Here is a 60,948-nt window from a genome sequence, read left to right on the forward strand (position 1 = left end):
GACAAACGTCTCTTCGATTTCTGAGCGAGCGCCCCTTCGAAAAAAAATAGTCACGGGTGCGGCTCTGTCACCACGCTTGTTGGCAAAGGCGCGTAGTTGGGATAATAACCTTCACGTGTTTTCAACTTTGTCAGAGATCTTTTGACAAAGTTGAACGCGTTATCTGAAAAGCCGCGAAAGCGTCGCCGAACTTCACGCAGGAAAATCCGGTTTTTTTTTTTTGAATCGGTGGTCGTGTCGCCTTGGCTTTTTATAGAGGTATCGATCACCTCTAACATGCACACTTTGAAGATTGCTCGTTTGTGAAAATCGTCTTCGGCCCTTTCTGATTTTACTCCATCCACCTTTCTCTTTTAACCCTTTGACAATGGCTAACCCGTCTAACATTTGCTTAGATTTGAGTCTCAGCAGTGATCCGAGTGCGCCGCGTCAGGTAAATGTATGGTGCCCTTCTTTCTTATCTTCTAATGGCCCTTTGACAGGTGAAGATTCTGTGATGAAGGATGCAACAACAGCTACGATAGTAGCTAGGAACCTCCTCACTCCTAAGGATAGTAGGCTGCTTTCAAGACGGTCCGATGAGTTGGCCGTTCAAGAGTCCCTCGCTCTCAGTGTTCAGTGTGCAGGCTCTGTGTCCAACATGGGCCAACGCCTACTTGCTCGATCCCGTCAAGTGGAATCATTGATGGCGGAGGTGGAAACTCTTAAGCAAGAGATCAAACAGCTTAAGCACGAGAATAGAAGTTTGCATGTGCTTGCAAATAACTATTCGATGGGCATGAAGAGGAAGCTTCATGAGCTGCAAGAATCTGAAGGTCGAATCCAATGTGACCGTCAAAGGCTTTCGGCTTTCTTCCAGAGGCACATTTTTCCTGGGTCCTCTAGCGTTCCACCAAGTATTGAGGCCTCGAATGATCTATCTTCGATGCCTCCAGCTCCTGGAGTTTTGCCAAATAGTGGGGCTTCACGTGAACAACCTTTGAAAGCTCCATCTTTTTTTTTTTTTTTTTTTTTTTTTTTTTTTTTACGCACTTGTAATTTCTCGGAGATCAATGGACGTGCTTTATTTTATTGAGTGTATTGTGCTAAATACAGATAAAACATATATATCTCCAAGATGTGTTATTTCTTTTTTTTTTTTTTTTTTTTTTTCAAACTTTTAAATGATGCCGTGCACCATCCCATAACCTTTTTTTTTCTCTTTTTTATTTTTATTTATTTTTTTTTATTTTTTATTTTTTATTCTTTACCTTCATCATTACTTCCCAACATCATTATTACTTCCCAACATCATCATTACTGCCTTTTTATTTTTTTATTTTTTTTACCTTCATCATTGCTTCCTCTTTTCCTTTTTCTTTTGACTTGCTAATAGTAGCATGCATCATCTTTTTTTTCTTTCTGTATAATTGCTCTCCGGCAGCATCAATACTTTTCTTCTTTATTATTATTTTGTTTATTTATTTATTTTATTTTATTTTATTTTATTTTATTTTATTATTATTTTTATTTTTATTATTATTTTTATTTTTATTATTATTATTTTTTTTATATATATATGGTGCTCTGCAAGGCTAGGTTTGTGGGTGAAAACCCAGGCCGAGTTCGAGAGAAGACGGAGGAGGAAGGGGTGTCCGTGCTGCTGAAGCTGATCGGTAGAAGGAGAGGGCTCGCAGAGGAGGACGAAGACGGACAAAGAGCTGGAGTCGAGCTTGGAGGTAGTGCAAAGCGTCGAGCTTCACGATCGGCTAGTCGTTTGACAGCGGTCACTGAAGTTCTTCGCCGATTTTGACCACGGTGCCCGGAGTGAGGAGCTTGAGGTAGTTAGTGGATGCTGTTGCTGCGGCTATGGAGTTTGGAGAGCTGAAGATGGAGCACAGCTGTGAGGAGATCAATGATCGAAGGGAGAAGGCCACGCTGCTCATCCTTAGAGAAAGACAAACTGCCCATACAGCAGCATGAAGATCTTACTGGGGTAGATGGGCAGAATGGAGAGCATGGACGAAGAGCTCAACGAAGACGGAGATGGCTCGGGGCTTGGTGGATTTGTCGCTGCGTTTTGGTGAGATCTCCGTTGTGTTTTTTTTTTTTTTTTTTTTTTTTTTTTGTAGTGCTGCAAATGTCTCCATCGGTGGAGATGAAGAAGGGACACTCCGCGGGAGGAGTCGACAGCGGCAAAGACGGCAAGGATGGTTGCTGCTGCAATCGATGGAGGCGTTGACGGGCAGCGAACAAGCTACTGTTGGAGTTTGAGCTCCATTTGCTCCTCCACCACTGAAGCCTCTCTGCGTTCTCTGCTTATTCACCCCAATGGCAGCTATCACCGCAGTATGCGTCTATCTCCTACCTTTCAAGCACATCCGTTGCGGTAGAGACGGCAAGGATGAAATCGAGGAGAATTTCTCAAGACACCCAACTCCCCCTGCACAGGAAAGCTATGGTGAACAGAGATGGTGACTTGAGAAGCGAAAGGTGACAGGATCCATGTTGTGGACAATGAAGGACTTGAAGTAGATGTCGAAGATACTGAGCATGTAAACGGCATAGTGAACTACGTCAAGCACTACCAGCCATTTCTCTTTCCTCTTTAACCATGTCCGTCGTCCTCTCCGAGCTTCTTCAACACTTCCTCCGTGACCGTGACCACCGGGAGATTGGCCACCACCTGTTTGCTCGCAGGCGGGATCCTTGGAGCCGCCCTCACGTCATCCAAAACCCCCGGCGGCAAAACGCTGTCGAGGTTGTCGACGAGTGACTGAAGCAGATTCACCGCGCTTTCCGAGTTCTCTTTGTTTCCGGGACCCGATTCCCGTCATGGCCACCGTCAATAGATTTGACTGCACCAGCTACTGCGGCTGCGGCGGCTCCCGATCCACCGTCAAATGCCCCTCAAACAAATATCCTTGATTTGGAGAAGACGATGGCTGCGGGGGATTGTTTTCCTGATGAACAACCTGAATCTGTGCGTGTGAAGAACTAAGAAGATCGGGTTGAATAACCTGAATCTGTGCGTGTGAAGAACTAACTTGCTCCGCAAGGATCACAAAAGTGTTTACTGGTATATTCTGGGTCCGTAGTACACATCCTACTCGTGTTTGAACGTCTGCCGGTTCTTCATGCGCTAGAACCTCTGCCGGTTCTTCATGTGCTAGAACCTCTGCCGGTTCTTCATGCCATGACCGGTGAGGGCGGTGGAGCTGATGCTGCGGATCCGAACCCAGAATCGGATAACCGGCCTCCTGGGTGTCATCGGCCACATGGGTATCGTCGTGGGATCGCCATCGTTCGTCCCTAACCACATTCCACGAAGGTTCCTGTTGACGCAGATCCGGGTACGAGCTGCTGGTCCTCACTCCTCTGTCCATCGTACTAGTAGCACCACTGCTCTGATTATCGATCGTCCGACTCCGATCTGAATACTGATCGTACCACTGACGTGGGGTTGATGGGTTTGACTTCTCAAATTTCTGCGGAGAAGAAACATCGTACGACATGGGACTGCTAACATTGTTGTCGTTGCAGCTGTTTCGGCAGAACTATGACGATCAAGGCGACGAAAGCGCCGGAGCTGAAGAAAACGGAGGAGGCAAAACGGCCGAGGCGGCTGCTGCGATGGTTGGACTGCCGGAAAGAATTGGAGGCTTGGAGCCAAAATGGTGGCGACATGTTTTCCTCTTCTTCCATAGTGTTTTGGGCTTTTTGTTTAGAAAACGGATGAGAGATTGGGCGGAGAGGGTTGGTGAGTTCTGGAAGAAGGTAAGAAAGACTGGCCTTGAAGGAAGGCAGATTTGATGGGAATCAGAAAGCTGCTGCTTGTGAAGGTACAATGAGATTGCGGGGAGAAAGCAGAAAACGCGGATTAGGCTTTGAGGGCCGGGCCTGAGCCTGGGGGAGGAAGCAGAGCTCCTTGTACAGCAAGCTCAAAACAATGTGTGTTTGAGAAGGGATGAGCCTTGCATTTGGGCTCCTCTTTTTGAGGATCTCGACTTATGTTTTCCTTGATTCAGCACGGATTTTAAGTGTAGAAAGACCCACTCTATCATGTATACATTTATTTATTTATTATTATTATTATTATTATTATTATTATTATTATTTTGGATAGAGAATATATATATATATATATTTTTTTTTAATACATAGTAACATATGCATTTTTTTTTTTTTTTGTAATAAAATTGACTTTCTTTAATAAAACATTTATTTATTTATTTTGATGTGACTGTACTTGAAGTTTTGAAGTTTCAAGTTGCCTACGTACTCTTCCAAAGAAGAGATCAAGTCATAACGTAGTTCAAAATGAGTGATGGTTTTTTTTTTTTTTTTTTTTTTTTTGTTGATGATTTTGCCGTACACAGTTTATGCTCTTGTGGGCCAGGAGCGTGGTGCTTTTGCTTTAGGGGTAGTAGCGCTTCAAAAATCTACCGTTGATGGGGCCGATCTTCAACCCGTCTTCTGCCATGATTAAGTAGGCGCCATTGGTGTAGATCTCTTGTATTACGTAGGGTCCATCCCACTTTGATGTGAACTTGCTTTTTGTCTTATGAGTTGTAATGATAGGCCTACGCAATGCCAGCACGAGATCTCCGGCTTGGAAAGACCTTGGGCGGACTTTCTTGTTGAATGCCTTGGATAACCGTGCTTGGTAGCATTCCAAGTGTTGTTGAGCTTCGAGCCTTCTCTCATCCAGCGCTTCCAACTCCTGAAGGCGCAACTTTGCATTTTCTTCATCAGTCAAGCCTTCTTGTATAGCCATCCTTAGTGAGGGAATTTGACTTTCGAGCGGTAGAACAGCTTCTACGCCATATACGAGAGAATAAGGTGTAGATTGGGTAGGAGTCCTATGTGTAGTCCTATATGCCCAAAGTGCTTCACTTATTCTTTCATGCCAGTCTCTCTTTGTTCGGCCGATTACCTTTTTCAGGAGGTTGCACAGCGTCTTGTTGAATGCTTCCGCGAGGCCGTTGGCCGAAGCATGATACATGGAAGACTTGTGCTGCTTGAACTTGTATTTGTCGCAAAGCTCGTCCACGAGTCGGTTGGAGAACTGCTTTCCGTTGTCAGTGATAATGTAGCGAGGCACCCCGTATCGATGGATGATATGCTCCTTGATGAAACGAACAACAATTTCTTTTTTTACTTCCCTTAAAGGTATGGCTTCAGCCCACTTGGAGAAGTAATCTGTTGCAGCTAGGATGTAAGCTTCCCCTGCAGATGACTTTGGCGTAATTGGTCCTACAACGTCCAATCCCCATGCGTCGAACGGCCATGAAGCAACTGTAGGGTGTAATGGTTCAGGCGGTTGATGTATGAAGTTGGCGTGGAATTGGCAGGCTTGGCACCTTTTGGCGTGTTCCAGGCAGTCCTTCACCATGCTCGGCCAGTAGTAACCCATTCTTTTAAGCTGGAAATGTAGCTTTGGTCCAGACTGATGTGCCCCACACACACCTGAATGTGCTTCTTCCATGGCTTGATTAACTTCTTCCTCACCTAGGCATCTCAGGAGCACTCCTTCAAAAGAGCGTCGGTAGAGTGTTCCTTTGTAGTAAAGGAAGCGAGGTGCTCGTCGACGTATTTCGGAACGGTGTCTAAGATCATCTGGAAGCTTTCCGTGCTCTAAGTAGTCGATCAGCGGCTGTCTCCACTCTTCAGCATCGACTGGAAGTACTGAGATGACATTTGTATCATCTAGTGACATTTCATTAACGAGCGGAATCACCCATCTTTGGCAAATTGGCACGTCTGCAACTTCATCTTTTCCTAGTGTCATACTTGAGGCTAGATTGGCGAGAGCGTCTGCCATTTGATTTTCCTTTCTTGGCACATGTTCTAGTGTCACAGCTTCGAACTTTTGTAGCAGTTGGGTCGCTAGCCGGAAGTATGGGACGAGATCATCTTTCCTCACCTCATATTCAGTTAAGAGTTGATTGATTATGAGCTTGGAATCGCCATATACCTCAAGAGCTGTGATTTCCATGTTGATCGCCATTTGGAGCCCGATGATCAATGCTTGGTACTCAGCAACATTGTTGGAGCATAGCTCATTCAGTTGGAAGGAGTAAGGTAGTATTTGCCTTTGTGGCGACATGAATACTACTCCTGCCCCCGCTCCGTCTGCTCGTGCGGATCCGTCGAAGAACATCGTCCATGTCGGGAAGATGTCGATGTAGAACACCTCCTCGTCAGGCAAGTCATCTGAGATTTTCCAATCAGCCGGGATTGGATGATCGGCAAGGAAGTCTGCTAGCGCTTGTCCCTTGACGGCTTTAGCTGGGACGTAGATGATCTCATATTGATTAAGAAGCAAAGCCCATTTAGCGAGTCGCCCTGTCAAGACTGGCTTAGTCATAACGTATTTGACAGGGTCGGCTTTAGCAACCAAGTGGATGGTGTAAGCATGCATGTAATGTCTGAGTTTCTGAATGGCAAACACCAAAGCGAGGCACATCTTTTCTATTGGGGAATAGTTCAACTCAGCGCCGGTGAGAGTTCGACTGAGGTAGTAAAGTGCTCCTTCTTTTTGGGATTCATTCTCTTGCACCAAGAGTGCTCCGATTGAACTTTCCTGAGCAACAATATACAATATGAGTGGTTTCCCGGGCACAGGTGCCCCCAGGACAGGTGGACTTGACAAATATTTCTTTATGCTTTCAAAAGCATTATGGCATGCTTTGTCCCATACGAATGGAACATCTTTCTTCATAAGGCGACTAAACGGTTGACAACGCCCTGCGAGGTTGGAGATGAAGCGTCTGATGAAGGCTAGCCGTCCTTGTAGACTTTTCAGCTCGTGCAGGTTTCTTGGCTCGGGCATGCTTTGAATGGCCTTGATCTTTGATTGGTCTACTTCAATACCACGGTGCTTGACGATGAAGCCGAGGAATTTTCCAGAGGTGACGCCAAACGCACACTTTAACGGGTTCATTTTGAGGTTGTATTTTCGCAGCCTTTCGAACACTATTCGCAGATCCTTCAAGTGGTCTGATCTTTTCTTCGTCTTAACCACCACATCATCTACGTAACATTCTACGTTTTTGTGTAGCATGTCGTTGAAGATTTTCTGCATTGCGCGTTGATACGTAGCTCCAGCGTTCTTTAGACCAAAGGGCATCATCTTGTAGCAGTAGATACCTTTTGGAGTACGAAAGGCTGTTAGTTCCTCGTCCTCGAGGGCCATGCGAATTTGATTGTACCCAGAAGAGCCATCCATGAATGATAATGCCTCATGGCCAGTGGTTGCATCCACCATGATTTCAATGATTGGCAAGGGGAAGTCATCCTTTAGGCAAACATCGTTGAGGTCCCGGAAGTCTACGCAAACACGTATTTGTCCTGATTTCTTAAGGACAATGACGATGTTGGAGATCCACTTGGGGTATTGCACTTCTCGAATAAAGCCTGCTTCGATTAGCTTGTCGATCTCGACCTCGATTTGTGGGATAAGCTCAGATCGATAGCGTCTTTGAGTTTGCTTTATCGGTCGTGTTCCAGGCCTAACCGCAAGATGATGAACAGCGATGATAGGGTCTAGGCCGGGCATTTCTTTGTAGGTCCAGGCAAAGACGTCTTTGTACTCTAACAACAGCTGATCATACTCCTCTATCTCATCTGTACTTAATAATGCACTTACGAAGATAGGCTTTGGTTCCTTGCTTGTACCTAAGTTGAGTTCCTTGAGATCATCGATCGTGGCTTGCCCCCCATCTTCGAGCTGTGGCGGTGCAGCAGTGACATCTTCCTCGGGGATTTCGTCTTCTTTACCTTCTTGAACCATGATGTGGAAAACATCTTGGATCTCCTCTTCAGTGCTGTCTTCTCGAGCTTGTTGGCATAAGGATTGTCTGGTGTTCTGGGAGAGGCGTTCCTCGCAATCTTCATAGGCAGGAGCCTTGACCGAGTAATTGAAGAAGTCTTCTCGGAAAAGGTCGCACATTGTGATGGGGATGGACGATCTTTGTGTCGAAATTTCATTATCTCCAACACTTTCACATTGTTCTGGAGGTTGACAGGAGCTGTTTTGCCCCCTTTTCGACTGATAAACTTGTGGACAAGATGGTTGCTGCTTGTCCAATTTCTTCGAAGCGATCTTAGAAATGCATTCCTCACAATCTTCATAACAAGGAGCCTTGATCGAGAAATTGAAGACGTCTTCGAGGAAGAAAAGATCCCGCATGAACGATCTTTGTTTTGTAATTTCATCATCCTCAACATTTTCATGTAGCTTTGAAGGTTGACGGTAGCTGCTTTGCCCCCTTTCCGATTGGTGAACTTGTGGACAAGACATATGTTTCACGTGCAGTTTCTTCGGAGTGACATGAATCTATCCTTCATCTTCACTTGACTTGACTGACATGGTTTTGGAGCATGCCCCCAGCGGTTGAGGTGAAGACTTTGAGTCGAAAGAGCCGGAAGTGACATCTTTCTTAGGGATTTCATCTTCAGTGCCGTTCTCTTGGGTTTGTTGGCATGAAGATTTGCCAGTGTGGACGATGATGCACCTCCTTACCTTCAGTGGTCCTTTTATGTCAACCTCTAGGATTGCTTGGCGCTTCATCCTTGAAGGAATCAAGCTTCGAACGTCGTCTTTTTCTCCTAACCCATTGAGCTTTTCTCCCTTTGGTGTTGTCTTCCTCTTTCCAAAAGGCTTCTCATTATCTTCAAATCTTTCTGAAGCTGATCGTCGCAGAGGAGAGATAATTGTGTTGCTTTGTTTCTTAAGCTTTAACAACCTTTCAAAAACAGAGCTTTGGGATGTCGGCACGTTAAGCCTCTTGAAGACAGAGGTTCGGTCTTGACCACCAATGCGATTAAGCACTGAAGTTCTGGAGCTTGAATGGCTCATCCTATCGAAGACCGACGTCCGAGGGGAGGGTTTAGGCTCTTCTTGGTCTTGTTCAATGCTCATGCTGACATATTGAGTGCTAGTGTTTTTCGCTTGGCTTGAAATCATCACAGGTGCATTTGGTGTGAAACCAAGTCCGACTTTGTTGTTGTCAACTCCGTAACCATGCTCCTTCAACTTCTTTTGAGTTTTGGTGAGGTTACGTTCTTCGTCATTGACAGTGTTTGAAACCTTCTTTCCAGCCACCGCAGAAGAAGCGAAGTCGTACCCGGCCTTTGACATGAGTTTGTAGGCGTTAGGGTCGAAACCTTCCTCGGTCCTCTTGGTTGGAAGAAAGCTTGATTCCACCTTCTTTGGTAGAGCTTTTATGAAGCCTTGTGGTAGTCTTGCGGCCTTAGCACCCCCTAGCTGTGTCAGAGGTAAAACTGCATTCGTCTTGAGCAACTTCACGTTATCCGTGTGCCACTGTGTGTCGGCTTTTCTAGTTTCGAATGGAGATTGACCATTCTTTCTTCTTGACATCGGGATATACCGGAATATAGGTGCATTCGGTCCTTCTGACGGCATCCTACTCCCTTTGGTTGTTGCAGGTTTAGCAAACTCGTCATCATCTTTGCTTGAAGATGGCACGGCCTGCTCTTTTTGCTTTTTAGGCATGGCTTGCCACTCCTGCTTTTTAGGTGCTGCCCTGCCCGTGGATTTGATCTCTTCCGGAAGGGCTTCGGGTACCGTCTCTTCATCCATGTAGAATTTGGCATCTGCAAAGTGTGATTCGGCTTCGGTGAATGGCTTGGTGTCACCTTGAATCACCTTCACTCCTTCTTGGTAAAACTTTAGGCATTGGTGAAGGGTGGACGGCACTACCCCATTTGCGTGGATCCAAGGTCTTCCTAAGAGCAAGCTGTAGGAAGTTCTTGCATCAATCACGTGGAATATCGTGCTTGATTTGAGCTCACCAAGGGTCATCTCTACTCGGATCATGCCCATCGCCCTTTGTCCTCCTTGGTTAAAACCCTGGATCAGCAGACGGCTCAGGGATAGTTCATTCACCTTGATGCCGATTATGGTCATTGTTGATTTTGGCATGATGTTTATGGCCGACCCACCGTCCACAAGCATGCGGTTGACTTTGTATTCCCTTATGTACCCGGAAACGAAGAGAGGACGGTTGTGAGGCTTTGATCCCAACAGTAGGTCTTCGTCAGTGAAGTTAATTACGTCATGGGTGGCACAACATGTGACACATTCATGTGGCTGAAGCTTCGAGCCTTCGTCGTTACTTTCTTGCACTTCGTGGTCGTCGGGACCTGCCAAGACTGCTGCTAGTGCTCTTCGTATCTTTTTTGGCAATGGTAGCGCTTCCTCGATGCTAAAGTGTGTTGGCAGACCTTCTCCAGGTGTAAGGGTCTTTTCTACCTCAGTGGCGATAACTTTGCCTTTTGAGGGCTTTTCTATTTCTACTTCAACCATGTGACAGGCCATAGTAGTGCACTGTTGGAAAAAATCATTCGGGAAGTATTCATGCAAGGAAACGGGAATGCGTGGCTCCTGCTCCATAGGTTCCCTAGCATATGTTGTTTTATTATGCTTTATGTTTCTTTTAGGCTTCGCATTGTTGCGGCCGAGGTGATTTCTTCTTTGTTCCACATTTGGCTGTATGACTCGTTGTCTTAGTTTCCTTGTCTTTTTGTAGGTTACCAATATCCATCCTTTTTCATCATCAGCATGTGTATCTTGGTCGCTTTTCTCCAGTGATGGTTGTGTAGGAGGTGCCGTGCAACTTGAGCATTCACGGGAACGGTCAGGTGTCGTTTGGAGAGGCACAGGATTAAACGATCCAAACGCAATTGTAGTGGTATGCGTTGCGGCCGTGTCCTCAAGGTCGAGCTCAATTTGCCCTTGTTGTGCTAGCTTCATGATGAGTTCTTTGAGAACGAAGCACCTGCCAACAGGATGACTCACAATACGATGGTACTTGCAGTACCTAGGATCGTTTGTGCGATTCATTTCTTCAGGACGCTTGCATTCGGGTAGCTCAATCACCTTTTTTTCCAGCAAGTCATCTAACATGGCAGCCATGTCAGAGTCAGGAAAAGGGTACGTTTTCTGTTCCAACTCTCTCAAGGTGCTCTTGTATCTATCTTGGGTACGAGAAGGCTCACTTGTCTTTATCTCCTTCGCTTGCTTCTTGGAGGAGATCTTGATGGGCGCTGAGGAGGTCTTGATGGGCGCTGAGGAGGTCCTGATGGGGGTAGTGTTGACGGTGAAAGCTTCCTTAGCGGGCTTCTTCCCGGTCTTGTCTACATTTGGGGCGAATACTTTCTCCTTATTGAAGTTAGTAATCGGCTCCTTTTTCCCATGATTAGCGATACTCAGCTCCATGTCGTGGGAACGAGTTGCTAGCTCTTCGAATGTTCTTGGTTTTATGCCTTGGAGGATGTAATGTAACCCCAGTGCATGCCTTGAACGCACATCTCAATGGCAGAGGTTTCAGAAAGCCGATCTTTGCAATCCAGACTTAAGGAGCGCCATCTATTTATGTAGTCGACGACAGGTTCATCTCTCCACTGTTTCGTACTGGTTAGCTCTAGCATGCTTACAGTACGACGAGTGCTGTAGAAACGGTTGAGGAATTCCCTTTCTAGCTGGTCCCAACTGTTGATAGACTCAGGTTCGAGGTCAGTGTACCAATCAAAAGCGTTACTTTTCAGCGAACGCACGAACTGTTTGACGAGGTAGTCTCCCTCTGTCCCAGTATTGTTGCAAGTTTCAATGAAATGGGCGACATGTTGCTTCGGGTTGCCTTTTCCATCGAACTGCATGAATTTTGGGGGCTGATAACCCCTTGGCATCTTCAAAGCATCAATCTTCTTGGAGTAAGGCTTTGAGTACAGTGCGGAGTCATGCGAGCTTCCTTCGTACTGTGTCTTGACAGTGCTTGCGATCATCTCCTGTAGCTGCTGGATAGAGAGAGATCCCATGAATGCTGTTGCTTGGTCTAGCTTCGGCTTCTCTTCAACTTTCTCCACTGGTGGCTCCTCTTCTTCGTCGTCTTCTTTCTTTAATAGGCCAATATGTGGGTCGACTTTCACGTCGGGCAGCGCATCTAGTTGGTTGACAAGTGCGGCAATCTGCAAGTCCTTCTCTTCCACAGTCCGTGTGAGCTTTGCGATTGCTTCATTCATCTGAGCTAGCTGATCCTCGATTGAAGTTGCTCCAGTGGTCATAACTTGCATGGTTGTACTGCCGCTCGAATCAGCGTCGGAGAGTAGGGACTCTGAGTATTTCCTCGGGCTTTCCCCCTTTGATGCCCTTAGTGAGGCTAAGGTGATTACAGGCTCGTACCTTAAGTGCTCTTGTTCCTTTGACCGAGTTAATGCAGGGGCGGAAGCCGCAGCAAAAAGAGCTCTTGCCTTACTTCGGGTTATGATGCCCGAAATATCACCACTTGCGGCGATGATGTTCTTGTTCTTTGCTTTGATTGCAGGAACAGCTTTTCTTGATGCCATTTGCGTTTTTCGATGATTTGAGGATAGAGATGAGAGGTAGAGATATCCCACCGGGCGTGCCAAATTTGTAAACACGAAAAATTCCTGAAACAAGAAACAAGAATACGTGCACAAAATATATTTTTTGTGTTTAATGATTTTGGGGTTACAATCTCTTTGTAATTTGATCCTCTGATTCTATCTTCGTAGGGTGTAGGTTTGTGGATGAGCTGTTGATCCAAAGGGCCGTCGGGGCTTGGTCTAAGGATGAACAGTTGATGAACGGATCTTCAAGGGGCGTTGGGCTTGATCTTGAAGAATGGGTGTATGGGTTTGTGGATGAGCTGTTGATCCAAAGGGCCGTCGGGGCTTGATCTAGGGATGAACAGTTGATGAACGGATCTTCGAGGGCTTTTGGGCTTGATCTTGAAGACTGGGTGTATGGATTTCTTCAAGGGCTTTTGGGCTTGATCTTGAAGGTTGATGGATGAGCAGATCTTCAAGGGCTTTTGGGCTTAATCTTGAAGAACGATTGAATGTGTGGATTTGTTGAGGTTGTTGATCCAAAGGGCCGTTGGGGCTTGATCTTAGGATGAACGGATGATGAATGATGAACGCTTCTCTTCAAATTTGACGAAGAACGAAGATAGCTTTCTTGGTCCTTCGAGATTTGCTTGAGAGCTTTAGAGTTTCAAAGCTTCAAAGTTTTGGTGTAATGTAAATTTCCTTCTTTCTTTCTTCCTCTAAAATGAATGCCTTGGCTTCCTATTTATAGAACTCCAAAACTTGATTTTTGGATTTAAATAATCAGATGAAATAAATCATTTCTGCCAGGTATTGACACGTGTCCTATTTGATGACTTTTCCAATTTATTTCGATTTTTCGTTGAGTCACACGCTACATGTAAAATTTATGTGACACGTGAGCGTTGAAATTTTAATTATTGGTCAACATTCATTTCACCGAAATTTTGATGTCTACAGTTTTAACATCCATTTGGTGCACAACAAGATCATGAATAGAAGCTAAATCAAACAATACATGAATAGAAGTTATTCTAGTCACAGGTGAATAAGTATAAAAGAAATCTGTAGTTTCTCTTCATCTATAGCCTTTGGCAACAAGTCGGGCTTTAAAATTTTCAATTGAACCGTCAGGTTTTAATTTTCTTTTAAGAATCCATTTGCAACCTATTGTTTTGCAACCAGGTGGAAGATCCACCAAGTGCCAAGTTTGATTTGACTCCAGGGAGTCCATTTCATCATTTATAGCTTCTTGCCACAAGTCTACATCTAAAGAAGTTAAAGCTTCTTGAATTGTATTGGATCTTCTTGTAAGTTATATACATGAAAATCAGGCCCAAAATCTTTAGCTATTCAAGCTCTTTTACTTTTCCTAGGTTCTAATACAGATTGACTATGTTCTACAATAGTAGGTTCATAAATTTTAGAAGAATTAGAATTCGAAGATTAAAAGGAAATTTATTCTCATAAAAATCAGCATCAAGTGACTCAATTACGACATGGTTTTTCAAATCATAAAATCTATATGCTTTGCTATTACATGCATAACCAATAAAAACACATTCATATGCTCTACTAGCCAATTTCGATCTTTTTGGATCAAATTTACGAACATAAGCTAAACAACCCCAAGTTCTGAAATACAACACATTTGGTTTCTTATTTTTCCAAATTTTGCGAGGAGAAATATTTATTTTTGAGTTAGGGATTCTATTTAACACATAACATATAGTCAACACAATTTCACCCCACCAATAAGAAGCAGCTCTAAAACTAAGTAAAGTAGCAACAGTCAATTCACAAAGAGTTCGATTTTTTCTTTCCGTTTTACCGTTCATTTCAGGAAAATAAGGAGCAGTAGTTTCATGAATAATTCCAGGAGACTTAAACAAATTAACAAATTCAGTGGATTCATATTCTTGTCCTCTATCACTACGAAATCTTTTAATCTTACGATTAAATTGATTTTCAACTTTAGTCAAGAAAGTTTTGAACATGTCAATAGCTTCACTTTTATTTTTCATAAGATAGACAAAACAATAATTCGAACAATCATCAATAAAGGTAATAAAATAATGTTTTCCATTTCTAGTTAACACTCTATCAAATTTGCATGTATCAGAATGAATTAAGTCAAGTGGTTTAGATTCTCTATTGATAGATTTATGCGAAGTTCCAGTGATTTTAGCTTGACTACAATATTCACATTTTTCAAAATCATTCAAAGATAAGTTAGGTAAAAAAAACCTAAGTTACTCATGTTCTTAACCAAGCGTTTGTTAACATGACAAAGTCTAGCATGCCAAGTATTAAAAGAAGACAACATGTAAGTAGAAGTAGATTTTTCATTAGCATCAACATTCAATTTAAACATCCCATCAGTAGCATATCCCTTTCCCACAAAAACCACATTTTTAGTGAGAGTATACGTATCTGCTCCAATGGTTTGAGTGAATCCAGCCTTGTTGAGAAGAAAGCCTGAGACCAGATTCTTCCTTATCGCTGGAGCGTGCATCACATCGTTTAGTATCATGGTTTTTCCAGAGGTGAACCTCAGCTCCACCTCTCCAGTACCAGCAACATCAGTTGAGTGCAAATCACCCAACAACACCTTCCTTCCCTCAGTCACAGAATAGGTCTTGAAAAGGGAACGATCATAGCAAACATGGCGAGAAGCACCAGTGTCCACCCACCATCCCTCGGATCCATCAACTACGTTGATTTCTGATATCATTGCAATCAGTTGCTCTTCAACAAGATTTGCCTGAGAAGCAGAGTTTGCCTTATAATGCATGGCAGATTGAATTCGTCTTAAAATTGTTGAAAACTGAAATAGAAAGGAACGAAGTTACCCGAAAAATGTAGAAGCCTTGAGTGGTGAATGATTCTTGGGATGAGTCGCGAACTAAGTCGCTCTCTTTAATACGTTTTGCGGCTTTGCTCAAAGTGTGCAAGCAGTTCACAAACACCATGTCGTCCCCAGGATAAAACAATCCACCTTCGAACTCATACCCTCTCAATATGTTGCTATTAACTCAATATATCTAAAACTTCTAATTTTTTCCACTTTTTAAAACTTTCTACCATACGCCTAACTTTTATGTGTGTGTGTGTGTATGTGTGTGTATTAAATAAAGAAAGAGACGTTGGGATTACAAAACCGTAAGGAATCAAAATTGTAGGAGTTTATTTGGGGTGCAAAACTGTAGGTTCAAAACCGTTGGAAATCATAAAGAAAAAGTAAAACGGACAAGATCCAAAACGGGAAAAAATCAATACGGAATGGTTATGGAAGGATTATGGATTAAGAGTTGTTCTTCTTCTCTATACAGAGAAGGAATCTCAAAATATATTTATGTGATGCCAATTACTCCTTATTAACTGATAAAATTAATAGCAATTAACAATTATATACTTAATATTTTTAATAAAACAAAACATAAATATATATATATATATGAACATTTAAATAAAAACATAACTGCTCCAACAGCTTCTGCTAAAATCATGGCACTCAAAAGACAAAATGCTCCAGAAGCCGTGCATGTTGCTGAACGCCCCACTACAAACTGGGGACTAGAGGTATGAGCCATCATCCAATGTTTCATAAGAAATTCTTTAAGTTTGGTAACCACTGGTCTACCTGTTTCATCTCTGCCATCTTTTAGAGCTAATTGGTACCTTTTATTGTACTCGTGTTCTAAATGTCGTTTACATACGGGAATGGTTAACGCAGAGAAATTCATCATGATAAGTAAAACAAGCATGATGAACATGATGAAAGCATGCTCCATGCAGAAAACAAAGATTGCACCAGAAGCTAATTGAATGCAAATATTCTCTATAAGAGTAATAACCAGAATTCCAAAAGCAATTGCATTCATCATCATTTCTTTATTTTTCATGACTCCAAGAGAAGGCATGGTGTTACCAATTACTATGCAGATCAAGACAGAACTGCTGAGCTTTGCGAGCTGATCCTGACCGCCAGGCATCGGAGTATTGAGATTCACTGACAGTTTAATTGCAACACCAATCCAGGTCAAAGTAGTTGCATTGATAGAGAAGAACCTGCAAGGAACCAGTGTTGGAGAACAATTCAGAAATAAACAAAAAATAACAGAAATAAATAGAACTTGAAATTCTAATATTTTATTAACCAAAAATACTTGATGCGCAGAATGAAATTATACCATAAATATAGAAACTAATATAAGAATATCAATGATACTAACTTGATCACAGAAGGTAGAGACTAGCGTAAAAGTTATGTCTTTCGAACAGTATTTTCGTCTCACTCTTGTGCTCATGGAAGAAAATATGATCTCACTTGGATACTGTGATTGCAAATATCCAAGGCCCTTGTCTTGATTAATTAATATTAATTGTATTTAGGCTATATTATATTCAAGCTTAATCCACACAACCATAAAGCCCAAGCTTTCAATCCATTTCCAAATGGTCCAAGTTCTAATTACTAAGAAGAAGGAATAAGCCTATATAAAGGCTAATGAAAAAATATTGTTGCTCAATGTGAGACAAGAGGGTCTCAAACTCCTACAACCAAAGTTTCCAATGTCGAATGCCATGGATAACATCGGCAGCCATTGCAATGAGGCAGGCTAAGGATGCAGCTTCTACATAGATGCCGATCCAAGGCATAGGAGCACTGAACTTGTCCTGGTTCAGATTCCCGTCGACCTCGCACCCGCCAATCTTCTTTCTCAGCTTGTGAATATCTTGTGTGATGTTTTCTTGGGCTACAGGGTAGAGCTTTTGTGTTTGATGGTTGTTTTCTGCTGAATGTTTTTTTATCAAAGTGTTGCGGGTCCAATTATTTAGCCTTAATATCTTGCTCTTGTTAAATTTGACTTGTTTTTCCATTGATGAACTTGACTTGTTTCAGATCACTTACGACTTTCGTCGTAATGTAGTGATGGCTGCCGTGCTTGCTTATCTCACCACCGCATATATAATTATTGTTTTAATCACGACGAGAATTAGTTTGTCCTATATGGAATGGAATGGACCCTTCCTCAATGAATCAAATTCACTCAGATGATAAGAAAGTCGCGTGATAAATGAGAGGATTGTATGAATCCATTGACAAAAGTAGGAGAACTTGCATGTAATTGGTTCACAGTCTCGCTTTGTTTTAATTCAGTAACATAATATCATGAATAGAGAAACTTACTTATGTTAATGTATTAATGAACCAAAACATCACAATAACAGAAACCCGTCTAAAAATAGATACTTTCCAAATGACAATTTCCAGTAATAGCATCTTGTATTAACATCAAGTGTACAGCCCAAGCCTTGTGCTAAAATCTTGTATTAATTTCTTATTATTTGGAAACTATGTTTGTGACATTTTTCAAATATGATGAAGGTAAAAACGGCCATGTTTGATCAGGTATCGCACTCTAAGGAGTTTTGCTCTCCTATCAATAAAAAAAGTTTTAATCAATAAGATTTTGTTAAACCTCAACCGCTCACTCATGAAAAGTGATGTGTGGGAGAGAATCATGTTTGCACTCAAAGCATCCTTACAAGAGAAAAATATAAATAAAGATAAATAAATATAGAAAGACATTTTTTATTAGCCCACAAACATAATGTTGTTACACCCCACATTATATTTAATATTAAGTGGCTTATATACCCTAATATGCAATAACAATGTTTACCTCATACGGTTTTAAAAATATAAAAAATAAAAAATTCTAAATACACCCCTTTTGAACAAAAATTGTACACCAAATGTAACAAATAATTTACTCTACACAATTTCACTCTCGTTCATTTTTTTCGAAGATTGTTTACTAATTTGAGTCTATTAATTACAATGACTTCAAAAGAATTGAACGAGGAGTCATATGAGGTGAAAATCTCATGTACAATTTTGTTGAGTGGTAGTAAGGTTGACTTATCTGTCAACATTCCCATTATCACCCCAAAAAAACCAAACTCTACCTTACGTAAAGTTGCCAGAGTACACTCAACCTCTGGGTTTGAAATTAACACTTATATACCTGGCCATAATTTACAAGAACATTATGTTGTCTTAGTAAGAGGGCATTTCCTATTTGATCCCTTTGAATTTCATATTCGAAGTTGCAATTAGATCTATTCATTAAAAAAAATCGATTCAATACATTTCTTATGTACCCATAGGTGCTATATTAGATTTGAATCAGATTTCGATCAGTCTATATTGAATGATTGCCTCCATTATGTTGTTGTTAGCAAATACCACTATTTTGGATTTTGGATCTTCCAATCATTCCCGTAGGAAGTCCAGACCCATTTTTTTTTTATGATCCTTCAATAAATAGGTTCATTCTCTTCATAAAAATAAGAGGTAGAACCAATAAAGATTTCTTTTTCGATTCATCCCTGGAGTTGAACATCTCATCCAAGAATAGTTTTTTTATTAAATCCTACAGAAAAGGAAAATCCCTTATGATACACCAAATCCGACTCGATTCTTGATAGAATGAATAAAATTTTCATTTCTTAAAACCTCTCTTCTAATTCAAAATCATAGTGTAACATGTATCCCCCCATGTTCTGGTCAGGGAATAGATGAAATAAAAAAATAAATTTTTGTTCAAGAATGAAATCTTATTGGAACTATCCATATCGAATTCATTCTTAGGAATCATATCACGTCCTGGATATGAAATAGGATGAATTGAGTGGGTATTTTGTAAATCTGTTTCATATTCAGGACGTGATATGGGAATGGGAATGGGCTAGGGTTATGAACTTATAATCTATAATTTGATAATCAAGTCGATTCCATGATTATAAGTTCATTACATACTGCAGCAGATCGGAATAGGGATATATACATTCTAATTACGAGAAGGGGTCATTCGAGTATATCTAAATAGGTTCTATGTTTACATATAGATTGAGAAAATCCATTGACCTGAGACAAAGAGAAATGTAAATCTATTTTATTTTGTTATTCAGTTAAACCAATGAGTCGTTATTGTAGCAAATAGCAACAACCACTTCATTTGGCATGTGTATTTTTTATTTTCCAGTGGATTTACATCTTTCATTAATGGAAATTTTTTGATGTAGTGATTAAGCCTTGGTTGTTCACTGTTCAAAAATTCTTGTTTAGGCAGTTCATACCATCCATACATAATGTTTTGATCTAAGATTCAATTCTTCCATGTTTCAGCAACCAATTTTTGGTATAGGTTTTGGCATGTTTTATCATCTCATATCTATAAGTCAGAGATATATAGATAGATCAATTTCATGTAACAACCCGTCCCTAATTTAATGATTTTATTCATTTGAAAAATGTGAATTAATCCAAAATGTCCCTAGAAGCAGGAGTGTTGACTTTCGTTGATCGTCATTTTGCAACGCGTATGAGCTATTATTTTACCATATTCTCGAAGTACTCGTTAATACGGATGCGTGAGCCCAAGCAGAATTGAATTTGGAGTTATAATGAAGATTTTACGAAACACCAATATCGAGAGTGAATTCGTAATTCCATGTTTAAAGATATTTTGTGTCTTGTTTTATGAGCTATGTGGGGCCCACACATCACCCTTCCCTTGCTCCTGTGTCCTATGCCAGAAACTCTCTAACCTCTCTCTTGCTGCCATCTCACTTCTTCTCCCTTAAGCTCTCTAACTCCCTTGGTCGCCCTCTCTCTTCTCTTCATCTTTAACAAACCCTCTCTCAAAAACTCTCTTCTCGCCTCTGTAACTATATCGAACCACCATCACTTGCCATTTTCCCCGGCAAGTCTTCACACCATCACACATTTTTAGGCCCTGAAATGAGGACAAAAACGTGTATGAACCCAAGCTCAAGACCCCCAGGTTGTGAACTACAACCCAGACCTTGACCTCCATTTCTCCAATGAGGATTGACAATTTTCAGTGAAGGTGAGTCGAAAATGCATCCGGATGAACATTTCTCGTTGTTTAGTGTAAATCTATGTGTGATAAGTGGTTTTGGACTAGTTTTATGACAGAAAATAGCTCGAGGAAACTATTTTCCAAATTTCGGCGAAGTTCGCATGTTTTAGACCTTTTTTCGACCAACTCTGGCCACCACGAGAGAACACAATTGTATAATCTTACTCCTTATCTCCTGAGCTTCAATTTGACTATTATACGCTAAAAATGGTTGAGTTTTGGCCCTAATTGGAGCTAGGATTTTCTTGCTTTCTCTTTTGTTGAAACAGGCGACCCGTCGAAAAAAAAATCCAAACCCAAATCCAAGCCTAGATCTGACCGACCCATTTCCTAAATCGAATCTAGAATATTCCCTGTGTTGACTTTTTTGAAATTTTCTCGGAAACCCTCCTAAGCTAATTTCGATGCCCCGAGCCCATTTTTGACATCCATTAAGTGAAATTCCAAAGTTTTAGCATAGTTGACCAACTTAGCGTCTCGGTTGACATTTTGGTTGACCGTTGACTTTTTACGAAATTTTCCCGGGACCCTTCTTAGCATATTTCAACGCTCTGATTCCAAATCGGAGCTCCATTTTCCCAAATTTAATTGTTTTAGTTGAGTTTGACTTATGAAACCCAATATTATGCTTAAGTATGATTACAATCAGGAACTCCGGCTTCTCTAGTCCGAACGGTTACGACTTCGCAAGTATCTGTAAGTGGGTCTTTTCTTTTATATGGTGTGTGTGTGTGTGTGTGTGTATTTGTGTACTTTCCATATATACATCTAATAACGAATTTTCTATGTGTTGCCATAATTATTTAATGTTTATAAGAAATGTCGTAATGATGAGAATTAGGAAATCATTATAATCCTACGGGATGCACATGTAACTGTACCATAAGGGGATTCCTTAATTATATTTACGACCAGGAATAGTGTTATATTGACTAGAATGATTGAATTATTGCGGCATGATCATATTTACCTTATCTGCTCATCGTATGCTACACTGGTGTTAGTATTCGCCGGGCCCAGTGTTAGGCTTCACATATATGTTCACGTCGTACCACATGCTCACTTTGGATCCATTGTAGATTAGGACTCGTATGTGATGCGCATAGTGCCAGTCTTCACATGATTGTAGCACTAGAGCGTAAATGATTATTACACCCAGTCTTGGTCATGTCAGAATATCTTTGCATGAACTCATGTGTCAGCATATGTCGATAAGCCACTTGATATGACATGTTTGTTTATGTGAGATTATGTGATATCAATCGTCCTGTGTTTATTCACGCAATATTGCGATGTATTGCATTCTTGTGATATTGCTGGCTACAGTAAGTATTTTCATGCTATATGTAGTATATATATCTAGAAACTATTCTGGTTTTATAGCGAGGGGTTATTATGCTTTCAAAAAGGTTTTACAAAAGTTTTATTTTTGGGCCCACTCACCCTTGTTTTTTGCCCCTCCAGGTTTTAGTAGCAGAGCTTTTGTGTTGGTGAGGATTCTTGGAAAAAGTTGGTATAGAAGAGTACCTTCAATGGTATAATTCTCATTCTACTTTTACTATACTTTACTTATGCTCTAACATCACGTGTAAAATGGGTTCATTCCCGTTCACATGGGAACTTTTCCATTTAGACACTTTTAGGTTTAAATTTACTCACATTTTCCACATCACTACACTTTATGGCTTCGTCACCCTCCCAATGTCGGCCAGCACAACTCAATTCGGAGTCCAGGTCGGAGTGTGTCATTTCATGTCAAAACGGATCCTTTTTTCTTTTCTTTTTACTTATTTATTTTACATTTGTACATCGGATTGTTTAGATTTCGAGATTCTTTTTGTTTTAGAAAGATTATCCTTGTCCTTGTTTATGTCTCGGGTTAGAACAAATTAGAAATTACTATAAGTCGTCCCTATGGATCAATCGACATTTTTCATAAACTTTATGAACAGAGGCCCTCATTTTCATATTTGTCATTCCTTTTCTTAATTCCGAATCCACTTATTGGAAGAAAATATGTTTCTTGAAATTTTACCTTTGAATTATATGCTCATGAAAGAATGATGAAATAAAAAACCACCTAATCATTCAAGTCTTGGCTTTGGAGTCTGTAAATTATACACCATTTGGTTGAATCAAAAGGACTTACCTCAACTTTTAGTCTATTTCCTGGTAGTATATGTATAAAATTGCATGGAATCCTTTACGAAACAAGAACCAAAATAATTTTTTTCTTATCTAAATGAATCTGAAAGATACATACCATTGGTAAGTTGTTTAGTAATTACACCCTCATCAATCCGTTTTTGTTGTTTCATTCCAGGTAAAATCGCTTTGAAGTATCAACTAATGTAAGAGGGGTAATATTATAAACTTGTCCTCTCTCTTTCCTTTACAAATATGGCCATGTGCTATTAGAAAGATTACCATATATAACACAAAACCTTTTCTCCTCTGATTCCTTCTAGTCGAGCCTTTTGGTCTACCATTATACCTCGAGAAGTAGAAAGAATTACAACGCCCATTCATTCCTTTCAAGATCCATCATGGTCTTACAAACTCTACTGATGGTATGGATGAATCTTTTGCTTCATACAAGTGTGTAAAAGATGCTAGCCGCAATTAAAAGTTGTACTCTACTGTTGAGTTAGCAATCCGAATAAAATAATTAAAAGGGAAATTTTATTTGAACCCATGTAACCTCTTTCTACACCCAACTTACTCTCTATACCCATATTATTTTTAATTAAAGAATTAATCTCTCTTTAAACCTAAATTTATTACCTAAAATGTCCTCCCATACCCAATTCAAAATGTTAATTTCTCTTTACACCCATTTATAAAACAAAATTTCAAACTAAGTAGTTTTGTTTTCAAAGAAATTCGAAAGTCAAAAATCTTGTAGGTCCTATGTACCTGCTCACAGATGCAATTGCAATATCTGAGGCAAGAAAGGGGAGGAAAGTTTTCACAAAGCTATACAGCGTTCATGGCTGGCAATGTTGAACACAGTGCTAAACTTCGATTTGTATTGACTATAAATTCTCTCCTAGTTTTCATGCAGGTCCTTTTATTTTGAGGGGACTCCTTGATGATTTGAGTCTAGAGCACATCACCTAACCATGATTATAGAAGGTTGTTGACAATTGACGTAAAAGATGTGGCCTGTAACTTAGGTACTTCTTCAAGGCTTTTGCTTGTTTTATATGTTGTTTATTTAATTTGAATGGTTTGAGAGTGAGATGTTGGTTCATCCAACTCCTCCATCCTTGCTGGAAAAACTGTTTTAGCCATGGATAAAAAAAAACTTATTTTTCTGTATAAGAGTTATTAGGGTTTTAGTCGGAATGAACGTAGGATAAACAATGAGTGATGGTAACGTTTAATTATAATGTGTGGGTTTATTGATAAATTGTAGTTTTATTATTAATTTCATCTTATACTTGATGGTAATTATGCAAGATGATAAAACAGACAATTAACATTTAAAATTTAAATTGGGTGTAGAAAGAGGTTACATGGGTTTGAATAAAATTTTCCTAATTAAAATGTGCAGATACAATTAGAATCTCAGTAAATATAAATTAAAAAAAAATAAAAATAAAAAGACTGAATTGCACAATGTAATCCAAACCAATCAAGACATTAAAATAGCAAAAAAAAAAAAAAAAAAAAAAAAATTAAAATTCTAATTGATTAGATTCTGCATGAACAAATCCGATAAAAAAACAATAAAATCTCAGATAAAAATAGAGATAAAGTAATAGCTCCTTGTCTCTTCTGTCAACCATTAATTCTATAGTGTATATAGATATTACTGAGTTTAACTTAATAAAAAAAGATAATAAAAATTTTTTTAAAATAATAATAATAATAATAAATAAATAAATAAATAAATAAAATAAATAAAAAGAATTCTTGTATCACAGAAAATACAAGATCCCATTGAAGTCATTGGATCCTTTTTTCTCATTCGAGAATCTCTTCCCTTCTTCCACTTCGTTCCGAAGAGTATCTAGGACCAAGTCAGTGGCTCGATGTGCTGTCTTCTGTTGGCACAGGTGGTTCTTCATTCCTTAGTGCTAAATCCCAATCCATAACTCCCAGCACGATCTCAAGATCTTGCTTCCATTTCTTGTAGTTGATACCAGTGAGTGGTTCAATTGTATTCAGGTTCATGGAGCTAGGATTCATTGCTGTCAAAGCACATATATCATTCAAAGTATTAATCTTTATTCCCCAAAACTACATATAAAAAAATCAACATGTTTGGACGGATGAAAAATGTGAATTATTTTCTTTAATCACAACTCCCTTGCAGCTGATACATGAATTTCTTTAACTATAATTACAGACCTTTGTGATCTGATAATGATATTTGATTCATGTATCGACTTACAAAGTGGTGTGCCACTTAAAATTTAAACATGAACAACTTAACTTCTTTAGAGGATCAGTGTCCATGTTTAGAATTCAAGTGCCGTCGCTGACATACATATTGTGATGAACATATACGAATAAGAATGGCTTTAGCCATCACATGCTCGTGCATGTCCTTCCCAGATAATATGCAGTCAGTTCTTAATCTGCAATAACAACAACAATAACAACAACAACAACAAAGCCTTATCCCACTAAGTGGGGTGGACTATATGAATCCTAGAACTTTGTGCTATTTCTTCTGTTAGATCCAAATAGTCCAAGTCTTTTCTTAGAGTCTCTCTTCAAGTCTTCCTAGGTCTTCCCCTACCCCTTTGGCCCTGAGCCTCTATCTCGTGCTTGCATCTTCTAATCGGAGCATCTTCGTTTCACATGACAAAACCACCTTAACCGATTCTCTCTCATCTATCTTCAATTTCAGCTACTCCTAATTTACCTCGAATATCCTCATTCCTAATCTTGTCCTTTCTCATGTGCCCACACATCCAACGAAGCATTCTCATCTCTATGACACTCATTTTATGAATGTTTGCGCGTATTGTGAGAGTGCAGGCCCCAGCTTTACACAATACACAGTGGAGTTCAATAAGGACACTTCCCATTATGTGATGCTTATCATACTAACCTTATCACCGTGAAAACTCTGGTCAAACATATCAGCTAAGAGCCTAAGACAGTCCTAGTTATATCGAGATTGCTTGAGGCTAATATTCTTTATTATACAACTCCTGATAAACCCACCATATAGTTAATCTTAACCTCCTCATCACTCCATAACACCTTAACCTTATAAACAAGTGTTTGCTCTCTATATAATTTACACATGCATCACAAAGAGTGTGTTCTATGCGGAACGTTGTCGCTTTGCAGTCTAATGAAGGTGGACCTTGAGATCTATTGTAGATAAATGGTATATTGTTGAAACTTGGTTATTCTTCTGTTTTTTCCTCTAAACAAAAATTTAATTCCTATCAATGGCTTATGGCTTAGGTTGGGTCATTGCCAAGATTAGTAGTGTGATTGCATTTTGGTCAGTTGGGGAAAGCGTTTTAGTTGGTAAATGATAATCTACTTAATTGTAATTTTCTTCTCTTGTTCCCATGCATGAAAAATATATGTCACAGGCTTGTCAGGAAAGGCTGCAAGTAAATCGATCTGGCTCGGCAGTGTCGAGTCTTGATGTTTCGAGTGACGGTATTGCAAAAGTATTAGACACCATCGATGAATGGATATCTGTTTGCAATGGGATACGTAGTCAACGAATTCTTTCAGCCGCTCATCCTTCCTATATGCAGATAATGTCCTAAATTTAGTAATTTTGGACAGTTTGAGGTGGCTTAATTAGCATGCATTGAACTTGAGCCTCTTGTTTCTGTATGCTATGATCTTAACTAGTTTTAAGGATAATTTACGTATAGTTAAAAGATGTTTCAACTAGTTTAAATTGTAGAGTCTGATGCAAGGCAGTAGGAACTGTCCAGCGGGTAAAATAGGGCCAAATCGTAGTACGAAGTGAATTAACAGAGTTCTAGGGAAAAATCCGAAGAGAACACTTGAATCTAAATTCTGGAATATTATTGATGAAAAGCTGAATACAAGAGTGTTTTAATAGCCTATTTATGCTAGAGTACAGCAGCCTAGAAAACCTAATCCATCGTCAGGTAAAAGTGATCACTTGAGCCTGCCGAAGAATCCCTGTCACTCTCGGATATTGGAAATGATGTGCACGCCTTGAAATTTATCGGGGGTTTCCGTGCCGAACGCCACTCATCAATGCATGCCATTTGGTGATGATCCAAATTTGAAGGAATACCAGGTTCCACAATATAAAGAATCCTTTCAGTTTTACCAAGAACGTGAACTGCAAGTCTCACACTTTCCTCCCTCTCTTCAATTGTGCTGTTAAAACACTTGATTGCCATAGCTTCCTGTAAATTTGTTAGACACGCACCCATTATGTCAGAGATCATCACAACCATTGATTCATACAATCTCTCACTTGATTCATTGATTTGGCCATCAGGATTTAGCAGAAGAGTTTGGCTTATCCTGTACATGGAATTAGCGGCAAGCTCCTTAACAGACCATTTGGAAGGGATATCTCTCGAACACACATTCTCCTTACTCATCCGCCGCTTTCTACATTCTTCAAATATGGATTTTGCAGTTTCAGAAAGTTCTTCAAGTGTTTCCTTTAGACTCTTCCCTTGACGTGACAATTTTCTGAGATCCAAATCTAGCCATGTGTGATATAGATCAACTCTTAGCCACACGACCTCTGCCGCCTTTCTGATGTTGGCAAGAACTCCTTTGCTATCCAGCTGTTCCTCAATAGCATTCATGTACATGAGCCCTTCATGTACCCCATCTATCAGATTTTCGATTGAACCAGAACCGATGTTTGGAAGTGCAAGTGCAATACTTGTTAGTGTCACAACGGGAAGAGCCCAACAATTTGGAGGTTCTTCACATTGTAGAGAGGGAACTTGATCACTGTCAAACTCTGCCACTCCCTTGAATCCTTGTGAGGCTGTCAATTTCTCCAACAGCTTAATGAGATGCTTGGGTTCTTCTTTCATTCCCTTCTGAGTCCAATGATCAGTAGCATCACAGTTGGAATTCATCATGTAATGAACCAACGCATCCTCACCTTCAAGATACAGAACATAATTACTAAGATCTTGCCTTGGGTTTTTCTGGGACATTGGGATGGAGTCGAATTCCAACTTCTTGTTCTTCCACTCCCTGAACAAGTCGCTGAGTAAAAAGATTCGACTCACCAAGAAAATGGAAATTAATCGAATGGCTTTACTTGATAGGACAATCCCCGTTTGCATTGCAATACACAAGTCCAAAATTTTGTTTCTTGCTTCATGTGCAAGTTTCCTGCAGTCCCGAGATTTGATTCTAAAAGTTAATGGACACTTTTTTAACTCCGCAAGCCCCTGAATCCAGTACCTTTCTATTTCGAATTCTTTTCTGTAGCTTATATTTCCTCTTTTCGGGCACTTAAAGTTGATGGCGATGAACCATCTAAACGCCGGGGAAATAGTACCAACTCCTACTGCCACTGCTTGCGTAAATAGAATCAAAGTGGTTGTCAATTTGTAGTCTGATTCCCCGCTGCAAAACTTAATGGACCATGGCATCAAGTATGTTCTAAACATGGCTTGGGCCAAAATCATGGCACTCAAAAGACAGAAAGCTCCAGAAGCAGTGCATGTCACTGACCTGCCCATCACAAATTGAGGGCTAGAGGTGTGAGCCATCAGCCAAAGCTTTGTCAATGTGTCTCTGAGTTTGGTAACTTCTTTTCTACCACTTGCATTTGTGCATTCTTTTGAAGATAATTGGTATCTTTTCTTGTACCCTTTTTCTAAATAATTCTTTGTTGTTGGAACCGTTAAAGCCGAGAAAATCAGCATGAGGAGCAAAACAAGCATGATGAACATAACTGAAGCGTGCTCCTTCCAGAAAACAAAGATTGCACCGGTGGCTAATTGGATGCAAATATTGACAATAAGGGTGATGACTAGAATTCCCAAGGCAATTACATTCATGAACATCTCTTCATTTTCCATGGCTCCAAGAGACGGCATGGAGTTAGCCATTGCTGTGCAGATCAAGGCAGAACTGCTAAGCTTTGCAAGCTGGTCGTGACGGTTGGGCATGGCAGTGTTCAGATCCACCGACAATTTGATGGCTATACCTATCAAGGTCAGAGATGTGGCATTAATGGAGAAGAACTTGCAGGGAAACCAGTACTTATGGTGCCAGATGCCGAGGATTACATCTGCAGCCATTGCAATCAGACAGGCCAAGGATGCTGCTGCTACATACATGCCAATCCAAGGCATTGGTGCACTAAACTTCTCCTCATACAGGTTACCGTTCATGTCACAGCCACCCATCTTTCTTTTTTAATTGTTTGTGTTGTGGAATGTTGAATATGTTATCAAGAATTTCAGGTCCGCCTAGGTTTAAATGCTTTACCGTGTTAACACTGTTGCATTCCTTCATTAACGTTTGACTAGAGTGTAGGAGAATGTTTTGAATATTTTATGTTCTCGTTTGGATTTTTCTTGTTGAGAGCAGCCTGAGCAGGTTTACTTTTTTTGTAGCTTACTGATCATGGGAGTCAAGTGGAGCAGTTTAGGCTTTATTTTAGTACCAAATTTGCCAGCATCTCGTTTTTATTCTCATGTAGTTTAATTCTTTCTTAAAATACGCTCTTATATATACTAACTCGATATCCATGTCTCTTAGCAATTGCTGATCTCCTCTCAACTAATTATTATAATTAAAAAAGTTACTTAGATTTTGGTCATAGCTACAATATTAAAAAGAATCGATGAAGTTGTAAGAATATTTGGGAAATGAAGCATGAATTAATATAGATACCGGATTCATGTTAAACTTTGCAGCTTGAGTAGAAGCAGTGCATGTTACTATTGCTGAGAAATTTGTCGGCCACATTCCGTGTATGGTGAACATATGTTGAGCAGCTGCAGGAAGACGCAAGGGGGTTCTTCTGCCATGTAACCGAGGGCCATTGCAGTAAAACCTGCAGGAACTCAGAGTCTTGGGCGATAGCTATTTCTATTGGTCACTGGCTATGAGAGAAGAAACACACTAGTGTTGAATGTAATTGAGTGATTTAGGCAGAGTGACATGCACTTTTTATACACATAAATTATGCAAAAATACATCTTTCATCCCTAGGCGTAACCAAATTAATCTGATTTAATTACCATGGTAATAACATATTGTCTCGAGGGATGGTAGTAATATCCTTTTCCGAACACATTAATTTCGTGGAGGTTAAGTAATATCCATCCATCCCCTCCCATGGATGGAATATTAAGCATGTCATGAGCGCCTGCAATACTAGGTGATATCATGGGGAATGACTTGATTAATGTGACAACACATTTCTAAGTTGGACGACTTACATGGCATGGATTTCTGCATGGAAGTTGCTCTCTTTGACTAACTTAATATGCATTATTGTCCGTTTCTTTTTACAACCAAATTAACGTGAAAATTCTTGAGATCCCATGCATGCATGCACGAACATGAAATGCTTAGAATCAATTAGATGATAGCTACTGGTCAAGGCTTTGCAATGGGATGCATCTATGTCAAAGTAAAAAGACTGGTTTATCTTGAAGTGATATTGAAAGAAAGAAAGAAAAGAAAAAAAAAAGAAATATTATTGTTTGGGTTAATATTTGAACATTAGGCTGCAAGTGTGTGATGGCCTAGAAATGCCAATTAGAAGGGAGACTTGCCCGAAGCCCATGCATCAAGCCCAATGACAAATTGGCGCCTTCTCATTAATGCATAGGCCATGTGCCTATGATTTAAATGTCAAGTGATGGGGACTAACTCACAATCAGCTAAAAAGCACTTTTCAGTGGCAATACAAATAAAAAGCTGATGAGTCACTACCCTCCAAGTGCTTTCAAATATACAAGACTATGAACTGAAAGTCTTTGATCACAAGGCAAGAAAAAGGACTTAATGTGTGCTTAACCCATCCATGACAATCCTTTGATAACAAGAAGTCCGAGTAACTTGGGACGCAAATAATCGACTAAGCACAATCTTGTTCTACATCTACCATACTGAGATAGCAGTGACATGCCTAGCACTTAGTTTTGATTGCAAGCCTCAAGGCCTACACCTAAGGCCCTGCAAAGGCACCTTTCAAAACTAACTTTGTCCTCCTCTTGCAGTACATTAGCAGGCAAGAGCCGGACTTCACATCCAAAGTGCCAATCCCTTAGGGAGCTGTGCTGAGTACCGAGGAGCCCTCTTTGGAGAAATCTTCGCCCGAACAATTGCTCCTTGCTCCATTTTGTATACAATATAGATTTACGTAGACACACAAAATTAACATTATCATTGACATGTTTTATTGTTCATGCAGGTATTTTCTATAATGTTAGGACTCACTCTTTTAGAGAATGTGCCGAAATTGATGATATCAACTTTATATATATATATGTATATCTATGTGTCTATGTGTGTGTGTGTGTGTGTGTCCAAATAGCATCATTCTAAGTGTTGAATGTAATTTAGATGAGAGATTGTAGCAATGATTCCTCAACTTTAACCTAATTAGAGTAATGATCCCTCAATTGACCATTGGTCCTTTAATTCATCAAAATGTGCAGCTATGGTCCTTTTCGTCAACTCCATCAAAATTTCATCAAAATGAGTCATATTGAAAGCATTATTGCTACAATTGGGATAAAGTTGAAGGACCATTGCTCCAATTGGGTAAAGTTGAGGGACGATTTTCCAATTGGGTTAAAGTTAAAAGACCATTACTACAATTTTTTTCATTTGATTTTTCATATTTGCCCCTTGATTCAGCCTCACATGCGTGGCATGTGACTTATTTTGACAGAAATTCAAATGGAGTTAATGAAAATGACCATAGACGGGCATTTTGATGAGTTAAGGAATCAATGGTCATGAATTTTTAGTTGAGAGACCATTACTCCAATTGAATTAAAATTGAGAGACCATTACTACAATTTCCTCATTTTAGATTGATCAAATAATACTTTCTTCCTTATTTTTCCTCAATGAATAGAGAAGGAAAATATTTAAGGGTTAATTAAAAAGAAAATTGTGATTTAGAAAAATTCATTTGACAATGCACATGGGTTAGTGGAGGTAGCTATCTTCTCTAAAGTTGTTTAACAACTATGGTTAATTAATGTGGAGGTCTTTCATCCATTATCTCTATATTAGTTCCTAAGACCATCTCCAAAGGAGATTTCAAATTTTAAACCTAAAATTTAAATTTGAAGGCTTACATGGCACTTTGACATCTTTTAAGCTTTTGCTCTCCAACCGATATGTCAAATTTTAAATATAAAATAATAATTCATGTACTTTCTTTGCATTGGGAATGAAAAGAAACAAAAGGATAATGCTTTAAACTAATAAAAAATTAATAAAAAGCATTTAATATTTAATTTAAAAAAATTTGAAGGTGCTGTCAAATTTGGCAACAAAAGGGAGAGATGTCAATCCATGTCATGCCACATCAAATTTGGCTTCTCGGTTGGAAAACATTAATTCTGTCTTTTGTTACCGTTATTGATGATTTGGACAATTTGATATCTCCTTTGGAGATGCTTTAATAATGCAGGGAGTTAGTTTCGTATACATAAGTACCTTTCTTTTTGAGAACATAGTTGTACATTATTCTTTTATTTATACCTTGAAGGTTTGAAACTAAGAGTGTTAGTGTAATTTACCAAACATGAAATAATTTTTTGAAAAAATGATAAACCTTGTTAGTGTAATTAATTAACCTCTTATATTATAAGAGCATCTCCAACAGGTGGGCTCTCTCAGTCCATTTGGCTACTTTAGATTGTTGACTTTCGTTGACCGCCTTTTCGTGACTCGTACAAGTTACTATTTTATCGTATTCTTAAAATTCTCGAAGGTACAAACGTGTAGGCGCAAGCGGAATTGAAATTGGAGTTACGGTTAAAATTTTATGAAACATTGTATACCAGGGGCAAGTTGGTAATTTCATGTTTAGAGATATTTTGTATTGTTTTGTGAGACATGTGGGCCCCACGCTCCATGCCTTCACCTCTCCTGTGTCCCCCTACCTCGAGACACTTTTTCTCTCACTTTTCAAATCCCCCTTATCCTATCCTCCATTAGATGACTGCCACCTCACCTTCTTCTTTTAACCTTCTCCCCTCTCTCCTCTCCCGACTTCTTTATCTCAACCCTCTATCTGCAAGTACAAAGAAATCACACCACCATCACCTTCGTCGTTCCAGCGAGCTCCACCAGCAAAATTGTTACAACCTTACCTCTGTGAGTTCTATGAACCCATAAACGAAGGAAAACGTTCGCAAAATTCCTCCCTCACCTCACTATGCAGCAACATCGTGACCACCACCATCTCCGCCCAATCTCGCCATTCACGGCTTAGGTAAGCATCCAGACATTCTGAACCCCTTTCTTTTATCCTCGTGGTTGTTAATGATCGTGTTTATGTAATTTTGGACGGTGGAACTACATAGAGATATCGAGGGAACTTTTTCCCAGATTTCAGTGAACTATCCGAAATTTGCAGTCCTTTTCTGGCCAATCCCGACCTCGGCTCAACCTCACTTTAGTATATTTCAATTCCTTAACTCTTGAGCTTTACTTTGGCTTTTGAAATTCTGATTTTGGTTGAGAAATGAACTAGTTAGGGCCTTTGGAACTTTTCCAGCCAAACTCAACCCAGTTTCAGCCTTCTTCTTCGAGTCTTCGACAGTTGCAGGGCAATCGCCCAAAAAAATAAATAAATAAATAAAAAAGGGGCCTAAGCCTAAGCATGTTGCACATTGTTCCAGCCCGACCCATTTTTGAAATGGGCTCAAAATATTCCTTAGGTTGACTTTTTTTCGGAATTTTCTCGGGAACCCTCCTAGGATAATTTCGACGTCCCGAGTCCCTTTTTGGCACCCATTGAGTGAAATTATAAAGTGTTAACGTAGTTGACCACCGAGGCGTCTCAGTTGACTTTTAGAGTTAACCGTTGACTTTTTACGAAAATTGCCCGAGACCCTCCTTAGAGTATTTCGACACATTGATTCCAAATCTATCGTCCGTTTCTCCAAATTCAAGCGTTTTAATTGAGTTTTATTAATGGGTCACAATATTATGTTTAGGTGCAATTACTATCGGAAACTCCAGCTTCCTAACTCAGAGAGATGTGACATCGTAAGCAACTATGAGTGGGTCTTTTCTTTTATATAATATATATATATATATATATATATATAATTGTTAGTTTTCATTTATACATTTCATAAAGAGTTTTCTACAATACGCCTAGATTAGCATGACGGTTATAAGATTTAGCACATTGATAGAAATTAAGAAGTTATGCTACGTCCTGCGGGATGCACAGGTATGAGTATTATTATTGATACCATAATTATAGTTACGGATATGAATGATATTATGTTGATTAGAACTATCGAATCACTAGGGCATGACTATATTTGTGTTATCTACTCATCGTTTGTTGCACCGGTGTTAGTACTCGCCCGAGTCAGGGCCAGTCTTTCATGTGTACATGCACATCGTGCCATGACGGAATAAATTTTTGGAAAACAAGTTCATTTGAGTAACATCTATGCATGCAATTAACAATTAAAGGCGGAATCATGTTTGTATGCACTCAAAAACAAAACTATACCCATAAAATACAAGGCCTAGTAGTTGTGGTGAACCAAGACTCAACTCAAATCTTAAAGAAAAGAGTTGAGAAACTTTTATACCTTTGAAGCACCTCTTTGCATAAGCAAAGGCTAATCACCCAAGAGAGAGGGCCTTCATTCATTACTTCTTAGCTCCATGGATTTCTTGGAGGAGAATGGTTGAACGGATTCTCCAAGTTCCCAAGAAAGGGAACCTCTAAGTTTCCACACCAAGGAGGGACTTGAAAAACATATGAGTGACCTTGGAGGATGATTGATACTAGTAAATCCCCCTCCAAGGGGGCCGACCTCCTAGAAAGAGAAAAAAAAAATAGCTTTTGTTCTCTCCAATTTCCTCAAGAGAGAACCCTTTTGAATTTTGGGTATAAAGTCATTTATCTAGTCACTTCACTTAAGTGACAAAAAGAACCAAAAACTTTCATTCATGGTATGGTCGGCCTTCTAAAGGCTTTGGGTTGTTTGGGCCCTTTTGAGTCTTTAGTCATTAAGTTGTCAAACAACTTAAGTTAATGGGCTTGACGGTTCTAAGCCCAGTGAGCCTTGAGGTCCACTAATTACTCAAAAGCTAAAACGAACTTATTCGTTTGATTAATTAACATATTAATTAATCCTAGCCATAAATAATTAAACCATTTAATTATCCTTACTCATCTCCGTTGTTTCTTCAATCTCTACGTTACACGGTGTACGATCCATTAAGTTCCTTTTAGCGAGGCAGTGGGCGATTAGAACTCTTCAAATCGATTATGAATTGAAACTTACTTTCAATTCACCCTTTAGTGATTATACACCTTTAGGGCTTCCACAAACCATATGTGGCACCTAGCAGTATGTCATGGCTACCCAAGCTAATCAGAAGAGGTGGAGAACCTATTCAGTTTGGGATTACAATGCAATACGATCTTTCTCTAATACAATACTCTTGACCACATTGTTTGGTTTGATAGTTTAATCATGTCTACTATCCAATGTGATTCTCTTACTTATATGATTATCTTAAATGTGATTTGGAACGACTTCCTAAATCTCATTCATACTCTGATCAGAGATTCTTAATCATATCATATAGTATTCTCCCTCAAACGGTTTGAAGGTTAGAGATCCCTTGTTGTGCATTCACTTGCCTCCATGGCTAAATGGCTTAACCTAACTATGTCTTGGACACCCTTTGACGAAGTGACTTTGACATAGTCAAAGATCAAGGACCTAACCATAAGACAACTATGATGCCTCAGATCAAATGACTACTTTACATTATCCAAATCATGAGTTCTCATGTGACATGAGTATGAGAACTCCTTGTTGATCGCGTTCAATGGACTCATTCTCTATTGAGCACCTACATGCTTGTCTTGGTGTCAGTCACACCAATGACTCGAGACCAGTCACTCTCTCTAAGAGAAGACATAACACGTACTGATCTTAATGGACTGTCAATGCCCAATTGGCAATCTTATGATCATGAACTTTTAGGATACGTATATGAAAGAGAATGGTTTCATGAATCTAACTTCTTTAGATCACATTTTCCCAACTACATATTCCTTGGACTAATCGTTTAAGCATATAACATTTATATGAGACAGCTTTAAACAATAATCTTTGCCCTTTATATTAAACTAGATTAGTTAACATGTGAAATGTCCATAAAGTATCATCATATGATTGGCTTTAGGGCAGATTTACAACACGCCGTACGCTCACTTTGGATCCATTGTAGATGCCAGTCTTGTCCTAGATTGTTACAGGCAATTAGGACTCGTATGTGCTGCATATAGAGCCAATCTTCACATGATTGTAGTACAAGAGCAAATATCATTGTTACACCCAGTCCTGTTCATGTCAGAATATCTCTGCATGAACTCGTGTGTCAGCATATGTTGATAAGCACTCATTATGATATGTTTGCTTATGCGAGATTATACGATTACGGACGTCGTGCACTTATTTACGTAATATTCTGCTGTATTGAATTCTTGAGATATTGCAGGCTATGGTAAATATTGTCATACTATACATAGTATGTATATTTTGGAAACTATGCTTGTTTTACGGCGAGGAGTTATAAAGTTTTAAAAAAGGTTTTTATTAAACTTTATTTTTAGGCCCACTCACCCTTTTTTTTTTTTGCCCCTCCAAGTTTTAGTGGTCGAGCTATCGTGTCGACGAGGATTTCTGGCAAACTATTGTTGTGGGAATATTACCGACGGTATAATTCCTCTTTTACCTTTACTTTATTTTATTAATACTCTGACATCACGTGTGAAATGGGTTCATTTCTGCTCACATGCGCAATCTTACATTTAGGCACTTAGGTTTAAATTTATTCACATTTTCCACATCACTACACCTTATGGCTTCGTCACCCTCCTGGTGTTGGCCAACACAGCTCGATTCGAAGTCTAGGTGGACATTCCGGGTCGGGGTGTGTCAGAGATTGTATGCTTTTGGTTCTAGATTGTAACTTAGATATAGATTTTCTTGCCTCGCTTCATTTCTATTTTTCAACAATTTTTTTTATTACGCAAGCTAATCTCTTATGTTTCTAGCGATTTTACTGTGGAAATAGGAACATCAAGCTTTGCACTTATTAGAATTCAAATTCTGATTATTTGAACATTGAAGACCTCATCGCAAAGAAGAGATTTCATGTATTTTTTTTTTTTGTTATTAGGATTCATATTCTGATTATTATTTTCTTCAATTTTATTCCATTAGATATTTGTGTTTAATTTAGATTAATATTTTCCTTATTAATTAGAATCCACATCATCATCTAAGTCATTTAATGTTTAAAACTATTCACACCACTTTTAATCTAAACCATTGAATGTTATAAAATCTAAAAGCTACAAAGAAGTAAAAACATTTGTCCTTTGATCCTATCCCATATAAAAAAGAACAATATTTGGCTATTTAAAGATTAGTAGGAACTCCTACTCAAAAAATTTCAAAATAGTTCGTTGTTAATTTATAGAACTTCGTGTTTATAATCAGAACGTTCATATTATAAATCACCATATAAAGATCGTCTCAGCAAAAAAAAAATCAATTAAAATTAAGGTCATTTAGTCATCAAACTGTTTAAAAACAAATGAACGGTATTGCTAAAAGTATTACGAACCGTCTATATACTTGCTATAATAGATTGACAAAACAACCTTAGTTTTAATTTATTTTTTGCAGAGATAATCTTTACAGTGTAATTGTAACATCCCGTCCCGGGATTATTAAAACGTACATGGAAAATTACGATTTTACCCCTAATCTATTCGTTTACGTGTAGTTTTGTGTAGTGTTGTGTTGTAGGACCACACACACACTCACACATCACTCTCACTCTCCCGGGATTCCCTCCCTCATTCCCTCACTCTTTGTCTCACTCTGTCTCTCTCTCTCTTTCTCCCCGAGTTCCTCTCTTCTCCTTCTTCTTCATTCAACACACAGACACACACACAAACCAACTCAAACCTTCACCAATCAAGAAACCAATTACACCATTGAACTCGTGAGGTTGTGAGGAGCACAACCATACCAATTCCAGGTAAGAATTCGAACGTTTTCACGTCGTTTCAACAATGGCCGAATTATTGCACTGTTCATGCAAACCTAAACTAGTGTGTTTTTGGAATTTCTAAGCTTGTAGATGTGTTTGTGAGGTCCCAAGGAGCCTCCGAGTGGTTCGTTGGGTGAATTTGGACGTTGGGAAGGCTAGGTTCAAAGTTGGCCGAACTTTGATCGTTGTTGCAGGTATGATCGTGTGATTTTTAGGCCTTAAAACTAGTCTAACGTTGTTCTACTAGTCCTAAGCTTCATTTTGGTATAAAGATCGTGAAAAATGGTTGAAAAACGAAGGAGAAAACAAAGTTTGAAAAATTCCCAGTTTTCCGGCGACGGCGCCGGCGACGGCGACTGGCCGGAGAAGGAAGGGGAATATTCCGTTAAGTTTAACGGAATATTCCTAACGGCAGTGACGGCGTCAGTTAACGGAATATTCCGTCAGTTAACGGAATATTCCTGACGGCGTCAGTTGACGCCGTCAGTGTGCAGTGCACGTGGCCGCGCGTGGGGGCGCGTGGGTCCGTGCCTATTCAGGCGCGTGGGGGCGCGTGCGTGGTCCAAAAATTATTTTAAAAATATGGGTGTGATCCTGAGGTTGTGTAGATCACGTTGGTATATTCAATTGTCCATTTTGAGCAATGTATGAGAAGTTATTACAAGAAATTGCTTAGGTGCTTTTAAATTAACGTTTTCGTAACTCTGTCGCGTATAGGTGATTCGTATTCCGAGGACGAGCGTACATACTCGAGGCAGGGGGGCTACGACCCTTCTAATTATCAGTGAGTGGGCTTTTGTTTTCCGTATATACCTATATACATTTATATTCCCAGAAATTAAATAGAAAAAGGTTATTTGTTTTATGCCATGCATCATATGAATGACGTTTACGCATCATCACATGCATTGGTAGTGGCATACATTTATATATGTGTATTGGTGCTGTGGACGCACAGGTAAGTGCCAGGTAAGCGGTATTCCTGTTGTTATGCAATAGTAATTTGAAATGCTTAGAGAGCTCATAATCTGCACCCCCGGTGTTAGTGCTCCCGCCCAGGGCCAGGGCATAGTCCTTCACGTGATGTTCACCCGCACCACACGCTCGCCTTGGATCCAAGTTAGGTGCAAGCCTTGTCGGACAGACTACATTAGGTGGTTCCGACTCGTAGGTGACCCGCGATTATTCGCACAGTCTTCACGTGATCGTAGCACTAGAGCGTATATATTACACCCAGTCCTGTCGGACAAACTACATTAGGTGGTTCCGACTCGTGTGCAGATTCAGATGTTGAGTTGAGATTGGAGCTCTATATGCAGCGGTACATGTCACGTTAGGTGACTCCCGGCTGCTAGATTATATGTTATTGATGTGATTAACGCTTGAGCATTTATATTTGATTATGAATTTCCGTTATGGCATATTCTCAAGCATGAATGGCATATTTTGGAGCATGATTGGCATACCTATACATACGTATATATGTTCATTTTCTGGGAAGTATACAGGTTTTACGGCGAGGGGTTAGAATGTATTTTGCTAAAGAGTTTTCAAAGAACTTTGTTTTTGCCCACTCACGCTTTTGTTTTTGCGCCCCTCCAGGTTCTAGTGGTCTAGCAAGTTCGGTGGTTTATCCCAGATGGCGTCCCGGCATTTCTGACAGACACTCACCATTGTAGGGTCACCTTCGGGTGTACATATGTCGTATCTTTCCTTTTTCGACTGCTGTAGACTTGCTCTGAATTGTGTCTCACATACACTAGTACTTTGTATGCTATTAGGTTTTTAATTATTCGTACTTTTATATTACTTTATCTCATTAGCTTCCGCACGCGCACATGGCTACGTCACCTTCGTGTGACGGCCAGCACGCCCTGATCTCGGTCGGGGTGTGTCAGTAATTCATAGTATGAACGGTTCTGATCATGAACACAAAGCTCTGTGATTAAAACACTAAGAGTTTTTAGTAGGAGTTCCTACTCATCTTTGAGTAGTCAAGTATTGTTCTATAAAAAAAAAGTATTATTTTTGTTTAGTAAACGATATTATCTACACCGCATTAGTTTTGGGGAGGTGAATTGATACCCCTCCCTCCCACGGATGAAATTTAAAGCATGCATGCAACACTAGGAATATTTGTTGCATGACTTGATTAATATGAAAATGCATTTTGAGGCCTCGACACTTTGAAACTAGCATGTTAATCCCTTCACATACATAATTGACAATTCATTTGTGCACGAGGATTTGTGTGATGCTAATTACTTTTAGCAAGGATACAAATTGAAGCTGATATTTACTTCATCATTCACGACTTATTTTGTGATGCGAAATTGGTGGTGTGAGTTGTTGGCGACTTCTGATTTCCGAGCAGTTGCGGGGGGTCATCCAGCACCTAGGCTGTTAGGGTTTTCTTTACTAGCCACCTCTAGGTCGAGGACTAATTAATCTTCTGGGGTTAAAACGTGTTTATAGGTTTTAATTTATGTACGTACTATTTTGTAATTGCTGCAATGAAGAACCATTACTCATGCTCATATGTCGGTTCTTTCTAGGACTATGTAAGATGTAATTAGTCCGTCTAGACTTCGTTTTAATGATTATTACCTACCTTTGATGAAAAAAAAAAAAAAAAAAAAAACCAAAAAGGGAATAAGAAAGGAAAAAATAACATGAACTACCATTCAACTAAAATATTACTTAGAGTTGAAAACCTGTTTAAGAGAATGAATATCAATGTTTGAATTGAAACATTCCCCCAAAACCTACATTAGACAAGCTGAAATGAGTAAAAAACCATAGGATCCAAAAGTATGAACTTACAGGGCATTGCAAAGGAAATTCACCTTGACGGTATCTTCGTGTGTTGTTGGTGTGAAACATGCACCGTGGGAGGCTACACCATTCCGAAAGGTTCTCGAATTTCATCAACGTTTGGGCGAAACATAGAGATCCTTCTAGCTGGGAAAATCCACTGGAATTCGACCCGGATAGGTTCTTGAATGGTAAATGGGACTACAGTGGGAGTGACTTCAACTATTTTCTGTTTGGGTCAGGTAGAAGAATATGGGCAGGGGTTGCAATGGCTGAGAGGATGGTGATGCATTTACATTTTTGCATTCTTTTGACTGGAAACTGCCACAAGGAGAGGAGTCGGATGTTTCGCAGAAGTTTAGGATTGTTTTGAAGAAGAAGATACCTTTGGTTACCATCCCTACTCCACGGTTGTCGGATCCAACACTCTATGAGTAAGAAGCCCTCGTGTTTCATTCCCCTACGTCTACTCCACCTGTGGGTAGCAACAATCTAATAAGCGAAAACAATAGTGTGTTATCAAGGATGACTTTGGATCTTGATTACAGAATTTCTGTTAGACCAACAAAGATTTATGGGGATGCTTGTTGAGTGTATATTTCCGGACATGGAAAAATCATGTGTTGATGCACAAAATCAGTGAGACTTTGGAACAAAGTCAAGTTCACCTGTAGTCAGGCTACGCCCACCAGGGTAGAGGAGTTCTTATTAATAATATAGAGTCTACATAATACAATGGTTAAAGCATAATCATCATTAGTGAGTTTTAATAATAATTTAGGTACAATAATGGGATTTGGATTTAATTGTAGGAGAATGATCTCTTTTTATAGTTGACGAGAAGCGTACGTTTTTGTCCATAGTCGATTTGGGACTCTAGGAGCTTTTATTTAGATGTTGACATGTTTGTCGTTGTGATTGGCCTCCTAGTTGGAGGGAAACTCTTATGCTTCGGCAGGGGTGCCTCAACACGAATCCTTTAGTAGGTCCCTAAAGATATGAAGTTGACCAACGCTCGGTAATTTTGAGATCAGTAAAGTATGGTACAAACATCATGTAATAATCTATTAAGAAAGCTGAGCTCTATTATATATAACAGTGCGAGTGAAATAATGTTAGCGGCAATAGTAAGGGAAAGTAGGAAAAGTGGTTGTCTAATTACCAATGTTACTTATTTGATTATGTTGCTCTTTCAAGTTGGTGTAGCTTGAAAACTGTTGAAAATAAATTCACATTGCTAAAAGAATGAACCTTGCATGAGTTTATACGTAAATTGGGCTACTTTTTATATTGCTAATTAATTTTATGATGAAATCTCAACTTTCTTCATAAATTTCATTGTCTATAGAGAGCTCCCATATGTCAAGAGGTTGGAAATTGAAACAATTTCTTTTCATTGTCTGGAAATATTTATTTTCTTCTTTTTTTTCTTTTTTTTTTTTTTTTGAAAAAAAATAATGTGACATTATAATGCACTCAGAATATCACAACAAACGTAAGCAATCATGCACATTACTATTAGGCTAGCAACAATCACCGCAAATATGTAGTATCATAATCATTTTATATGTGAGTCGACTATGAGACCTACCTAATTTGAGCCAAATGCCACGAGGCAAAATATTAATTGGTATTCCTTTCCTTTCTTGCGGTTTGTAACTTTGTGTCGTAAGAGAAATTAAAATTTGTTCCACTTTCAAATAGTAGCAATATATAAGAAAAATATATAAGTTCAGTACACGATGAAAGTAAATAAGCTAAATATTCTCTTGCATGGCAAATAATTAAGCTAGCAAAAAATAAATTAAAGTTCGAGTTAATTAGAGAAAGAAAAGGATATAAATTTCAATTTCAAAGATTGCAATAGAAGCAACCACCGGTTCGCGAAAATATTTGTTACAACATGAGTGGAATACATAACCCAAAACCTAAAAATTTACAACATTCTCCTTCACAGATCCTCATGCTCTGGCTCTGGTGTTAGTCTGAGTAGCTCATCGACAGAAACTCAGGGAACCTCATCCCCTATATAGTCTGAGGCGCAATTATCATTAACTAAATCGCCCAATCCTCCAAACACATTATTACTTGGTGGATAAAGATGATCAGCTTGAGTAGTAGTCGAAGTGAATCCTGTGTCATCGATATATGGATAAAGATGATCAGCTTGAGCAGCTGCAGTAAATCCTGTCCCGTTAACATATTGATGAAGATCATGAGGTTCAGTAGTCACAGCAAATCCTGTGCCGTCGACATATGAATGAAGATGATCAACTTGAGTAGTCGCAGCAAAACCTGTCCCGTTGACATATTGATGAAGATCATGAGCTTGAGTACTCGCAGCAATTCCTGTCCCGTTGACATATTGATGAAGATCATGAGCTTGAGTACTCGCAGCAATTCCTGTGCCGTCGACATATGAATGAAGATGATCAACTTGAGTAGTCGAAGCAAATCCTGTGCCATCCAAATATTGATGAAGATCATGAGCTTGAGTAGTCACAGTAAATCCTGAGGCGTCGACATATGGATGATCATGAGCTTGAGTTGTCAAGTAAATCCGGTTTCACTGACATATGGATAATGACGATCAGCTTGCATAGTTGCAGTATATCCTGTGTCGCCAACATATTGATAAAATCATCAGGTAGTGTTACAGCAGGTGGTACAATATTGTCAATGCATGGTTGGAGTTTTTGCTGTTACTGACACCAAGTTTCTTCCCATTGCAAAGCACCCAGTTCATTGTCTGCAAACGACGGTATGTTGTTAACGCAAGGTAGAAGTAATTCTTGTCCCGGTTTTTCTTCTCTTGCATGCACTAATCCACCTGCTAATGGTGGACTACTGATCATATTGTTGCGTGGCTAAAGGTATTGCAGATCAGGTACACATGGTAAGAGACGCTGCCGTTTTCCGTGTCTCAATCGAACAAGCTGATTTATTATCATCTTCTCCAACCATCTCATCCTCCTCTGCTCGTTGTTTTTGTTTCTTGTTGAATTCCTCATTTTTACGAAGTATACATAGAACATATTTCTTCTCCAGCACATCCGATAAAAATCATGTTAGTTAATTAAATTAATCCAAGATTGTATGTCTGTATATGAAAAACAAGAATTCTCCCCTGCCTAGCGAGCAACGAAAAGAAATCAAGTATGGCTATCAGTGAGTATTTTCTTCACACAAACCTAATTACTTTTAATCCGACAAACTAAAAACCTCACGACAATTTTCAACAAATATAAAGTATTTAAGATCGACACATGTATCTTAAAATTTTATGTGTACGTGTTAATGTTCAATATTTGATCTTTATGCTTGTAGATTTAAGAGACTTGTCCAAAAATAATACGCAAGAAAACACATAGAAACGTGAAATAGTAGCAGTCCATAAGATTCAAGAAGAACAAGATCCTCATTCTTTAAAACACAAAATTGTATACGTAAATACTTGCTTGTTGGTTGTGTACAAGTGACTGATGAAGATCAAACTCAAGCATGATCCACCTGTCATCTATCCCGGATCCCTTGTTCTCATAGTGGAATATTTTTCTGTAGCCAATAACATTGTTAGTCCCGGCTGGATAACATATCTTCTTGCCTTTATCGACACCTTTCCAAGTGCCAGATCCCTTCGCAACAATTCGGGATACACGCAAGCCTCTTGGAACTTTTGTGGTGAGTTCAGTGATGAAGTAAAGGTCCTTACTCCTCCTCAAGTCGTTTGCTCTTCTTGTTTTGAAGTTTTTGAAAGTTATAGATGGTACTAGTTTAGTCTATAGGGGGTGAATAAGTTCCAATTTAAAAATTCAATTCAATTTTCAATTCTCGAATTAAATCCACATTCACATCACATATCAAACTATCCTACACATATGCAATTAAAAAGATAAATAAAAAGTGCACAAGGATTTAGTATTTAACCAAAACCCATCATTGGGAAAATCTTTGGGCTCCTAAACCGGGACAAACACTAAGAGAAATGAGTATAAAAAGATTTACAAAACTCATCAACTAGACACGCATACTAATAAGCAGTTTTGTCTCCGCGCTTTGTTACTCGATCTCTCTTCAGCCTTCAAGTAGAAGTGGCACGACACTAACGTGGCCCGTGGCCGTCAATTACTGTCTCCTCAAACTTTGCAAGATACTAACGCGATCATGCAGAATAAATGAAATGAAATGATTTTTGGAAATCAACCAATTATGAAAATCACAAGGTACATTTTCATAATTGATTTTAATTAAAGCATAATGAAAAATTAGTGAAAAAAAAAACTAAATTTTTCTTTAAAAGAAAAAAGACGTGGACACAAAATGATTTTTGTACCATAAACCTCACGGGAAAAATATGAATTCTTTTTTAAAAACACATGCTACTGACCGACATGGAAAACAAACTTTCTGCTCTTATATGAATGACGATGCCTTCAGAGCATGGTGCTGCATCAAATGCAAACTACAATACATACCTTCAGAGCATGCAGCAATATATAAGAATATATATGTATTCTAAGACCTGCAGCAAGTAATGGATCTATATAATGCATGTAGTTGTTGTAGACTATTATTATATATATGACTTATGACGAGAATTATCACAGCCTCAAATAACTCCACCAAATCTGCAGACACTAATACGTTTAACTATTTACGCGACAAACAAAAGTTGGTCACGCAAAGTGTCATTCCGTCATTTAAATGTATGCGCGATGGAAACTTCGTCGCGCAAAGATCGTGAAGAAAGACTTTGCGCAACGAACAATAGCATTGGTCGCAAAAACGAGACACAACAATTTAGCCTTCGTCGCACAAAATTTATAGGAACATATGTGTTCATCACACAAAATACCAAGATACAAACATGGGTTCGTCTCTCAAAACTTTGCGCGACAACAGTTTACAATTGCACGACAAAACCTTGTTAATCGCTATAATACTACGAGACGAAGGTATTTGCCGCGGAAAAATAAAAAATAAAAAATAATTTTAATTTAAACTTTTGTTTTTTTTTTTTTTTCATTTTGTAATAAAATTAAATTGTAATTAAAAAATGTAATGAAGAGGAAAATAATTTATTTAAATAAATATAAATGAATGTACAAGCAAAATGTTTAAAAAGTAAAGGAGTACAAAACTAAGAAAATAATGTGGCATAATCAACGAGGTCGTCATTCGAAGGCGGCTGGAAGGTTTCGAGGTTGGGGACGGACTCAGAGGTTGAAGGGGCAGAGTTGTGGGCATGCTCGGGTTGGAGAGGCTCAGATGTCGACGGCGGACGAAGATTCGGGAGACAAATGTCAAACTGACTGAGGGCTTGTACAATCTGTGACATCTGGCTCTTATACGAGGCCAGCTCTATGAAATCCAGGAGGGATTTCATTGTTATAATCTACATATTTGTATTATTGAAATTTTATATTATTTTTTAAGAATTTATATCAATTTATTTGAATTTAGATTTTAATTAAACTAGTTACGAATTTTGAAGTTTGAAAATTAATTATTTAAAATCCATACACCTTTTGAGATCACAATTTATATTTTTGAATAGAGCTCGATCTCACGAATGTGTAGGTACAAACTGTTTGTGAAACGGAATTATAACGAAAGAGTTATTAACGTTTACAGTCTGGGATATTTTTGTAATTTTGCCCTCATTTAGAAGGCTCCAGATTTTTGGAGCAAAGGAATGCGCCACATGTGTGGTTGGGATGAAATGGAAAGAAAAAAAATGAGAAAGATGGACGGCTGTGATGGAAATGAGAGAAGAGAAATGAAATGAGGGAAAGGATAGAGAGAAGAGGACCAATCGGGAAAGGGAGTAAGAATGGGAAATGAGGGGGAAGAGAAAGGGAATCGGATCCCCCCTTCACCCGGTTCAGGACCTGACTTCGGACCCTTTTTTGCCATGGTTTCCGTCACGATTTCATCCATTTTTTCGATGAATCGCGACCATCTAACACCACCATTCGTCACCCTGACCTCCTATCTTCCTTCCCCATCCAAACCCGACTGGGTTTGACCCCGAATTCATGGAGAACCACACCGGTGGTGCGATGGACACCTTGACGGCAATCCGCAATTTTAACAACCTTCACCATCAATAACCACCATCAAACTACTCCTCTTAAGGCCTGGAACAAAGCCCAAACAACTATGGGGGCGGCGGAGCACCGGAGGTGACAGATCGAAACCATCCATTTCTATGGTTTGCGGCAAATTTGAGGGAAATTGGAGCTTTTTTCGACCAAATTGGACTTGGCCACATGTATAAAACTTGCTCTACTCATTGAGATTTGTAAAATTTGATAATTTTTGGAATTTGTTGAATTTTTCGGCAAGTTAGGTCGGCCGATCGCCACCCGCAGTGGCGCGTTCGACGGCGCATGGTCAGTAGGCCAACGATGTCTTTCTAAGTTCAATTAGATGGCATGATTTCATAATTGATATCCGTATGACGTGGTTTAATTGTTTGCACTTAGTTTCATTATGATACATCACTAGATCAAAATTTGAATCGACGATCCAATCATTGGATCGTCACCAAACTTTAATGCGTTATAGGACGTAATATTTGAGGATAGCTGGAACTAACGGATCGGGAATCTGATGTATGGATCTTCCCAAACTGGATTTCTAAGTTAGCAAAATTAATTGTTGACCACCACTTGAATTTGTGATTGGCGGAGATTCGACCTTTGGATCGTAGTGAGACTCTAGTATGCTATTCTAGAAGTATAACGTGGACTTTGGGAAGTTACAAATCAAGAATTTGATAAGCGGATCTTCCAGTTTAGATTTCTAGGGTTATGGACCCTACTCTTGACCTTGATCGATGGTTGACTTTTCAGTCAACTAGCGTGAGTTCTTCTAGTATGTTGCCGATCTTAGAGTACGGGGAGATTTTATGGAGCTTAATGGGCTCATTGTGATGACGTGCCTTCTCGATTTACGTAATGATGGCATTATATGGTGATATGCTTATTTATTTTATGTGATTTGACTTGTGTATTGAACTTGTTATGGAATGTGTGGTTTGATTTGTATGATTGGCTTGATGTGATGAATGTGAGGGTTAGTAGTGGACCGTTAACCCATTGTCATGGGGTTTGGTGCTCGACACTTGTTTCAGATCTTGTTTCCTTATTTCACTTTTTGTGTCGTTCAGCCCTTCTAAATTGAGTACTTGGTTCTTGCATTGTTTCTTTGAGCCGTTGTTGTATCCATTGGCCTTCCACTCGGTTCCGTTGAGTGATCTGGAACTGGGTATCCGCTGGGGTTCCGTTGAGAGGTCTGGTTCCTTGCTCTGTCTAGATTCCGATGAGTGATGGTCCGGAATCCCTTATATTCCACGATTTCGTTGAGTGATGGTCTAGAATCCCTTATACTCCATGATTCCATTGAGTGATGGTCTGAAATCGTATCTTGCCTTTGATTTCATTGAGTGGTTCGTTATGTATTGTAATATGCGATTCCATTAAGTGATGGTCCAAAATCGTCTCCTGGTTCAAATTCCGTTGAGTGATGGTCCGGAATTGTATCCACTCGGATTCCGTTGAGTGATGGTCTGGAATCCCTTCTACTCCGCGATTCCATTGAGTGATGGTCCGGAATCCCTTCTACTTCGCGATTCCATTGAGTGATGGTCCGGAATTGTATCCTGGTTTAGATTTCGTTGAGAGGTCCAGAATCCCTTTGGTGTCTTGGTTCCTTGGATTTGATTTCGGCTTCAGAGATGTAGGCTTTAGCCGAACTGTGTCGTTTTAGCCCTGCATTTTAGTATATAGTACGTGTTATTATTTGGTGTGATTATTGGATGTTGTTGGATATAATTGTTATGATTATGATAGACCGTTGACCAATATGGCTATAGATTATTGTTATGCTTCGTTAATTGTTCCTTAAGATGTTGCACGCGTTGAATTGTGTATTATGTTGAGACATGGCTGTTTATGTGATGAATATTCAAGTGTAGTGAAAGGATGAACTACAAATGGCTTGATCCCTGTTTAGGGTACGTAGGTAGTCTAACAAGGAGGTTAGATGCAGCCATAAAGCATATGAAAAATTATTACGCAGTTGGATCTTGAGTTATGCCTTGTACATCTCGGAGGTGGGATCTGTTAGATATACGGATGTTGGGTGATGTCACGCATCGATCCTAGACGTATGTCGGGTTCGGCATGTGACAAGCTCAGTCTTAAGGTCAGCCACCTCTGCTGTCAAAGCTGTCACCTGACTCTTTGACTATGATGATGAAAAGGCTCTAGGTTCCTACCATCGGGCATTCCTCATCCCCCTACAATACATCCCTGGCCTCTGCCCGAGAGTCTAATCCAAGGTCTCTGTAAGGATCTGAAACCCCGCATCCTCTAGGAATCCACAGACTCGAGCGGAGTCTCGGAAGGAAGCTAGGAGGCAGACTCTTGAAGAACCAACTGCCTTTTTTCCATCATAGTCGCCTGTGTAATATAACATGAAAATATTAATAATAACATTCAAATAATAACCATGATACTTGAATGCATAAGATAGTAATTACAATTGAAGAATACTTACATGAAATGACTCAGCCAACTCATCCCGGGGTCGAACATAAATGTCACTAAAGATATCGATCTCCAGGAATTTTGAACCCCCCTTAGTAGAACAAGATACGAAAATTGTTAGTACAAAAATAAAATTAATATTATTGACATATTAAAAATTGAATATGAAAAACTTTATTATTACCTACCGCCGCGCCTTCATCCTATATGAGAAGGGTCTCGAACTAGAATGATGGAAAAAAGTCTTCTTCTCTTGATTACTCTTGTTGGCTTTTGCCTTCTTCTGTTATACAAAACACAAACGTATTAGTTCTAATTTAAATGAAATATAAAAAATCAATAAACATTAGTAAGAAACGTATAATACTTTTAAACTTAATATAAAAAATGTACCACATAACCGAGCTCCTGAAAATGACTGCAGAGCCACACTTAACTATCTTCCCGGGCCTCAAATTCCTTCGGGCAACCCTCCTCAAAAGCGACCTGCGAATCATCAAATGTCTCAAAATATTGGTGCAAGTTGCTCTTCCACTGCTTATATCGTTCACGAAAAGTCTGACGACGTACGCCAACATATCATCGTTGATGTCGTCGAGACTGTAGTTCATCTGCAATGTAACAAATTAATTACATGCATTAAGTAATATAAATGTATAAAATTTGAAGAAAAAAACAATTAAAAGGTAGGATACTTACCGACAACTGTGCGTCGCCTTCCAAGACTTCCATTGCATACGGCAAGAGGTCCGAACAACTTGACCAATGTCATGGGCCAATGCACTATGCTGATCCGCTGTTGGTGCAACCCAATGTCAGTCGTCATATCCAATCGTGATACGTTCGTTGGTCACCCGGGTGACCTTCGTCGTCTTCAACTGGCGACAAGGTCCCCGAGTATTTTTCTTTGTTGCAAAAAAATAAAAAAACATTCAAACAAATACAACAAATAAAACCATAATTCTGGCAGAACCTCCCCTAAAATTATAACAATTCCCAAACCTTGGACATTGTAATGAATAATATATGATATCAACAACAATCCCAAACCTTGGACATTGTAATGAAATATTACATTGTGTATATATAGTTTCTAACCTATCCAAAATCAAAAGCCAACTAAAAATTTTAATCAGATGAGGAACATTTAACATCCACATTCTATTTAGCAGCTCAGTTTTTAAGTTATTTGTTGCTACATTGTTTCGAACTCAATTCACAGGTTTGACAGTAAACCGACTATTGGCATTCATGCTCCAACAAATAGAATCATTTATATCAAACATTGGTAACAGAATACGGCAAATTTGATTAGCAATATAAATATTGACAAAATTTAGCATAAGAGATTTATTCGAGCAGTTATTGCATTGATCACATGTTTACCTGGTTGGGACCCCGAGGCATGAGTAGTGGATGTTGATATTGTGTCGTGTCATGCGTGCAGGGGCGGCAATGACCACGACTGGCACTAACAGGTAGCGCAACTGAAGAGGCTGATGACACTGGCGCCTGGGAGGATTGGGGAGCAACTGCATCAGCCGCATCAACCGGATTAACCGATCTAGGCTCCATATATGCTAGAGCAATGGAAACTGAAATAGAAGGCGAAGAAATCGGATGGGGTGCTGTCGTCACCACCTTACGACTTCTAATAAGCTGCAACATCTTCACAATTAGGAAAAAAATCAGTGCCTAGTCATTGAAGTCAACGTGCCAAATCCAGTGCTTATTCTCTATATTACATTTACATATAAATTGCAAACCATAGTTGGCAACACAAACATATTTCTCATATTACTTGACCCTGACAAAGCACCAACTCCTTAACTCGTAACAAAACACAGGTGTAAGACATGAACACCGACAATCATTTTCCAAGTATTTGAAATTCAAGAAAAATAAAACAAAGCACATTTAGAATCAAAACAGTACTCAAATTTAACAGCACCCTAGAGTTAAATTGTGATGAAATTCTAGTACACCAGACATATTATAAGGTAAACAGAAAATTGGCATCCATTATTTCCTAGTTGATACATGTTGAAGGATATAATTGATGGAACAAGGTACAATAATTGGTTAGTCTTTTGTGAAGGAAAAAAACTATACAAAGCAGAATCAGTACACCTAAAACCAGCAAGCAAAGCAAAATAATGTCATGTGCCAACACAGAAACTACAACAAAACAAGGACATAATACGGAAAATTTCTAGGCATTCAAGTTCGACATGTCCCTAAAACAGAGGGTACAACAAAACGTGGTTAGTCGTATGGAAGTCATAGACATATATCGTAGAACATGCAGGTTCTATAAACATGTATTGGTTTAATTCAAACATGAAAGCTACGGGGTTCATGTGGTAAGTTTTGAATGAAAACTGCAGGTTTCAAACGCACTAAATTCAAAACTACAGGTTCGATTTAGTTATGAATGTTAGGTTCATATATAGGGGTACATGCAAGAACACAAAAGACAATATACAATAAAGTGTAGTGAATTTGTGGATTGCTTTAGGAACCCAAGTGTGAGTGCATCCGAATTACAAAAGATAGTCAATGGTTCAAAGAAAAGAAATAATTTATTGAGTCGTTAATTGCCAAAAAGTGAACTTCAGGTCAATAATTTTAGATTAATTATCAAATTAATGGACTGCTGGTCACTTTAATTAATTCAATAGATCGTAACCATTCAGGTTTGATTGTAGAAGCAAAAATAATAATAACATTCGGGTTAAAATTATAGCCCAATCTCAGTGGGCTTGGGCGTCGTGCGTGGGGCAAGGCCCTGAAAAAGGGGCTTAGTAGGCCACGAGTTTGTTGCAATGCAGCCCAATCATAGTTGCAAGCTATGGGCTGGGGTCTGGGATAAGCCCAGCAGCTAAGCTGCTGATTTTGGGCCATAAAATTGGCAAAAGAAGCACAGGCCCAACACGAGAGCGGGCCTGGGTATGTGGTGCGCGTGAAGCCCAGCAAATGCTGGCTTCAATTTAGGCATGGGTGCGAGAAGCCCAGTCAAAAGGCTGCCTTTGGATCACGGGTTAAGGCACAGGGACCCAGCAAGTAAGCATGCTTGCTGCAAGTGGCGAGAGGGACGAGCCCAACAAGCATCACACTTGCTGAAGATGGTCCAATGACGCATGAGTGAGCCCATCAGAGCTGTAGGCTTGTTGGAGTGGGCTAGGGCTACATGCCCGTTTCAAAACCCTTACCAGGCCAAGAGCCTGGGTGCCATGCATGCGCAGCAAAGCCCAAAGGGCTACTGCCGTGTGGTCCAAACGTCCAATGACATCGTCCCAAGGTGCTCCACGCGGCTAGGCTGTAGGCCAACGACGGGGCTCGGCGACGGTGATGCCAGCAGTGGCGCAGCGGTGAACCACGGCTTATGCCGCATTAATTCCCATATTATTTTTTTTCGAATTTTAGGGTTAAAAAACCCTAAGTGCTTCTAAATTAATTTCGATGTTTTGACTCACAAATTCCACATAGCATTATTGCGTATTGCATGAATAAATATATATATATATATATATATATTGACAAAATTTATGAACACATATGCAATATATATAATTGAAAGGAAAATATAAATACATGGGTTCATGCATCATGAGGAATGTTTTCATGCTTCAAGATCGTTTCAAATATCTTAATTTATTTTAAAAGAACCTAATTGACAAAAAATAATTGAAAGCCTTTGATTTTGTAGAAGAAAGCCTCCTCCACGATCCTTTAGTTCCTTGACTTTTGGCAAGAACGTGCTGATAACATGTTGTAAGCCTAATTTACTGAACTGTATCTAGGACTAGAGACGGAGAGGGCCGACGGTAGGAGAGAGAAGAGAAAGATGTAATTCTGATGCGTGTTTTGTATCACCCATTGTGCCTTTATTTATAGTAATAGACAAGATTAAATTCTTAACTTAATAGGATTACAACTCTAATAAGATATTAACTACTAAAAAGAATATTCAAAGATATCCCTATATATACTAGGATTTACGCAATCACTTTCCTAATCTAATAAGACTGCAACAGAAATAGAATTATAACTTTAAATTTAAGTTTTACTCAAGAGATCTAACAAAAACGTTTTTAATAAAAATATTTTCAAAGAATTGCAGTTGGCTAATGGAAGCGTTTTTAATAAAAATGTTTTGAAGAAAAATTGGTTCCATCAAAAGCCAAACCCTCCTCCGTTCTCTTTCATCAAAACCACACGCCAGCCGTTCCATGTGCGTACTCTGCAAAACACGCAAGAGAAAATGTCGACGAGGTCAAATTTCTACAAGAACCCTTCGATTTCTTACAAGAAGGACCTCAGTCTCTCCTCCGTTCTTCAAAACCTCCAAGGTAACTTCAATAATACCATTACCCTTTCGTCTCAACTGCCTTCCTTTCCCCTACAAACGCCGCGTTTTGTTCCTTTTAACTCATTTCCGTCCACTTCCAGCTTACAACGTCGTCACCGGCAATGCTCCGCCGCTTCAACAACATCTGCCGGCCGGTGATGGCGAAACTACATGTCGCAAACGCCGTCGTGATCCGAAACCAAAACCAAAACCGCCTCCCCCTCGCCGTCAGAACCGCGAAATCGAGGAGAAAGACGCACCTATGTCGCACCAGGATTACATAGACAGGAGAAGGCAATTGCTGATTTCTAATTTCAATTATCATTGGAATTTGTTTTTAATTTTTATAAATTGCGATTTTTTGCTTTTGTTATTACTTAATAGTTTTTTATTTTTTTATTTTTGTGAAATGTATGAGCAGAAAAGAAGTTTGTACATCGCGGAATTACGAGGAATTAACTTGTGAAGTTTTGGTAATTGAAATTGTTGCTGTTAATTTGTTTTGCATTTGTGGTTTTTTTATTGATATAGGTCAGCATTTTGAGGTTTGGTTTCTTGTTGTGGCAGGGAAAGCCGGGAACTTCGAAGTCGTGCTTAAGTTTGGTGCAATATGATAGTAAGTAAGCTTTCTTTTGGGCTTGTGCTATTTGCAAGGCATTCAGCGACGTCGGAATTTGATTAATAGTTTGCTAACAAAGTTATTTTAGAGTGATATTCTAAGCCTAAAATTTTTATTTGCAGTTCGGTTTTTCCTAATTCATTGAAACTAAAATACAAAAGATTAATAGGTGCTCAATTATCAGTATTGCTCGATTGGATGTTATTGATTAAAGATGTACTTCATTTAAGTCGATCGCCGAAGATTAACGGATTGAAATGTGAAACGTGAAAAAGTTGATGCATATAAAATTTTTGAAACTTCATGTTTTGACTGGTAAAGTTGCACTGGTTAGTTCACTGTTTGACCAATAACACGTCTCACTTTTTACATTTGAGATACTGTTGATGGCAGGAACAACTTATCTGCTGAGGGTATTGCCATCTTTATAGACTTTTCTATTTTTCTGCTCTTGCTCTTCTGTGATATTAGTCAGTGGCTTTTCCTTGCTGCTGGTCTGCTAGACTACGAGTAGAAGTTTCTCTATTTCTATGATTTTAATATTTTTTGGCCAATACAATGCAATTTGAAAAATATAGGTGATGAAAGTACGTCTTCAGAATGTGAAGCTATGCTTCCATCAGGTCACTTAAATGAATCTGATCAAGTAAAAAGCAGAATTGAACAGCGTTTCCCTAATCCAGGAGAACCTATTTGTGTCATGTGTGGTAAATACGGAGAATATCTATGCAATGAGGTAGGCTATGATTTTAATTTTTATGTGAAGTGCATTAACAAAACTTTTAAACTAACACTTACTGAGTCTCCTTTTCTCCCATGCACTTTAATTTCTAGACTCTAAGTAGTGCTTATTTGCTTCCAGACTGATGATGATATCTGCAGCATGGAGTGCAAAGCTGATCTGTTGCAAGCTCTTAAAGTTGTGAAGGTATTTAGCATTACAAATTTGTTGTAATGTTTAATTAAATTTATTGATTCAATAAACAGGCCTGTTTATAATTTTCTTAGGACCCCTTGAGCAATCAAAGACCAGATGTCTCATCTGGACCCAAATGTACCTTACCGATGCATGATTTTGGGGACACTTGGGATTATGAACGCCATCGCTGGTCCAAGAAGAGTTCCATTCTTTCTACTTATGATTGGTATTCATTTTGTTAAACATATATTCTCCGTCTAAGTTTCTCTAATGTAAAAACTGACAGTAAAGTTGAGCCCATGCATCAGATAGAGGCAACCTTTTGCAATTCCTTTCTGTTCATGAGTGCACTTATTCCAGTATATATTTTGATGGTATTTGCTCTTTATTCATCTGTGATGGTGAACATGTTTGTGTAGTTGGAAATGTAGAAGGCCTGGACACCTTGCTGAAGATTGTTTGGTGGTGACAAGTAACGAGGTTCTCTTTTATTCTTTTTTATTATATTTTTTGTAAACACCGTCCTTATTGTTTCCTTAATTAGGCTATGTAATTTATGAAAACGAAGGGAAACATAGATGGTATGACTCGTCAAAGTCTATGCCTTTTTTTTTCAGGTGACTTTGGGCCACAGCAAAGCCAATTCAATACCCCCAGACCTTCTTGCATTATACAGAAGGTTTAGAATTTCTTTTTAAATAATTGTCCAAATATGTTCTTTTTTCTTTTGTGCTTTTGGCATTTTGGCTCGTCTTATATGACCAAAACATGTATGTGGGTTTTAAGGGTTCAGGGATCCCCTTCTCTCCAGATCATTGGACTGGGCCTTACCTCCATGTGTTGTTGAGTCTATTGAAAGCTGGTATGCTTGAGAAGTTTAAATAATCATTGCCACAAAAAGTAGAACTGCCGACTCACCAGGAATTGGTTATCTCATCAGCAACTTCATTTTCATCTACGATTGAGTTTGATATATGTGGGTGTATATAGGTTAAATAGATTGTTAAGATGGAAATTTGATTTCTTCTGGACATCTGATGTCTCCATTTCCCAATTCTGGATATGTAATTACTTGAAATGCTAGGCGTCTCATAGACAAAAATGTGCAGTTGATATTGCAAACTCATTTTTTTGTACTTCCTCAACAATTTGGGCACTTTTTTTTAGCAATATAGTGCTTAGCTTAAAGTTAGAAACTTAGAATGATATCCAGTTGTATTGGATTTGTTCGACTAACCACTGTTCCATTTATAGTTCATTTGATCTTTTTAATTAGTGAGCTACTGTGCTGCGTCCTTTAGATTTGTCTTGGTATGCTATAACTTGACTGGAAACATTATCCATCTGTTCTATTTATCGCATGACTTGAGAGTGGAGTCACCATCCCTTTTGTGCCTTTTTTATGTTAGCAGATGCCACCAGATGGGCAAAAACATATCGGCTTCAAAGTGCAATGAATGCTACAACTCGCTAAGTTTGGCCACTTGCCTTCATTGTAGCACTGCCCTCTGTGACAAGTAAGCATTATAATTACACTTTTTGGAATGATATTAAGTTGACTTACTGAATAATATAAGGTTGTGTCTTAGTTGAACATTTCTACATTTCTTAACATTGAGCCATTTTTTTTTTCCTTTGTGAAATTTTGACTTCTCACTTTTCAGTTACCAGACTGATTAATGTTGCAATTTTTGTGGCGTCACCAATAATATTAGTACATTAATTTGATTAAACTAGGAAAATGGCTTTTGTCAACTGTGGTTGAAGATGTTATTTGAATTTTTTTTTTTTTTTTTTTTTCTTTTGAAAGTTGTAGGTAGCTTCTCTACCATTCATTCGTTTCTATTTTGTTATGTTTTCCAACACAAGTTTGATGAGGCTTAGTTGAAGTGAGAAGATGAGATATCATGCTTGGAAAAAAGCAAATATCTCATTATAGTAAAAACGGAAGTAAACAGTGCTTGAATATTATTGTTCTTGGATGGCTTGCTGATTAATCTTGACATTTTCAGGGAGGATCTTAATTCAAGTTTAAATTCCATAAGCAAACACACAGAGCATTGGGACTGATAATCCTAATTTTCAGTGCAGGTCATTTGAATGAGCATATACAGACACATCCATCCCATCGACAATATTATTCTCATAAACTCTCTCGTCTGGTGGGTACTGACTTTGCATCACTGCTTTCCTAAGATTTATAGAAAATAAAGAGATGTTGTACCAGTATGGACCTGTGGTATAGTTCAGGTTGACAGGGTTCGAGTTTGTAAAACATCTCTCAGTTTCAGTTTAATTCGAGTTTTTAAAACATCTCTCAGTTTCAGTTTAACTGAGTGCAGATATTGACTCAGCTCGGGACTAAAGTCAATAGGTGCTAAATATTTAGAGTCTAGCAATTCTAATACAAGTGTAGGGACCACAAGTGGAAATAAAACCCTTCTGTTCACAAAAGTAGCATTGGTTATCATTTATTTACTTATTGATTTTGCTTCCATGTTCGGTGTGAAAAGATAAAGCCACAATGTCACTCAAGATTCAAATCATGATTCATGATACATGTATTTACATGGAGACTATAAGTCTTGGTAGATAAAGGAACCTTTGGTTCCTATCACTTAGTGATATTTCCTTAGGATGCTTAATAGCTTTGATTTGATTTGTGTAGGTGAAATGCTGTAAATCAACATGCCAGGTGACTGATATCAGGGATCTTTTGACATGCCAGTACTGTTTTGATAAAGCTTTTGATAAGTTCTATGACATGTATACTGCAACTTGGTACGTAATTAGTATGAATAAAAATTGTTAGTTATTCTTCACTTACATTTCGGATTAGTCCCATTTTGCTACCTGTAGGTTTGCCTGAACTTGGAATTATTGACGATTCTGTTGCTTTTGCTTTGTTTGAACTTAGCTTTAATCTGTCAATTTTTAAGCGGTGGCTGTGGGTGTCAAACCTCATTATTTTTTAACACACCCAAATCTAGTGAATGAGTTTCTATGTTTCGATGTACAGAAAAATTAAGAGATTAAACAAAGCAATAGTAGAAGATTGTGATGCGTATATTTCTTTTTTATTGTTCTGTAATAGTGTCTAATAACTAAAATGTGCACGTGTATTGCAGGAAAGGCACTGGGCTTTCAATCATATCGGGATCTATTTGCTGCGAAGATCACTTTGATTGGTAAGCATATCAGTACTGTTACCTTCCGCCCTTTGCCTATGCCTTTCAATATCAGATTTTATAATGGCTTGTTAATTCTACAGGCATAGTATGAACTGTATGAATGCTAATGTGGGAGAGAGTGGATATATTATCAGTAGGAAGTCCCAGAAAGGCAAACGTATTCAGCTTAGCGACTTCATTTTCTGAGGGGGGTAATACTTGTAAAACTGTGGCAGAAGTAGAGTCCACTTCTAATTGGTGCATGCAAGTATGTCCCTTGAATATGCCATGACAGTTTTAAGAGGGCCATTATCTACAATAGAGAACCTTACATGAATTGCAAGGTAAGCGTCTCAACTTCAATGAGCAGCACAACTTCTTGCATCCAGAACCCGACTGATATAGCGATATGGAAGGTTGAGATTGTTGCGATGTAAGCACATTGTACCGATTCTACGTGATGCAGAGACACCGGCTAAGCCTTGCAAGTACATGATGTGGTCAGCTGATTAGAATTTATTCGAGATTTTTGTTTCCACGTTACATGTTTACATACACACATTTCCCGTATGTAGGATGTGCGTATGTTCATGTAACCATCTGATTCTTGTATTAACCACCCACATACGTTGTGTTGCAGATTCACATTTTATTGTGCACAAGTAAAAACGAAATCATCAAATTACCGAATTCGTGAAGGTTCATACTGAACAATAAGTATAGAGGCATATTCTGTAGAATTGTTAAGAGTGAAGCAGTGATGTGCAAAATAGTTTATTTTGCACTCTCCTTGTTTTTTACTTCTTTTTTTCTGATTTCATTCTGTTGACTGCAATTACTAAAAACCCATAGGATCGATTTGTTATAAAATTAGTTCCCTCATTTTATTGATTGCAATACCAAATCAAATGAGGTGTACCAAGAGGGGAAGGCCAATTTGCAATAATCGATCTTATGTTTACTTGAGAGTTCACTTTCTTCACTCTAGATGCGGCTTTAAACGAGTTGACCCAAACGGAATATCATTCTGTTTAGGTTTGGTTTGTTTCTTACATGAACCGGGCATAAAAACTCCGAGCTCGATATTGAGTTCGAGCTTTTTTAGCTATTTACTGCAATTAGTTAGTCCGCGCTTGTCCGTCTTTCGAAAACAAAATCAAATTGAAATATATTCAATCTAAACATATAAAAGAAAGTAAACTTAGTTCTCCAAAAACATCTACCACATGATGTTTCAATCCAAATTGAAAATATTCAATCTGAACTTAGAAAAAAAATAATAATAAGTAAACATAATTCTCCAAAAACATCTCCGACATAATATTTCAATCCAATTCAACTTCTTGAATAGAATTCAGTTTGACTTGTCTTGTGAAAAAATGTGCTGATTAGGAGCTTTACAAACCGAACATACCAATATCAAGCTTATATTGTTTCCTAAGACCCTTAAGGAGTCAAACACAAGTCGAATCTAGTGCAAAGCTCGAGCTTTAATTATAAACTTAGTCAAAACATATATATATATATATATATATATATATATATATATATATATATGATTTGGTGTTGCATTGTGCAGCATGTGTGTGGTGCTGCAGTGCACAGCCATGTTCATTCAACCTTTGTATATTTTGTTGAATGGTTGCAACTTTTGATTAAAAGACATGATGCTTATTCAAATTGTATGAGTAGAATTAAAAGATGTAATTAGTGAAATTTATTTTCTGAAAATTCTAAATAGAAGACATGTCTTTTGGATCAATACTATTAAGAAGGGTTGTATATCTTCAACTAAAATGAAAGGACTCGATGAACGGGTGCTTTAATGCCTATAAATACCTATTGTGACATAATGTTTCACACACAATTTTTTCAGAAATTTGTTTCTACATTCCTTGCTCTCTTTTCTCCCCATCACATTCATACAATTTCTTTCTAGTTATTTCTAAGGGAATACAATTCGGTTTTGCTAATCGAATATTCCATACTTTGTTGTATCCTAAAAGTGACTTGCCAAAAACCCTTTAGCAAACTCATTCGAGTGGGGGCAAATAACACTTTAAGGAAACGATTCAAGTCGTACCTCAAAGTCATTATTCGGATTATTCTCTATAATACTACATTTACTCTAACAATCTTAAAGTGTTATTACCATCATGGAGAACAGGTCTGATAACATGGCTTTGAAGATTATCAATCAAGATGTCTACAAGCTAGCTAGACAAATTTGATGGATCAAACTTCACCCGATGGAAGGACAAGATGTGTTTCATGCTTACTGTTCTAAATGTCATATATGTGCTGGACCCGAAATTGGAGCCTATTCGTGAACCAAATGACAAAGACTCGGACAAAATAGTTGTCGATCGAAAGAAGCGTGAAGAAGATGAATTGGTATGTTGAGGACACATCTTGGGCACATTATCTAATCACTTATATGACTTGTACGCACACATTCAATCTCCAAAGGAAAATTGGGAAGCACTTGAACACAAGTACACAACTGAGAAAAGAGGTACTGATAAATTTTTAATGTTCACATATTATGAATTCACTATGTTTGATAACAAACTCATCCTAGACCAAGTTCATGAATTATTGGTCTTGGTCTCAAAGCTTCGTGAACTTAAAATAGTTATTCCGGATCCTATGATAGTTGGGGCTATTATGGCAAAATTACCCCAAACATGGAATAACTATAGAAAGAAACTTCTACACATGGTGGAATACATTAGTTTGGAGGATTTGCAAAAGGGTATTCAAATTGAAGAGGAAACTCAAAATCGTGATAAGAATTTTGCAAATCAAGATTCCTCTAAAGTTTACATTGTCGAAGGAAACAAATATAAAAAGAACTTCAAAGTCAAAAATGACAAAGGGAAGTTTAAGAGGACCAATTCTAACAACAATCAAAAGAATGCAAATGGTGTCTACTATCATTGTGGAAAGAAAGGCCAT

At 38.8% G+C, this 60,948-nt stretch overlaps 2 protein-coding genes across 2 annotated transcripts; one reads left to right on the top strand and one right to left on the bottom strand.

Moving 5' to 3' along the window:
* Nucleotides 1-26,302: 26,302 nt before the first annotated feature.
* On the bottom strand, nucleotides 26,303-28,808 carry LOC137709971 (uncharacterized). The gene has a single exon (XM_068448946.2). The coding sequence runs from the start codon at nucleotides 28,658-28,660 to the stop codon at nucleotides 26,396-26,398; it is 2,265 nt and encodes a 754-aa protein (XP_068305047.2). The 5' UTR covers nucleotides 28,661-28,808; the 3' UTR covers nucleotides 26,303-26,395.
* Nucleotides 28,809-52,958: 24,150 nt separating this feature from the next.
* On the top strand, nucleotides 52,959-58,790 carry LOC137710525 (uncharacterized). The gene is made up of 14 exons (XM_068449570.2): nucleotides 52,959-53,283; nucleotides 53,384-53,576; nucleotides 53,704-53,755; nucleotides 53,850-53,898; nucleotides 54,480-54,637; nucleotides 54,764-54,829; nucleotides 54,910-55,046; nucleotides 55,240-55,300; nucleotides 55,438-55,499; nucleotides 56,233-56,337; nucleotides 56,907-56,982; nucleotides 57,489-57,601; nucleotides 57,949-58,008; nucleotides 58,092-58,790. Exons 1-14 carry the CDS (start codon nucleotides 53,196-53,198, stop codon nucleotides 58,195-58,197), a joined length of 1,326 nt encoding a protein of 441 aa, XP_068305671.2. The 5' UTR covers nucleotides 52,959-53,195; the 3' UTR covers nucleotides 58,198-58,790.
* The last annotated feature ends 2,158 nt before the right edge of the window (nucleotides 58,791-60,948 follow it).

This window comes from Pyrus communis, chromosome 6 (assembly GCF_041283825.1).
Source record: "Pyrus communis isolate YQ-2024b chromosome 6, ASM4128382v1, whole genome shotgun sequence".
Lineage (NCBI taxonomy): Eukaryota > Viridiplantae > Streptophyta > Magnoliopsida > Rosales > Rosaceae > Pyrus > Pyrus communis.

What these genes read in the sequence shown, in the direction of transcription:
- LOC137710525 (XM_068449570.2), top strand. Translation starts at nt 53,196, where the DNA reads ATGTCGACGAGGTCAAATTTCTACAAGAACCCTTCGATTTCTTACAAG. An exon ending in GATTACATAGACAGGAGAAG is followed by an intron (nt 53,577 to 53,703) that starts GCAATTGCTGAT and finishes ATGTATGAGCAG; the next exon opens with AAAAGAAGTTTGTACATCGC. An exon ending in TGGTGGTGACAAGTAACGAG is followed by an intron (nt 55,301 to 55,437) that starts GTTCTCTTTTAT and finishes TTTTTTTTTCAG; the next exon opens with GTGACTTTGGGCCACAGCAA.
- LOC137709971 (XM_068448946.2), bottom strand. Translation starts at nt 28,660, where the DNA reads ATGGGTGGCTGTGACATGAACGGTAACCTGTATGAGGAGAAGTTTAGT.